This window comes from Strongylocentrotus purpuratus, unplaced genomic scaffold (genome assembly GCF_000002235.5).
Source record: "Strongylocentrotus purpuratus isolate Spur 01 unplaced genomic scaffold, Spur_5.0 spur5_scaffold_14, whole genome shotgun sequence".
Taxonomy (NCBI): domain Eukaryota; kingdom Metazoa; phylum Echinodermata; class Echinoidea; order Camarodonta; family Strongylocentrotidae; genus Strongylocentrotus; species Strongylocentrotus purpuratus.
The window spans coordinates 4,068,694-4,138,641 of NW_022145599.1; the positions used below are offsets into that span (position 1 = coordinate 4,068,694).

Sequence of the window (69,948 nt, forward strand, 5' to 3'; positions counted from 1 at the left end):
TGGTAGTTCAAGCAAACTGATTATCTTAATAGTTTGTTTCTTTTTGTATTTATTTGTTGCCTGTGTCCACTTGGCAAATACTTACATATTTAGACAAGAATTGCAAAATGATCTCCATTTTTTAAAATTATTTTTTAAAGGAAAGAAATCACCCCCTTTTTTAAAGAAGTAAGTCTGCAGTACCGGTAGTTCTCAAGGAAAATTAGTTGAAAGACATTACCATGGTCTTGAATGATTTGCATATACAACACATGTGGTTTGATTGATCTGTCATTTGTGTTTTGACAATAAAATATTACATGTATATGCATCAATTGAATTTACACACATACACAAAGTAATTTTCTGATCCTTTCTGATTGTTTCCTTCAATCTAGCATCTTACCCAAGAATCAACCCTCGGATAGAGATGGTCTCCCTGCCTGACACCATGTCACAGGACAACATCGCTGTCCTCCTTGTTTGTCTCTATCAGATAGCCAAGGAGAATGCTGGGACACCTCATCTATACTCAGTGGTAGAGGGCGCCAAACAGTGGATTAGGGATCACCTTGAAGGCTCTCACCGAGACGAGTCATCTTCAAGTAGTTCAGGTGAGGAAAATAGCTCTTATAAATGATTCGGTAAGATTGAAATTAATAGTATTTCAAAGTTTTACTATTCATGTTCTAGCAATTATTGCTCTGCATGAATTACCTGTGTACACTGACCAACCTCCTAATTTCAGGCCCAGAGCTAACACTTTATTTAATACTAATCCTATTTCCAACCCTAATCTCAACATATATCTTTGTTGAAATAGAGCCTAGCAAATGTTAGATCAGATCAAAAGAATTATAAAGATAACACCTTGTTGATCTCCTTTGGTTATCCTGTAACAGGAATGAACTTTTTGACTACGACTACGACTACTCCAACTTGGACAAGCCTATACAACCATTTGGTGAAAGACTATATTGTCGTCATTGTACAATAAAACCAAAAATTCCACATCAGCCAACAGTAATATATCAAATGGTTTAGTTGAAACTTTGTGAGAAGGAATGTATTTTATATCTATATAAGTAATTACTAAGAGAATTCAAGGCATAGAGATAGATATAAAATCTTGCAAATCTTTGAAGAAAGCATTATATGTTTGCTTGATTACAGAGAGTGATTGGTCCAGCATAGCAGGTACTGATGCTGAGAGTAAGAGGAAGAAGAAAGAATCAAAGAAGAACAAGGGTAAGAAACAGGACGAGACTCCTCAGTTTGGGCGAGACACCAAGAAACCTCCAATGAAAACCGCTACTGATGTCATCAAGCGAATCCAGTGGGACAAACAGCTCAACCCCGAGCACTTCATCGTCGGTTACTTGGATCGATTCATTGGGGTCGTGGAGCAACCGTTTCAGGCGTTCTATTGGGGAGACATTGCAGAGGTGGACCACCTAACCCTAGCTATCCCCAAGCATCGCATCCAGTACTTTAAGTACAAGGACGAGGTGGTATGGGATAAGAGGGTGAGACTGGACAATGTGTTTGGATCGTTAGGGAGTGGACTCACCGTGGTGGAGGTGGTGGAGAGGTATGCCAAGGAGAATGATACGGAGCAGAATGGTAGGAGCGAGAAGGAGGTGAACGAGATGGGGGGCGAGGGAATGGACGATGAGGGGGTTGGGATGGTGGTTGATGATGGGAAGGTAGTGAGAAGGAGAATAGACAGGTCACGGCCAAACTATTTCATCGGGATTCAGATTACCAGCGAGGATATCAAGACTCACGTCAAAGAGATCCAGAGTCACATGACCAATATAGATCCTCTGGCTTCAACGTATCTCACCTCTCTCTCCCATCTTCATGTTACTTTGTGTATGCTCCAACTCGCCACAAAGGCACAGATCAACACCGCCCTCTCTGTTCTGAAAACCATCCAACCTGAACTGGCATCGATGCTTCTCCCTGTCACTATGATGAGGTTCCATGGAGTCGACACGTTCCATGACCGGATCATTTACTCTCCGCCCGAGGCTGATCGCGCTCTTGAGAAAATGACACGTTTTTTGCGGACATCGCTTACCAAAGCTGGCATCAGCCTGACGGGGACTCGAGATGAGTTTGTTCCCCATCTCACTATCATGAAAATGCCCCGGGATGAAGCAAATGGACATCCCATTTTTACCTCGGACTTGAAATCTAAGTTTTCAGAGATGCATTTAGGAACTCAAGTTGTTGATGCTATCCATTTATGTTCCATTGAAGATAAACCAGCCCATGATGAATTTTACAATTCATTAGCTAGAGTTGATTTAAATGAATAGATGAATAAGGTTATAAAGTAATTTATGCAATACAACAAAGCAAACGTCATTTACAAAATCGATCTAAGACCAAATTCTATCCTTTTTTTTTAAATGAAGTATTCAGGCAAAGGGTATCTTGCACTGAAATACAATTATTAATCTCAATAGAGCATGCGTGTGTCTTTTATCTTAAATGTGAAATAGGTGATTTAAAACGAGAACTAGGTAACTAACCATTGCATAGAAATGATCCTTAATTTTTTTTTTTAACCTGTTGATTACTAAATCTGAAGTAACTCAGGATGAAGTCTATAGAATGTGAAATGAATTACTACAATCAAATTATATCTTATGAGTTGATTGTAATTTGTAAGAATATAATATTGAACCCCATCTTGTTCTTTATTTGTGGGATTATAAGAGATGGTGTATGTAGGGTGAGAAACCCTTTCAAAACATTTATTTAATTGTTGTTGTTAATACTCATTTTTAATTTTACCCTTCAGAAAATTTTAAGATATGAAGATTTCATTCCCTTGTCTTGCAAATTTAATTCCAAAGTGGGATGTTTTTATTTTTAAATAATTTTTAAACTTTCTTAAATCTGTAAGCCAATTTTTTGGGGGTCTGGCAAATTCCATGCTTATTTGTTAGCAAATTTTATTCCAACATCCTCCTCACTATTTGAATTGTCTTTAGATGTGTAGGCATATCACTTTCTCTATATTGTAGTTTAATAGGAGTTATGAAAATAGTGTTATTGTACATGTGGCAGTATTTAAACTACAGAAATGTATATGTGTATTTCATGAAATTCAATCTCCTCTTTATTTGGGAATGGAGTAGGACTAGGGGTATTACCTCCTTTCCCAAATGCTAGTACTTATCAGCAAATTTAGAGATCTCAGGACCTTGTCCATATTGCGCCCCTGATATTCACCTGAAATCATTACAAACTGATGCCAAGATATCTTGTTTACATTATGTCCATTGCTATACAGCTGTTTAGAGCGTGGTTAAGTATTTGATTCAACACTGTACATATTCTTTAATTTGAACTTGATCTGCAAGTAAATATATTTTTGTACACCAGAGGTGGTATGGGGCTAAAATTTAGCACAGGACGGTGCCCTACTGTTCCCACTTATCAAGTCTTTTAAAATGTTTATCGTTGTTTTAAGCAAGAATGCGAAGGATGTGCAATTCAATCAGTGTCGTTTTCCTGTTGCCAATTTAAAGCACCATATATTATGTGGGATGAAGTATGCATCGTGTAGTATAGTTCACAATTCTGATCATTGTGTCTTCTCCTTATTTCTCGAAGTGGATCAACAGTTCTTTTCTATTGAAATTTTAATGAGATTTTATACACATTGATCTTCGTATTCACAATTCAAATTTATTTGCAATGGTAATGGTTTGTATTTTCTATGTAAACAATATTTTGTCACCATACAAAGTCTTTCAATTTTATGAAGAATAAATAAATTATCAGCAACAACTTCAACTTCTTTGTGAAATACAGCTTTATTAAATAATGAAGTAGAGTCACAAGATTTTGAACATTCATAAAACTGTGTAACCATTAATAATAATATAATATACATTTAAAATGCAGTATTTGGTAAAGAAAATGGCAAATACAGTCAAGTTAATAATGAATTCATAGCACTGTAAAACTCAATTTGACATGGTTAATAACATTTAACAGTAGTCACATAATGCAGTAGTGATACATTTTAATTGAACTTGGTAAATATAAATTTGTCAGTATGACCAAAGTAAAGGTAAATTTACCAAAAAAGGATAAATTTAGCCCAAGATAAATTCCCGGTACGACAGGATCATAAATATCTTCACAACAACCTAATTTGAAATTTAAATTGCACCGTTATGATGATGATGACGATGATGATAAGTTAAGTGTAACTTAATCCGACAAAACACTAATTTAGGTGCCTCAACATAATATTTACTACACTGAAGTAAGCAATACAGCAATACGGCATTGTTCCATTAAAAGCTCTGTGTAAATGGCTTTAAAAAAACAGAACGGTACCGTACCTACGTTATTTCACAAAATCAATTCAGCCCAGCTACGGTATGATATGACCATACGCTATGAGATGAGTAATGGTGCAAAGCAAAGCTTCTCAAATTAAGAGTCATTGTCATAAAAGAGAGAGAAATCGTGAAATGGGGATAAGGAGAAAGAGAGAGAGAGAGAGAGAGAGAGAGAGAGAGAGGTGGGGTAAAGAGAGAAGATAAAGACAGACAGACATACAGAGGAATATTGAGGTCAATGAAGGTATGTTCTAACAATGCAGTTTTGTTAGGAGTGCTTGGTTTAAAACATTTCATTGAAAACTTCAGATACACATTTTTTCACGAAAAAAAAGATTAGTAATGTCTTTAATCTTAATCGATAATACATAGAAAAAAGCGAAATCCCTACTTCCTTTTTTGCTGCGTATATCGCTATACAAGAATAACAACGTTTTTTTTTTCTTCGTCAAAATACGTTATTTTGATTAAGTGCTGAAGAATCTCTCTGGTAAAATTAGCACCATTCGTCATGTGTTAAACATTGAAAATATCAAGGCATAGTCAGATTAGCGATTTCTTCTTTATAACTATCAAGGCATATCAATATACTCACTGAGTATATATTTGAGCAGGAATGAATCTGGTAGCATACATGGTTAAAAGTGAGCAAACGTACATTCCAGGTTTGTAAATAAATATTTTACATAAAATGTCAGTTCCATTAAAATGCAATGAATACATGATACATAAATATTAAGTAATCAAATCTATATCGCATAATGATGTGAGATGTATTTAAAGTGAAATATTCATTTCGAAGGTGAATTCCAATGTTCAAAACACATCATGATAACATTTAAGTAGCAAGACATAGTGTATATAATGATAAAGATCTGTTGAAATTGTACATGTTTTCTGAAATATTGCAATAATTCCGTCTAGATTCAGCCTTTGATATGACCAGACCACCGTGAGGGCTCATTTTTGCGGCCGGGAGGTCAGTATAAGTGGAGAGACAAAGTCAAATATCATGCTTAGTTTTTAATTGATTGCTACTGTCACACAAACTAAGCACACCTTGTTTTTTGAAAGATATTATCATAATACACAATATTTCAGAGGTGTTTTTATTTGTAGCGAACACCCCGAAATCTTAAGGGGCGTCCAAAAAAGCGGACCTTTTGACGAAAAATTGTATTTTGGCAATGATATTTCAAGGAAACCTTAGACTACGTTGAGTTTGGTGTCATGTGAAAGATAATTAAATTATCTATATTTTGATAGCAATTTCAGCAGAATTGGGATTGATTAACATCGCAATTTTTAATCAAAGTTAGAGTGGTGTCCTTTTTTGTAACTTACCAAGAATGGTCCTGTGTACCAATAAAATATTTTGTGCAAAAGAGAGGCCTTTATCTCCTTTCAGTGAGAAGTTATAGCGACCAAAAGTTATTTACTTGACTTCCACAATTCACAATTCATTATCTGTGATGTTTCATTTATTCCACACTTATCCCCAAAATACATGCATGTACTGCATTTATCCATCATTTTCTTCGCAATTACGAACTTCTTTGCATTATAATCACTTCTTTTTCTTTTGTTTAATCTTTTGTTTAAATCTCAAACTATTTATGATATGGGAAAGGACTTTTTCCCCAACCGAAATGTATTTGTGATATATCCAACATTTTTTTTAAGGGAAAATATTGTGCATCATAAATTATCTGGAGAAAAAGAATCCCCACGTCCGCTCCGTAATCATGATAGCCCTGTATACAGGGTTTCTGTCCATTTTCTTCACAATTTAATTCATGTCATTATCTGATGGTAAATGCGCATTTGGATTTTCGGAATAAAAAACAATCTTGTTCTCAGCATCCCATCAATTTCTCTTTTCTTGTCTCATTGTAAATGCGCATTTAGATTTTTCTGAATAAAAAACAATATCTTTCTCAGCATCCCATCATTTTCTGAGTGTCCTTCAATTTTCTCTTAAGGTTATAGCAAGTCATGGTGTGCAATCGTGCATCATATTAAGTCTAGATGAAGTAGATATACAGACTATATCCATGTATGTGCCTCGCCCCTTATTGATGGCGTTCTGGACAGCCAGGATAATGCCGCTATCTTGTCAGCAAACTATGTTCGCATCAGCCCCCATCCAAAATGTTATAGTGATGCTATAGAACGATCAAATCCATGAGGTTTTTTCACTTCTTCTTCAGGAGTGAGGAGGTGACACCAAGTGGTTCGCCGTTGGCCCTCCGCTTAGTACCAGGGCCCGGTTTCATAAAACTTGTTATCAATAACAAGTTACAAGCTACTGTTATAAGCTACTGAAATCATGGCATCTGATTGGCTGAAAGCAAATTCGTCATAGAAATTTAGCAGTAGTTATAGATGACAAGTTTAATGAAACAGGCCCCAGGTTCAAAACCAAGTCAATGGAGCATCACAAGTGATCTTGATAAAGGACTTTCGTTATTTACAAAGTCCTTCGGAGGTAGGGTAGAACTGTAAACTGTAAAACCATATAGACCAAGTAGGAGTGATAATAAAGAGAGAAGAGAGAAAGGGATAGAAAGAGAGAGAGAGGGAGAGAGAGAGAGAGAGAGAGAGAGGGGGAAAGCTGGAAAGGGGAAGACAGAGCGAGGATGTAAATGAAAATAAATGCTCTCCATGTGAGAAAGATAGAAAAAGACAGAGATAGTACATTTATTTTAAGTAGACGTTAAGTAGAAGTTAAGGGCTCATTCCAGGCACTCTGTGATTTAACAAAAACATTATTAGTACTGATTGGTGACGATGACGACAATATTGAGGCATCTGACGAAATGTGCACGGTCTAATTTTCCGACACAGGAAAGGCTATAGACCTATATATTCCGTATGGTATATGTATGATCATAGTTCGATATTAAGAGTTTCATTGTGAGTAATCAAAATAATTATGACAGAGAGAATAACAAATAAGAAACTTCCACAACTTAAACCAAGAGAATTTAGCGATTACTCATTGGATTCTCTCAAACTAGATGATATTGAATTCATAAATGATCCGGAAAACATTTAATGCTAGTACAACTTTTCCAATGCGAAAGTAATTTTACAAGCCAGGGAAAAGTAAATGAATTTGATGTAATACACTCTGGATGACAAGGAACCATGCGGTAAACATGCTATATAAATGATTTTTTTTTCCCCAAAAAAATTATTATCATCATGAATATTATTGTTAAGAGTAGGACCTGATCTTTAATTAACAGGTTACTAGTTTTAGCAGATTCAGGAACTGAACAAACCTCAAAGCCACAAATCGACTGTCCTTTAAAAGGAAAACTTTCAAGTCACCCATTTATACCATTCGAACTCTCATAATTCTGAATTATCAAGACTTTAAAGAGATGACATCAGGGGTAATTTCAGTGCCTTGAGCATGACTAGCTTTGCCATTGTGAAGCATGCACTAATATAGACTTAGGTTATTGATATTCTCCTGAGCTTGATTTCTTGAAAGTCTTTGAGATCGCGTTCTGTATGGGTCGGTCTTTTCAAGAACATAATAATACATATATAAAATATTCTATGTATAAATAGTACATAGATAATTCTCAAACTGATACAGTAGTTGTTAACGGCGATGCACCTTGGTAATTGGTATTCTTCTCCGAAACAGATGAGGATCTTTTCCACCAACATGGAGTCGTAAACGAGCCTTCTGACCGACTCTTACTTGGCACCTGCGACCCAGTGTAACCCTCGTCATCACTGGCTTGTGAACGTTCGCTTGCAACAAGAGGTGCATTCTTAATCATCATAGGACCATCCGACTCGACATCTCCATTCGCCATTTGGGATCTACTCCGGTGATCGTCTTCGGCATTGGCTTTGATCGCTTCCACCGCGTTATTCACGTTCACGTTTTCGTTCGACGCGTCGTAATCGCCTTCGTAATGGAGCGGATTTTCGATGAGCGCTGGCGATGATCGTTTTGATGGGCTAGGGTTGATAATATTGACGGCGACGTTGCTCCTGATGCGAGCTGTCAACCTCGGTGAGTTGCCGACGATTTGTGATCGGACAGTGTTGCCTTCGAGGTCCTTGTGGAATCGCTTACCAATGGCTCTAGGGAGAAGCTTGATGAAAGCAGTGCGGAAGTCTTCTCGGAGGATGGAGTAAATGATAGGGTTACAACACGGGTTGATGAAGCCGAACCAGGACGCGGCTGTGTTGATGTAAAATGGGACAGCTTCGTTGTTGATCTTAATAACTTTAATGAGTTTAGTGAGCGAAAACGGAGTGTTACAGAGGACGTAAGCTAAGACCATTACCAAGATAGACCTAATGGCTTTATTAGAATAGAATCCAGGACTTTTTGATTTTATCAACGCACTCTGTTTTAGGGTATTGGTCAACGTGGAACTTTGTCCATTGGCCGAGACCTCACGTTGTATGTAGTTGGATCCATTCAAGTTGCGGCAAACATGTTCAGGCGTTTGTTCTGTTGCATATTCTGGTGTCTGTACTGGGGGTTGTTCAATCTCACCGATACGTCCAACAATGTGTGGCGGTGCGATCCTCTTTGCATGTTCTTTAGCCACTCTGTAAATGCCGACGTAGCAGTAAAACATAACTAGAATCGGCGACATGAAGCACATTACAAAGGCCGAGACGGTGTACGCAAGGATCTTACTGTGGTCGCTCTCCCAGTCGACGGCGCAGATGATCTCGGCGTTATCGAAGATGACCCATCTCATGAGGGGTGGTGCCGCAGCGAAGATGAACCCTACTAACCATGTACACAGGACGAGCACGAAGGCACGACGATGCGTCACCATACCTTGGTATCTGAACGGGTGAACGACATAGATGTGGCGATCCACGCTGATGAGGGCGAGGCTCAGCATGGAGACGATGATGAAACAGTAGTTGAAGAAACATGCGACATCGCACATGAAGTTGCCGAAGATCCAGTGATCAAACCAGACAGACACCAATGAGAAAGGCATGACCAGACTAGCACACCCGAGATCAGTAATAGCCAGGTTTACGATGAATACATTTGCGACCTGTGAATGACATGAAAAGGGTTGATTTAATTCATATTATCATATCGTTAATAACAGTTGTGATACAAAGTTTGGAGAACAAAGTGTGCGACAATAATGCGATACAAGTCCTATGCTTACAATATCATCTACCGAGTGTCATAAATTACTCATTTTTTCTTCTATTTTAGGATAATTAAAGTTTTAATTCCTATAGTTGAAGCAAAGTGGCACATTATCCGTTTATTCTAGGTATCTAGCAAAAACATAGCATTGCTCTTAATTTAACAATAATACTTGATTCTTACGGACCATTTCATCAGAATAGTATGTGTCATCAATTATTTTCTAAATAATTTGTTGAGAGTAACATCTTATTTTCTTATGACAAAAGATACACTGAATTTGAAAAATGGAAATATAGTTTAAAAACAACCTTTGTTCTTTGAAAACCAGAAACATAATATAAAGGACTCTTACGCGTGTCAATGAGATACAATCATTAAGAGCTATATTTAAGCGTTCCTATATAGAGAGGAAGCAAAACTTGTTCATTAAAACGGTGCAGAGTATATTCACTTCTCATCGCAATCAAGCCGTCACCAGTGACCAGTAAGTGAATACCATTGCATAATCATGAAGGGGCATCCGCCTTCTCTTCGTCTCCATGAGGACAACCCAATGTCAGCTCCCTCATTAAAACTGCTCACCATCACCATCCGTTTATCTTATACAGTTATACGACACACCGTACGGTTGAGATGGTAATAAACCGATAATGATGAATGCTCAAGGCGATTCCTCGGGAAAATCTTCTGAGAACCCGTTTCAAAATTGTGATAATCTGTTCTAACTTAGAAGAGCTGACGCCTTTTTGGCTCTCAGCAGGCAAGTTAATGAGTCATTATGGCTACTAATCCTTCGAAATGTTGGGGCGTGATTGTTATTACCCATTTCTAAAGAAGATAAAAAGGAGGAAGGAAGAACTAGCTCAGAGTTAAAAGGGGGAAAACAATCCTTGTAGTTTTTAACCAAGGGTGTCAAACCATTAACAAAGCGCTTGGGGAGGTGAAAATTAAGAAGGAAAGAAAGAGAAACAAATTACGATATTGCTGCATTTATATTTCAATAGAAAGTAAATTAATAAGTGCATTGCCCTCATTTACCATGTATACTTTCCGTCAGTGTTCAACCCACACTTTCATGAGTAGTGATATGGAAATTATTATTGTCCATAATTCAGCACAAAGGCGGCCGGGCACGTTTTCATGTTTTTCGCAAAAGGACACTTTTTATATTTTGCTGCCTAAATATAATATTATGGCACCTCGTTTTCTAAATTGAGGTGCTGGTTTCCGGAACATCGGAATTCTAAAAAAATCTTTGGGGATTGCAGTCTGCATCTCCTATATAATTATGTAGCATGTGAAATTGTGTAAAGGCAGAAAATCAGAGAAGCATGTTGTTGCGAGCTTGATATATTTTGGACAGGTAATAACTCGTCACTGTTTTCACGAAGTGACGGTAGTGAGGAAAATCCGCACACAAAGTGAATGCGATTTTCATTCACTACCGTCACTTCGTGAAAATAGGGAGGAACTATTGTATGAATGTCTGAAAGATAAGATCTATAAATATATTTCTTTTATAGAGTAGTTTGTTACTAAGGTTGGATTTGTCTTTTATAGCCCGTCTGCACTAGTTTGACCAGGGGGATTAGACCTCCCTGCAAGGTCACTGACAGGTGGTTATTTCATCAAAACAGCTCTCAATTTACATAAGAAAAAGGGAATCATGGGGGACCAACAGGCACCGATAAGACATTGTTTGCTATTTAGAGGGCGCAAGTAGCTATAAGTTGTGCAGTGGGGTTGTAAACAAAAATGCTTACTCACCTGTGCTCGAAGTGTCCGAGACCTCGAGATGGCTAAACACACCATGGAGTTGCCGATAATGGCTACACAGATGATAATACATAGGACCCCAGTCAGAAGGATCTCAACCCCGAGAGGCAGGCTCATCTGGTTAAACGTAGGAGGAGTCTATACAGGATATAAAGAAGAGGGAAAAAAGAGAAGATGAAATCATCGTGGTATCTCACTTCTATTATAAAAACAACAATAATATAATATCAACAAATATCATAAGGATTTCGTAACAAATTGAAATAATTTTTGAAATTTGCAGGGTTCCTACTAACGATGTATCAACCCTGCAAATCTCAAATTCTGATTTTTGTTTTCTTCACTCTCTTTAAAAAAAAGGTGTTATAGTGATTTTAATGTGTATGATCTTAATTTAAATAGAGAGTTAAGAAGTTTACATAAATATTAAGCCGAATATCTGAATTTCACTTCTCTTTTTACAAAAGTCAAATATTAATGGAGATTAAATTGATGCTTTTTAATCGAGAATCGAGAAGCTAATAAGCAAAACCAGTAAATTCTTATCGCATGCCAATAACTGATTGGAAAGAGAACAACAGACATGGGAGGATAAAGGAAAACAAAATGAAAGATTATAAGAGAAATAAGGGGAAAAGGACAATTCAGCAAACATGATCTCTTTACTAGCTTTCAGTAGAAGCGAGTGGCGTATCCAACGCAGTCATGAAGCTGGCGACGACCCCCCCCCCCCTTCGAGGGCGGCCCACGTTACACTTCTTCCTTCCGGGATACATTACGTTTCTCCCTTGCTGAAGGGAGCGGTGGTAAACCCCTATTTATCAATTTCAGGATACGCCACTACATGCAACATCAGGTTTTATTATATCTTTTTTGTTATCAAGAGCATCGTCAAATTATAAAACCGTTGCCATTATGATATTATTAAGTCATTGCACATGTTAATTATTCTATAGAATGGGGTAATGAAAGCAGTGCTACTGAATAGTACTTCCTGCCACATGCGTAACAATAGAGCATAATTAAGCATAATCATCTTAATTTGATCATTTGTTCATGCATTATACAATATAATTATTTCCATCGCGGAGACTGATGAATCTTGCCGTTTGGGCTGTTCGGTTTCGACATTCGTCAATAGCCTATTTCTAAGAGTAAAAAAACTAACTGAAAAACTAATCAAATTGCAAATTACACGTGTACTGTATACCACACATGCCTATCGGCCCTGCTTATCATACACCTGTGGCAATATACTTGTGGAGTTTCAGCCTTCGGGAGTGTCGAAGTGCGACAGACATCCGCGCCATATATAAGAACCAACTATTATCATGATTATTATCATTATCATTACTTTATTTGATAAATACCAGAGAGAAATCGCACTGAATTTCACAGAAAAGAACATATCCCATTATTTTCTCTAACTCCGACTTCAGTTGTAGTTTTTTTGGAATGCTATTTTGTTTGGCTATTAAAGGTACTATGTCCCATTTGCAGGCCAAAAAAATGAAAAAGTTAAATTCCAACTGCATTTGAAAGATAATACTAATTTAGAACTTCCCTAAAAAAGGTGGGGCTTGAAAATGTCTTCAAGTGGGAAAATAATGACTATTAGTTGTCAAATCGACTTTAGGGCTATGGAGCCCAAAAGTAATAGTATTGATTTTCAGACAATTGTACCGAATGGTCATACGTTTTATGCTGCGCAAAGATTCAGTCAGTTTAATCTTGGCCATCACAAGAAGTGGGTTATTGATGTAGACAAATGCTCATGTACCCTTTACAACTCTTTTCATGTATGTTATTACCAAAGAAGAAAAAAAGCCAGCCAGTCACTCAATAGTGTCTGACAGTGAAGTCTAGCAAGTAAACGGGTTTCCTTGCATAATTTGAATATGAGGACACTGCTAACGTTTAAATTCCACAGATAGGACATACATGACATATTCATAATTCCTGCAAAGTTCTACAGCATTTGAGGTAAGCTGCAAAAGGTACATAGTACCTTTAAAAAATAAACATACGTGACATCAATATTGGGGACAAAAATATAATTTGAAAAAAATAGTATAATTCTCGGTGCTTGTAAGTAAACAACCAGGGGACCGATGGCGTTAAGTCCTCTCCGAAGGACTTGGTAATAAGGAGTATTGCCTTAACAAAGGGCATAAGCGCGTTTAATTGGTTTCGAACCCATATAGGGAGTAAGAAATCTAAAACAAAATTAGTCAAACAATAACTAAATATCATTTCACCTACATGTATACAGCACCTAGTAGAGAAAGATTTATCGAAGCATCCATATTGTTCCCAAAACACAACGTCAAGGTGTAAACGACCTTCGATTACTTGCCACGATTTATTTGGACAGTTTTGGTAATAACTATCCGGGAATTGCTAACACGAGTGAGTGATATTTGAAGGAAGTCGTATAAGAAGGAGGACACGAGTGTCATCGTCATATGAGGGTGCATCTTCCAAACCTCCCTCATCTTTCTCTTTCTTTCATTCTGTCTTTCTCTCTCCCCCCCCTCTCTCTCTCTCTCTCTCTCTCTCTCTCTTTCTTTCTCTTTCATTCTTTCTCTTTCTTTCATTCCTTCTTTCTCTCTCTCTCTCTGTATATGGAATGGGACAACAAAACCGCGCAATTCAGCATTATTTTCGTTATTGATATAATCATTTTCCCCATCATCATAAAAATTATAATCTTAATCTTAAACATCATCATCATCATCAATCACCACCATCACCACCACACCACCATGCCTACGAACGCTTACTTTTATTGAACAATTTCACAACGGATAAACCATTAAACATCTAACAGTAAAATACACAACTGTTTGCTAACAAGCTGACAAACTGATTGTTTAACAATAAGTGCTACTTTACCTGTGTTTTAAGTGTTTGAATACTATCACCTAAACATGTATGTGTTAGTAGTGCATGTGTGTGGATTTCGGGGACAAAAACATGTTAGTAAACAAACGCTAAAACCAGTTTGAAATTATAAAGTGTGAGTCACAATAAAGTGTTTTACAGACTTTCACAAAAAGATCGCGCCGAAAAAAATCAATTATTATTACAATTAATGTTTTCATTCATCAAGGGGGAAAAACACCTTCCGAGAAGGAAAAAAGGAAAAACAGAAAGAAATATTTCATCTTCATGTTCCAAGACATGAAAAAATGGATTTTCTCTTGCCGCGGCGAAACACCTTTTCTGTTCTGTATAACGTTTACATTTGATACTGGTAGCGATGAGTATTCCAGCTGCCAAAACGTCTTCATACATTCAGCTCTTTCAGCTAGTATATTCCTAACAAAAATAAGCAAAATTCTCCGCAAAGGGGCATCATAAATTTTTGAGCGTTAGTAACGATGGCGGCGGAGTGTTAGATTAAACGTATCGATCCTGTGTCGACAGTAAAATAGAAAATAGAAGAATTGAAATGTTGCCGATAAACCTATAAAATGAGAGATACAAAAATCAACACTTTATATCAATGAAGCACACACGAAATACCTCGTACTGACGCCCCTAATTCCAAGACTTATGTTTAATCCTTTGATGTCAAGATTACCCTTTGAGTGCATTTTGCTGACATCAAGATGTCTCTAATGGCTTTTTGCATGTTCACAAACATAAAGTTTCATCAGGTGGAATAATCAGCTTAAGATTCTTAAGTGAACACGTATATTAAAGTGTATGCCGGGGTGAGGATGTACTTGGTTGTTTGGTTGACAGCCCCCCCCCCCCCCCGCGCCTCTGCCCCGTCGATTTCTACAGTCACCTAGATGGTAAACATTTTTACAAATCTACTAACGTGCATTTTCATTGCAGAAATGAGGACAGACTTCCATTGTAAATCTAAGCTAATATTTACCATTTCATTTACGATTCCTGGGATAATTAAGCTTTACAAAGGAAATTAAAATGAGATGACTGACAAAGCATTCAGTGTATGGAGCGTGGGCACTTTAATACGTTTTCACCATTAATTTCCTGCTTTTGTTGGGAAAAAAATATTTATCTTTAGGTGCAGGATTACAGAAAACATGCCAAACGTTCATCATTATGTTCATTATGTTAAATATTTTCAGACGGTAGAAAGGTTAATTGCTGAAAGACGCAACAAACTAGATAGGCACAATGAAAAATGGCGCTTAATTTCCGGAATTGTAGAAAATAATCCTATTTAAGCAGTTTAGCGGATGATAGGCCGCTGACGGAGATCCTTTTTGCTCTATATAGGGAAGGAGAATTTGACGATCGCTGATGTTTTCTATTCTATATACTATAGATCCATTTGATTTCTTCTTAGATTTATTGTTGTTACATGGATATAAATGTCTGTATATTTGTTGTAAAAATATTATTGGATCAATAAAAACTTATCAAATATTAATAAGTTCGAGAAAGAGGAAAGACAAGTAGAGGTGAAAGTATAAAGACGTGTTCAGATTATCCGAGTCATTTTAATGTATTTTGTATTCATTACAATCAACAATTCAATCTGAACGGTTGAATTGTTGAACGGCAGACTTTCCTTAGTAACGAAAAAGGGATATCAAATGAAAGGGATAACAGAGGTTAAGATCATTTTTAAAAGAATCTTACAAATATAAAGATCTCTCTCTCTCTCTCTCTCTCTCTCTCTCTCTCTCTCTCTCTCTCTCTCTCTCTGAATGAATGAAACAGATCAAAATATGAATTCGGAACCATATCAATAATATTATTGCAGGTAGTAATTCTAGAAGTGATGCGGACATCAAGATAAGAATCGTAATAGCAATCAATACGTTCCTAGTTTTTGAAAGGCATATCAGCAAAGACTGTGAGAACTGATTATGAGAATGAGTTCAGAAATGATCAATATTTTGGTAAAAAGTTGGCAAAGACATGTAAATAATCAAATAATGAAAAGCGTTAAACACTCTTCATTGCGACACTTTAACACTAGAAATCCTGATGGGAATAGTCAAAGAAAAACAATGAATTGTTCCAATCAAGACATCGACGTCAAATAGACCAAGAGAAAAATCAAAGAACAATGTGATTGGCTTAATACACCATAGTTCACAATTATTGGAGGTGATGGCATGTGAAAATAAAAATAATCCACATGAACAATGTTCTGTTAAACAGTCGCAAGAAATCTGGCTTTGTTCATAAAAGAACGAGTTGGGTGACTAAAAATGTCAAATGTGAATTCTAAAGTGTAGAACGTAAACATCAGCAATATAAAATGAAAATCATTCAAATGATATAAATATTCACAAAATATCTTGTAAGATAAATGTATATTACCCGCCACATGATGAGATAGAGAAGACGGACACACAGTGAAAAGGATGAGCTCCTCAATATTATTATCCACGGATAATTTTGGTCTTACTCTCTCTCTTTCCTAAACCACAGAATATGTACTCGATTCGTTGATAAACAGCCTTCGTTCGTCAATTTAATATCCTTTATAATGAAGCTGCGTACGTCGAAGTGATAAATCACATAAAGGGAAGTGAGTGCGGCAAAATAATATTTAGATCAAATGAGAACTTCTATTGTCGAATAGTTGACGTTAACATGCCTCAGACTCCACGTCTCTGATAAAGTAGCAGAGATACAACCGAATTTATATCCAGCAATCGAAAAATGGAAACTTGGTCCTCCTTCCATAAAAAAGATGATATTGGTGACCGAAATATCATATTAAATTCGCCTCTTTAAAACACGCGTTTTAAATAGCCATAACGGCAAGAAGAAATGATCATTGGTTGAAGAGAGCTCGAAAAAGACAATTCATGCGTTGCCTAGACCAAAAACATGTACTTATATCGTTATGGAACCCGGAATATTCGGATGAAATATGACGTCATAGCTTTCTGTCACTATGGTTCGCCGGATTTAGAGAAGATGCATTGATTTTCACAGTAACGTACATGTATGGAACAAACACTTAATCGGAGAAGGATTGTGTTCCTCCAGTCATTCTTTCTCTCTCTCTCTCTCTCTCTCCCTCTCTCTCTCTCTCTCTCTCCTTCTCTGTCTCTGTCTCTCACTCTCTCTCTCTCTCTCTCTCTCTTTCTCTCTCTCCTTCTCTGTCTCTCTGTCTCTCTCTCTCTCTCTCTCTCTCTCTCTCTCCATTTATATTAGATACTGTGTATTTCATTTCCCCTTCTCATCTTACAGGCATACTAATAAGCTGGTTATTTCATTGGATACGTCTGTCATTTCTTCATAATTATCCTGAAAAGCCCGAACGATACGAAAAGGGGTAAATACCTTGTATTGACGAGAAGTGCTGGTACTCGATCTAATTGGATTTCGATACTTTACAGATCCATGCTTTTTTGCGCAATCACAATGTCGAATATTTGCATGCACGCGCTTATGTATTGCCATGTAGACTATGAACCTACAGTTCTTGTTAATAAATCACAGGGACGGATCAAAGGTGGGGGGGGGGGGCAAGTGGTCTCTCCCCCGGCCTAAAGTTAAACAAATAAAATGTACCACAACTTTTACTTCAGATCATTAAAACTACAGTATGTGTATCCAAAGTTAAAACGTGAGTAAGGGCGTCAATGTATTTTAAATATTTTTACCCTCCCCCTCCCCGTTGAAAATATGATAACCATATTGACTATATCCCCCTTTTCACTCGATTATTTGTAAGCATCTTTGTGGGAAATTCTACAATGGTGCATGGGGAATGGCAACGCAAGAAAAGTACAACTGGAAATGAAATCGGTTTTATATTTGAATTTAACTCAGCCACACTTCAGAATAGATGTCTGAAAAAGAAAAGGATATTAGCCTTGTATAGCTGTACATCAAAATGCATGCGGTACAAAAAGCTTCAACTTACTATAGAGGAAAGTTTCCAATTACTAATCCTTATAGGCTGACTATAGGATGGCTATGTTGAACATGTATCTTAATTGTAAATTTTATTCTCTGAATGAAAGAGGGCTTTAATAGACAAAGCGCCAAACGAGAGAGAATATACATGTATAGAGAGAAAGAAACCCATTGAAAAAAAAAACGATTCACTTTCACCAACAACGAAAAATCCATTTATGCAAAGTCGATTAGATCATTGGTTCATATCTGACGATCTTGAAGGGCTGGCTATTAGGTGCCATATAATATTTTTTTAGCCCCCGACCACTCAGCAATTTTATCTGTTTCTCCATGATTAAACAGAAAAGAACATAGAAAAGGAGAATAGATCTTATTGGTAATTTAACAATAGTCTTTGTGCAAACGTAGAATATGTTAAACAGATGAAAGAAGAAATAATCCGATTGCCGGAGGAACTGACGTTAGAAATTAAAGATAGGAGAGTTCTCTGGGACTATATGAAAATGAAAATATGGAGCTTTTCACAAGCCTTTTCAAAGAGATTAGCCATAGATCGAAGAGAGAAAAGAGAATTTCTTGAAAATAAAATCGACGAGTTAGAACAGAGTATTATTCAAGGAGAAACTGAAAAAAAGTTAAGGAATTACAAAATAAGAAAAAAGAATTTGGAGACAGTCATGAAATTGAAATTGTGAAATTGGTGAATCGGGTGGACTGCCACATTTCATAATCTTCCATACTACAACATGTTGTTCCTTTACAAGCAGGCGAATTAGATGAAATTATGCATCATCATTTCAAAACTTGTTCTAATGTCATATGAGTTTCACTGATCACGACACAATCCCGGCTCTTTATGTTTCTTACTTAAGATCCATTCGGTGAAATTAAGGTTGAATGAACAGGCATAAATCAATTCATACTTCTGAATGATTTCAACGAAGATGAAACACGCGACTGTAAATGTAATAATGCTTTATGACGTATTTCGAGTCAGTGTGTCCCTGAGACCTTTTCAAGTTTCATTTTCCAGTGATTAAAAGCGTAGCCTTTTCTTGTTCTCGAATCTGCAAACAATTAGGGACAATACAAATTATAAATGTAATCATTTGAATATGCAAGACAATATCAAATCTAACCGTGATCTATGCGGAGCAGATGTCGAATGTCTGCTACCATGCCAACCAATATCCTGCTAATAATATTGAATGATATATCCTGATATAATTGCAGAAGCTTATACAAACACATTAGCCACAAAAGGGCAAATATACAATCTCGGGTTAATGCTTATTCGTCAAACTAATACAAATTGGAATAGCTCGTACAATTGGAATCGATTGGAATGATGTCAAGCAAAACGTGGCTGTATTTATTTTTTACTGCTGCAATATGATCTCATAGAATATATAGAGAACCGAAGTCAACTTACCTATCTCTAACCAAAACATGTAATTTGATATTGATGGAGTAAAAAATGAAATTAATATTTGAGGTTCACGCTTTGGTCATGGATGTGTACACGCTATCAAGCCAGGGTCATGCTCAGCTTAGATTACAAACTCAATCTGAACGAAATGATGCACAACTATACTCTTGAATGCTTTATAGAATGATTAATGTTCCTAGGAAAGACGATACCCTTTCATATAATATACATCTGCAGATGTGTTTCCACAATGCTACGAGTAGACACATTTTGGGTAACAAAACGAGATCATAATAACAAATTTAATATTCGCATTATAGCATGAAGTTATAATTATGTATGCCTCCCTTGAATTTAAACATTATCCAACACTCTAACAATCTTTAAAAAGGACATATATCTAACTCTATCAAAATAATATGCCTTGAAAGAAGTATTATGCCCGTAAATATGACAGCTGAACAATAAGCGAAGACAGATCATGTTTATGCAATATCAATGTGTCGGAATCATTCAGAATACCAGTGTTATTATATTCGGTATCTGACTTGTTTATTTTAAAATATTGTCATAATTATTGTGCATTCTACTGGTTTAAACAACCATATAATAAAGTTAAACGGCCAGAGAAATTCTTTCCTCCATATAAATGTAAAGACTCAGAATTACTGTTGGGTAGCATTTATCAAACATAGTTCAATTGTTAGAAATCAGTTGTACTTTCAAAGCAGCTGCGATCACCAAGCGAAGTGGTTCATTTTGTTAAAGGGTGTTATACGTCATTGGGCGTAATCCCATTTGTGTGAATGTCAATACACGAAATGACACAAAATTATATAGTTTGGCAACATTACAAGTTCAAGAGCATTATTGATGTCAACATTTAACAAAACGTAACAGGAAATAGAACGTGTTACAAATTATGGCGACCTAATTCTGTTTAATAATTAAACAGGCAAGTTAAGCGGAACCCTTCGAAAATGTTGTGAATCTCATATAAAGTATCTATCACTAAGGAAAATAGGCTAAGCTATTTCATTTTCATTGTCATTGGGAAGAAATAAGTGGCTAAGTTCGGTGAATGAACTGACATGACTGACTGCAGATCTAGCAAGTATCATTAGGTATCGGAAGTAAATCGCCTGTCAGTTTCACTCAACTTTCATAATGCGTAAGGGCGGTTGATACTCACCTGATACAGTATAGGGAGATGTGCCGCTCTAACGGGTCGCATTAAAAAAAAAATCCCTAAAAATGGCGTGTTATATTGCAATAGAAATCCATAGAAACAGCACTAGATCTCGACCGTAATCATAAGTTAATATAGTTTATGAGAGTAACATCCATATTCTCGCTTAAAGTGCAAATTCCAAGATGCCAGGCAACAAAATAATTGAAATAATTTCGCTTTTTCATTACCCTTTTCTACAAAAAAAAAACCCTCATAAGAATGGGAATGAGTTTGGAGGCTTTAGTCGCACTACACCCCGTCTACATCAAATCTGAGTGAGTAATTACCCCCCCCCCCCCCCCCCCTCTCACCCCTTTCTCTTTCTCTCTCTCTCTCCCTCTCTCTCTCTCTCTCTCTCTCTCTCTCTCTCTCTCTCTCTGTCTGTCTCTGTCTTCATGAGCATAAGGCATGACCGTGGTCCTCCTACACGCCTGGGTGCTTCGGGCAGCAGCCAAATCTCCGCCAATCAATGTCTTCATCAATATTGCATAGCGCCCCCTTATCATAATCATAACTCGTGCTACGGGAGACATCAGTTAATTTCTTTCTCATATCACATCCCTTCATGGTGTGCAAGCATGAGTGGTTTGAAAGACTGTTGAATCTATCATAATACACCAAGCATGGCATGAAGAGAAGTAGGTGTCACTTATGATTTCAAATATTTTTCTCGACTTTTGATTTTTGTTTCCCGTCAAAAAAAACCACACAGATGGGCATATTTTAAGTCGCATGTGTCATATTCCTAATGAAAATTCATGTGACAATCTGATGAGGTGTTGCTCACACCCACAGTCCCTATACATTCATCACACGGTTGATGGAAAAAGACATGAAACGGGGATTACTTCCAAATGAGCAGGTGTGTCTCGTGCAAAACAATGACGTCACTAATCAGACACCTTCTTCGTTTCCTTAGTCATAATAAAGGCGGTTTAACGATTATAGTCTGACATGTTTTGTAATCGTATGCGTAACTATGAACAAAATGGTTGCCGTGACGCCAAAGGGAAACTTGCCAAACAATATGGTGTTAATTCCTATTAATTCGTGTGAACATATGTTATCGTTGGAACTTGAAATATGTAAGTTGAACAAACTAAATCACATAATGATGAAGTGACAAGCCGCAACAACTCCATGATATCAAATCTCGATAAATATTGATCTTTTTAAAGCCTCTCTAAAGTGTTGGGAGCCCCACAAATATTCACTTAAATATCATAATGTGAAAGAGGACGTCATTTAAGATACATTTCTGCAAGCGTTTTCAAAACAAATGTGTTTGAAGTCGAATATTGATGAAAAATATATACACAAAAATTAGGTTTTCTGGGTACGACAGAGAATCCAAATTATGTATTCTTTTATCAATATTTGTCTTCAAACACATTGTTTTAGGAGGGGGGAATCTTTGCAGAAACGAGCCTTATTAAAATAAAATCCTCTTTCAAATTATGATACAATTTATTAAAAGTGAAATTTTGCCATCAATTTTTGGATGCAACATCCATTCAGAAGTACTGGATGCTAGAAAGGAGACCCTTGAAGTAAAACAATCAGACCATGTTAATCGTGAGAATTTGTGACAATCACTACAAAAAATAACCGAACAAATTCTAACTGTGAACAGGAAAATATGTTAATGAAACGCATACAGGGTAACCGGAAGAGTATCGCAAACGAGTTTCGTTGTAGGCAAGATGGTTTCTCTTAGTCACGTTGATACAAAATCCCATTTACAGTGTTACCTGGCAACGCAGTTCCCATCCATGCACTTATTACATCATCATCATCTCGGTTTGCAAGTTGCTCATCAACTCTTCCGCTATATCAATTATACTCCAGTAAAGAACATGAATTAATTTTGACACTGTAATGGATTTTCACAATACATCACGGGCAACATAGCCTAAATAACGGTGATATAAACATTATCTTCGCGCCAATTTTTGTTGAAGAAAAAGTAGGGTTTTGGTAATGTGATTCCATCCTAAGTGAAACTGTCTGGAATCGATCGGAAAAGTTGATTATGTAGTGCATAAATATTTACGATATACTGTGCACTTTTGGAATCATCCAGATGATAAGAAATCGGCTCTTTCTTGCAGAAAGCAGAAAGTCGCATGCACTATACATAGAAATGTGTATACGGGACTACAAAAGCATACATTTGTCAAAGCTAGGTCTTAATACTTTAACTTTTTCTTGTCATATTTCGAATATGAGGGCATTTGAAGACCAAACCTTTACATTAATTGGACATTTCATATATGATATTGTACCTACCAGGCGCGTACGCAGGATTTTTTCAAGGGGGGGGTTTTAACATTTATAAATCGGTCCGAAAATTTCGCAACGACTCAGCCAGCCGCTGAATAAGCGGGGGGGGGGGGGGGGGGGTAAGAGGACACATTTTTTTTTTTTTTTGGTCCCCAAAAAATCGTTACGACTCAGCCGACCGCTGAATAAGCGGGGGGGGGGGGGGGGGGGGGGGGGGGGGGGGGGGGGGGGGGGGGGGGGGGGGGGGTTAAGAGGACACTTTTTTTTTTTTTTTTTGGTCTCGAATTTGGAAATTTGACATTTTGCTCCGTTGGGGGGGGTAAGGTCACCTTTTTAGGTCGGCCATGGGAATAATTTTTTTTTTTTTTTTTTTTTTTAATAATTAAAAAAAAAAAAAAAAAAAAAAAAAAAAAAAAAAAATCCAAAAGGGGGGGGTTTTAGGTTTTTAGGTTTTTTTTAGGGGGGTTTACACACAAAAAATTTCCAAAGGGGGGGGTTTAACCCCCCAAACCCCCCCCCCCCCCCTGCGTACGCGCCTGGTACCTACTAATATTTAATAGTAATTGCTGTTACCCAAGCTCACAATTTTCGCCACATTTCCAGGAAAATTAATCAACCTTCTCTTTAAGACGATTTATATTGGTGATATAAACATTATCCTCGGGCTAATCTTGCGTATGGAGCTTTATCGATGGATGCGGCTCGTTTCTCCCCGTATCATGATGCGGTGATAGATGAGCTAGCCAATATAAATATAACAGCGAATATTGTTATTCACCCATAGAGGTATTCCCAAATGAAATGAAACGATATCAGTTTATTAATCTCGATCAGTAATAAATCCAGGAAGCCTTATACTTGGTACTTGCATACTATACATTTGTGGGTAGAATGCCATCTTTTCTCCTTAATTCTGAAAAGACTTCTGACCCGCCTACACCATCACATTGTGTCGTCTGTTTGGTCAAATTCATATCAGAAAGAGTTACGGCATCTTTTCTAGCACGTTATCTAGTTTTTTTTAAGAAAGGAAAGGCAAGGGATCACGCTCCTCTGTATTTAATTATTAGCAAGGATATTATTTTTGTATCCAGTCCAATAGAATCGAATCCACATATTATTTCATACAGCATCTTTTCCCTACACTTACATGGTGATCGGCAAAATGATCCACATTATTTGAGAGCAAATTAATTTATGTCACTTCAAAATACCCGTTGAGCCAATCGGGTCTAAATTTTAACAATCCATTTTCATAGTCGATACACCATCGCCCCACAATGAAGATAGTGGAGAGTTAAAAACGATGGGTTTCGATTGTATACAAACAATAACCGTTGATTGATGATGTCATATCTATCTTTGATCGTCAACCTGGGGAAGGCGGGGCAGGAAGGGGCGTAGGACAGGAAGGGACTCGACCACGACACCATGTAGAGGTGTCGTGGTCGAGTGGATATGTCACAGGACCGTGGATCCCAAGGTCCGCGATTCAAGTCCCGCCGTGGTACTAATGTCCTTTGGTAAGACATTCATCTACATTTGCCGCACTCGACCCATGCAGGTGAGGTAAATGGCCATCTGGTAGGATTATTCCTTGAAATGCACTGTGCGCTGATAACGGTAGTATATTGAGATTTCCAAAGCTCTTTGGAGGCGCATAGGGACGTTATATAAGGATAGATATGCGCTATACAAGAACTGAATATTATTATTAACATAGGCACTATACGATAAATAAAAACTCTGACAGGATCATTTTCGACATCATTCTTATAATTTTGTTAACACAGTAATTTTTAAAAAAAGGGGGGGGTCACAAAAGACATGAGAACTTCTATCCGTCGCCACTCATGCGTATTGCCGGACAGTATTCATTAGATACATTTATTTTGATAGACATGATAGAAATACCTGGCGGAATAGGTGGCGACATTACATTGATGTATCCTCTACTATTTTTATTGCTGTACTCATTCCCGACATAATAAACGGGCTGTTGCCCAGCAGCTGTAAAAGCAACCCTGATAAAAGTCGTAGGTTTACTGTTGATGTTTAGATAATAGATATAGATATAATCATATTACATCAGGTAAGGATCTTCAACCATCCCTATAAGCTGAACGTCAGTGTCGTATCCATATACCTTCGCTTCAAGTTGGGGCAAACATCTCTTCCTACGGCGATTCATGGGGGATGCAGGGACCCTGATTTACCTACATGTGGATGGTGGAGGGGGTTCCGTCAAAAATGACTTACATGTATGTCGTGAATAAAAAAAAGTATTTTGAAAATATATGCGATTGTCTATCGTTTCCGTATTTAATCACACACTGTCTTATTGACTTATAAATACTATGTATAAAAAGAGGCTACTTTTTTTTCTTGATGAGAAAGCTGCCAGGAGGGGCAATGGGCCCCATTTACCCCGCCCACCCCCTCCAAATACGCCAGTGAACATGACATAAAGTGTCAGTATGATTATCTTTGTAAGAAATATCTATAAAAGAATTTATAAAGTCTATATACCAGTCTAACCAGTGTTTTTAAAAGAGAAAATGATTTAATTCTAAAGTTTTTTTGATGTTTTTGTTTTGTTTTTTGCCGGGGAGGGGGGAGGGGGTTCCTATTGACATAAATATTGCCGTATATGACGGGCTCCATATATTTATTTGTTCAATTCCAATGCATAGAAGGAATACACTTCCCATTCCATGTACACACATATACAAGAAAGAATATAGAACCTCAGTATTAAAATGATAGGTATGTATCTCCAGTAATAATCTAATGTATGGGCAGTAAGCTATTGTATGAAGCTAGATTTTTTCTATACAAAAATTGAATAACCCGAAAACATTATGCTTTATAAAAGACGGGTAACGTGCCTTCAATAATGACTTGATCAACCGTGAAAATATCACTGCATGGCATACACAATCGAAAATGATATGTGCTTCGATGGATAATTACATTACTGGATGCATATGCCTGACGAAATTCATGTCATGACATTTTTGACATGTAATATGACTGAAGTGTTCGCTCTCAAAAAGGTTAGTCAAATTTGTATAAAGACAATCGAAGCGAGAGAAATGTGAAAAAATCTGGAAACTGGTTGACATGTCAAGAAAAACAAACCCTTGACTATAATATAAGCAAAACAAGAAACAGCCCAATTGCCTATTGAACCTTGAATTATGATTTCGCACAAATTTGTCCAATACTGTCATCCGAACATATAAAATGCCACTTGCTAAGTCACAACAGCGCGAAATCAAATATTCTTTTTAAATGGTATACAGTTGTGTGTTTTTTTTGTCACTCTACAACGCAATTTCACAAGGTTAAGATATCAGATGAGTATCTTAAAATGACTTTTCTTCCGTCAAATAAAAAAAAAAATCCCTCCAAAGGTATCTTTCTTCCAGCTATACCACGGGAGTACTTGACTTACAAGGAGAGTGAAATTCAAATTTACAAGACCATATTTTAAAGGGGAGGCTTTGGAAGAGGGTCGTTTCCTTTCATACCATCCGCCTCTGTTTTATACAAATATTAACTGTTTGGGAGCGCGGTTAAAAAAAAATATATTGTCCAATTTGATCTCGAAACTGTAAAGTGGTCCGAAACAGAGTCGAGGGGCAAAGTGCCGTCTCAAGATCATCGAGGTGCTATAGTTTTAACAGAGATCCGAAGAAAAACCAGTCAATATTTTGTTTATTTATCGCATCCGCAGTGTCAATCCTTAAAAAAAAAAAAAATTAACAAATTATGCCTGATAGCGAAATTCCTGCCTGCAGGTTCGACCAATCAGAGGTCTAGAGTCTTTATATGCGATATATGAATATTTTAAATCATAAAAATTGATAATGAGCAATGATACAAAAGCGACATTACCAATCAGATACACATAATTATTCGATTTCGAAATCGTGTAATAAGAGATTGAGAAGTTGCAATATAACGAAGTCATCAAAGAAACTATGAACTCATGATGAGGGCTCAGAAATCAAACTTACATCGACGATGAGTGTAAAGAAAAGAAAGTACTGTCATCTTGAATCGAAAGTAAAAGAAAATTGAAGGTCAGCTATCTTTCATATAGTGATTGAGGGGTGATCTACAATATTTAATAACCACTATCATAAATATTGTTTGCCACATCTTTATCACTTTCCATTATAACCACGGTAATATAGCGTAAATTAAATCAAGAATGAATCCAACTGAATAAACCCTGATCTACTGGCTTCTTTCGTATATTGGTTGCTGCCAACTCGCTGAGAGCAGAGCTACGATTCATATTTGACTTTTAAGAAGAAAAAGTATTCGTATTGCATTTTCAATTCATTCTGTTTTATCTTCAGGCAACCTGCCTTTAACAAAAATTGTATTACAATTAAATGCAAATAATTATTACGTGATGCACTATTGAAGTGCATTCAGATTAATAATGGGTATTTTTTTTATGCAATTAGCGCTCATAATTCTAAACCCAGAGTGATCAAGGGCCTCAGTGTTACACATGGTTTTCTAGATACGGATGCTTATATCATTCAAGGTATTCCTTCATACTCTACTGCAGTGTATCCAGATACACCTGGGTGGAGAGTGGCAAATGTAAAAGATATTTTGTCCAAGGGCATCGGCGCTGCATAGAGGAATAAATGAAAGACCTTCGCGTTTCCAATCGAAGATGTGTTTACACCACTCGACTTCGACCATTCGACATGTCCAATTGTATTTTAAGTTAACATCCTATTAATCAACCGAAGTAATAACTGACAAACATCTTATTACATGTAAATGTGAACAAGGCTCCTAAATTGATAAATTCATGAACTAGTTCGGTGAAAACGAAAAAGAATCCTAAGCCTATAGGCATGTTTTGTTGTATTTTTTATGAGGAGGGGGCGGGTGTTATTGGTAAGGAGGCGGTAACAAAAAAAACTAAACATGATGTTTATGGTGAACAAAGCACGTAATTCTTCTGAAATAAAGATTTCTCCATTAAAAAAAATATCTAGGAAATGTATTTTTGTTGAAATGCCATAATCACTGATGGTGGTAACAGAAGATATCCAACTGAGCACTGATGAATTAAGTCGACCCTGTATGCGTCTTTAAAGAAATACCCATAATTCCTTCGTGATCAATCGCATTTTGGTGTCGTCGAGCCTCCAAAAAATGATTGATAAGTTTACAGAAATAAAGTAGATTTATCTTCTTTACTTTATTTCGGCATGTTCGGAATGACTCTAATTCCGTCACATTCAATGCATGGACTTTGGCATTATGTGGACAGGAACATAACACCCTGAAAATGAAATACATCTTAAAGGTAAAAGACCAGTTCTGGTCATGCGATCGCATGAAAGAAACGTTGTGGAATCGATCAGAAAAGGTTGATCATCTAGCATATAAGTATTGGTGTGTACTGCAAGGTTCTGGAATCATAATTTGGCCCAGTCTTGGTAAAGTTACAAGCACTGTACATAGAAAGATGTATATGGGACTACGCGACACTTGCGCGATATCTATCCGGTCCAGATAGATATAATAATTGACCATATATATCAATCAGTAGGCGGTTTCCCGGCGACATTTGTATCATCACGTATTAGTCAACATATTCTTTCACATGATTGGTAATAAGAGCTTCCATTTCATTTTTTGAGAGGGGGGCGTTTCCAAAACTGGTCTTTACCTTTAACAGAACCACCAATCACTTCAAACAACATTAATGTCAGTGTTCTTAAGAAAAATATCCTCCACGAAGAAAGCGATATGAAATGCTAATAAACTTGAAACTTCTATTAATTCCTTGTTTATACGTCAGTCAAGTACCTCTCATATTTCCTAGCATACTTATATGTGAAAATATTAAAACAATTGAGATGAAAATCCTTTAAATTTCACTTTTTCACTATGACCGGTTTCAATTTGATTTCTTCAGATACATGTATAATCATGAAAGTTATTATTCTATTGTTCCTGAAACCGACCGATCTTCCAAGTGTTCCGGATGAATATCTTAAAGATCCAAAAGTATCCTGTTTAATGACTTGTAATCAAGGACTTCATGCTTATTAACAGGACCTTGCGAATACCAGTAACATCAACAATGTACCAAACAAGTTGTTTTTAATGACAGTTTTCTCACGCAATGCCCATGACCATGATATACGTTCGTCCGTCACGGGTTGTCAATATTATCACTTCCTTTGGAGGAAATGAAATTCAAGACGAACGTGACATCTTTATGTGTAAACACCCAAGCCTATTCCAATATAAACAGCGTCTTATTCCCCTTTCATATGGCATTATCTTCATCATTACTCTAGTTTCCAATCATTGTTAATTTAACCCTTGAATTTCAAGAGCCCTTTTTAACTCCAGTATAATTGTTGTTTGTACTTCTTTCAACGTTTTCATCACCAAAAAATATATCACGAAGTATAAAATTAATACGCGTGTTATAGCGAGTCCAGCGAGCCCAATATCATTAATATTCGTTCTCGCTATAATGTGTCACGTTTTTGGTTAAAGGTAAAGACCAGTATTGGAAACGCCCCAATTTCAAAAAATGAAATGGACGCTCTCATTACCAATCATGTGAAAGAATATGTTTTGACTAATACATGATGATAAAAAATTTGCCTGGAAACCGCCTACTAATTCATATATTTGGTAAATTTGTTTCTCTCATGGTCTGTGAGAGATATAGGGTAGTCCCATATACATCTTTCTGTGTATAGTGCTTGTAACTTTACAAAGAATGGGCCAAATTTCTTATCATTTTGATGATTCCAGAACCTTGCAGATGCTAAATACTAGATGATCAACCTTTTCTGATCGATTCCACAACGTTTCTTTCACAATGCAATCGCATGACCATAACTGGTCTTTACCTTTAATATGGGTTAAATGACTGAAGCGGTGGTGGATAATTATGAATATCAATACAAGCACTTTCATTTAATGATCTATACGTTGATTCATCAAGCTAAAGATGAATAATAAGTGAATAGGATATTTCTTTAGGCATGTTGTGTATAGGATGTTGATTGTAGGATAGTGGGTACAAATTATCTTTATCTGATCAAAAGCTCAATAACAAGAACATTTCCACAAAGAAACTGGTAAAATCGGAATGCAAAATGGATTTGAAATATAATAAACTCAAATATGCAAAATATAGATTTTGTATATTTCTTGGATGTTTAAAACGTTTCCGTAACTTTAAGTAGGCCTATGTTTGCAAATGTGTCGTGGGTTTCGTGCACTATGAATTATGACTAATTAGTTGCGACATACTGCAGTCTACACAGCAACACGCACGATATTAGGCCTACGCTAGCATAGGAATTAATCATTGTTAACTGAGAGGATGATACAAATTATAAAAACCAGCGGCGTAATGAGCAAAACAAAAATTGGGGGGAGGGAACAAAATCCACATCACCACCAGGTGGCATAATGGGCAATTTGTTTTTATAAGGGAGGGGGAACGCATAATTTACACAAAAAAAGTGAGAACACCCCCCCCCCCCCCGAAAATCATTTCATTTCAGCAGCATTTGTAAATCACTGATATCGAATTAGAAATAAACCATTATTTGGAGGGGCAACTGCTTCCACCCCACCCCCTCCCCATCAGTACGCCAGTGATAAAAACCACAATTGTGTACGTACGTTCAATTTGAAAGACGTTGAAGTTTGTCATTGATGCATGTGTTCTTTCTATATGTAATTATTCAAAAGATGAATATCTTTGAACCCTGTTCTCACTGCCTTCAAAAGTAGACTATGGGCCACACATCTTGGCGTATCTGTTAAAGACCGTCAATACTACTGGGCCAGAAGGGATTAGACCACCCAGCCAGGTCACTGACAGGTGGCTATCTCTTTATAAACTCAGCTGTCAACTAACATAAGAAAAAGAGGATCACGGGGGACCAACAGGCACCGATTGGGGAAGTTTTCTATATAGAGGGAGCAAGTAGCTACAAGTAGTACAGTGGGGCTTTAAATCAAAGCGCTATATTACAGTATATCATTACTATGATTATAGGCGAGCGGGCCAATTATTATGTATCCCTCAAGCTTAATCATAACATATCCATTTACACCTGGATGGGGTGGCAGACGTAAATAAATGTCTTGCGTAGGTTTATGAAATATGAATCACTTGTTTTGATTTCAGCTAATGAATGGAAATCGGGCCTTGCGTGGTGCTTTAATACTTCTTGGCATGTAGAGCCGAGCACAGGTGTGATTCACTGACCGAGTTCTTATTATAGCACTCCAGGTTTCATTAGCACTATAAAACTCAGTTTACTAAACACAACGTCAGTGATGGTTGCTCGTAAACTAGACACAGTGCAGATGCATTGACGCTCATACTGATGAATGTAAACATTTATTAGAATACCATGCAAAGAAGAATACGAAAGTGTATAGAAACACAGTTTTTCGAAGTAGATTCAGAAATGGCGACGTCGTTCGAAATCCCGTTAAACTTTGTTTAAAAAATTCATATTGCGTGAATTCATTTCGGATTTGGGGCATTTTAGTTGGATAGTCCATACATACAAACATAATCGTATGTGTATTGCATCCTGATTCAACAGATTTTGGAAACTCAACCATCACAATGTAACCAGTACCTTTAACTGACTGAGTAATACTCCAGGTATCATTTGAACCAATTACATACTTAGAGCAAGGGCAGTGGGATTGCTCGTGATTATGAATATAGTCGCAGTGTTGAAAGCATTCTTGCTCATAGTTACTGATGAATGCAAACAATTTTATGGAAATATCATGCGGAATTAATATTTTTCATTAAGTCGTATCACCAGTTTTGCATCGTAGTAGGCCTACCTACTTATCACGGACGGCTTTAACACCACAAGCTGAAAAGTACTGGGTATAAATAATAAATACCAACTTGAGAAATGCTTCGTGTTTTGCCCAACATGCAAGACACAGTTTTTGCTTCTACATAAGAAAATAGTTTGGCATACATTAATCCGCTCTGTCGATCGACAACCCTCTTGTTTGCTAATATTTGCCCATCATTTGTATAGTACATAAATCGATGTAATCCTATAAAAAAAATTGTTATTTATCTAGTAGAGACGAAAGATATACCGTTTTGACGTAGAACAGTCACATTTATACCCATGAATCGAGAATGGTAAAGGTATGCAAAACAAGTTTAGGACTGTGTCCTGTTAATTCACCACCAGCAAAAAAACGAGTGACACTGAATACATAATCATAAGCGTGATTGTTTTCATGTAAGAATGGCTAACAAACTGGCAATAAAGTCAAGACCGTTTTCTTCTAGTTATTTTAAAAATCAGTCATTGTGTGTTTCACATCTCAAATAGTTGTCTCGAGATCGTGCGCAAACCTTGTTGGAGTTGACAAACTATGCTTCCCATTCCATTTCAATCTATACCTTCTTCGTTAATTCCTTCCGAATGCAATAATAATACATCCACGTGTAAGATTATGTTTATTGTAAGAATGTGCGTAAATAGCCTACTTCATGAAAATGTTCATGAATGAATGAACCATGTGCCAAAGGCAATGTATGATAACCATCAATGCACTAATGACGTTAACGACTGACAGGGAATTTTAAAAAGCCTATTCTAAAATAAACAAAAAGGTAAGGGGAAGTCTACACCATAATATGAATAAATCAAAACATTAGATTATCAACCCTCCACTAGCTATCAGAGTTCGTCCCCAAATGATGATTAAAAGCCATTGAAAATAAAACAACAAACTTGACAAAGAGCGATAGCTGCATTCTTACATCATGTCTTTGCTGATCTTAAAAGCGAATCGGAAACATTACCATGATAACATTAAACGTCTGTTGAATGTAATGATTTAGATACAAATATGATAACGAACTTACCTGATTGAAACGCATGTCTGCTGTTAGATTTATCACTACACCTAAGCCATCCGAAGAACTGATAGATTGCAATCCGTATAACATTTTTATAACAATTCTAAAGTAGAAGCGCAGTTCAAAATATGTTGTATCATGCCTCTGGCTTTAATGAAGAAAGCATCGTAAATACATGCACGAGGCAGGAGGGAACTCGATTCTCTCTGACGGTATTTTGTCCCAAGAGTTTAATTTCCAGTTATAATTTCTCAAAACAAACAAATTATCGAAGCTGGATTCGCGATCAGAATGCTTTGTCTCCTGATGATAATTGGATCATCACGATACTAATGGTCGACGTCAACTCATCCAGAGTATACAACGGTCGTTTCCTTACACAGCAACAGAATAGATTTATAATGAAAACGGTAAGTCGTGGATAAATCAGCCAGACAATCATCCCATCATGCACATGGTAATCGGATAAGATATCATCGCGGTATCGGCGATCAAATTACTGTCGTCTGCAGAAGAAACTCGCGTATTGTTTTGTACGACACGACTACTACAGGTATAGGCCCTACATGTAATATTGAGCACGAGTTTATATCACTTGCAAGCATAGAGATAGATTCTCTAGTATTACTAATCGGTACGCCCTCTCTTCTTCTCTTTCTTGCGATAATGACAAATTGAGCTATAAGGTCGTCAGTAACGACAGCGTGATGTTCTGCCCGAACCCTCGAAGTCATTTGGTCTAGAAGTGAAATACGGCAAGGTTAAAAAGAAAATATTAGTAGAGCAGACGCCGCATTATAAAGTTGAAAAAAGATGAAGATCATGAACTAAAAAGTCCTCGAGTATATTTTCACTTAATATTGCATATACTTCTTTGATTACAAAATGGGAGAGGATTACAATGAACAATTACAAGAAACGGATGAAAAAGAGTTACAAGAAACAGATGCAGAAGCTGAACTTTGGAACAAACTACCGTTATACATGTCAAAAACTGTCAGACTGTCAACCAATTAAAAACTTGTGTTAAAACACATTTATTCAAATTGCTTTTGACGATTAACTTACTCTGTTCACATTGATGTATATTTCATATGATTGTATTGTAATTTGCAGGTTTATTTGTAATTTTGGTTTTGTTTAACTTGTGTAAAAACCATATGTAAAACCCATTTTAAGTTATTCAACCTACTTTTCCTGGGATTTTAAATGAAATGGCGTCCGTCGGCTTCTATCATAGCCTGGATACGCCAGTGGAAGGGACAATAAAAGCTTCTAATACAAATATTCTCGATGATCAATAGGTCCGTATTACTTCCACGGCCTTTATTAGGAAGGATCAAGTAGCATCATTAATCTGACATCAGATATATGTAAAGAGCTCTTGCATCTGTTTCAAGGTAATTTTCAAGAGATATCAATACCAAAATTATATTACAGCCGCACGCGTGAATTATTATTTGTAACAGATAATAATAGTGCATGCATGCGCTACTGTGTTACGTAGTGGTGTCATATTTAATGGCATGGTGTGTATTAGATCTAAACCATTTTTTTTATTGCCTTTGAAGTGAAATGCGTGCAGCGAAGATAATACTACAAAAAAGAGAATGAGTTGTGAAGAGTAGTGTATGGCGTTCCTAACCCAAGGAAATTTGCCTTCTAGTGTGTTGATTTATAAACATTGACTTATGCATTTGAATCATGAGAAGGAAATAGAATTTTCTAAAATCTGAAAAGAATGGATGAGCACCGACCTTGCCCTAGGTGTTACAAAGGAACGCCGATCCTTTGATATTACCCCCAATGAACGTCACCTCATACGTCAATGGAATAAAGGCTTTTAAATACACGCCCCACCTCTTATAAAGTATCATTTTGAACTTTGTTAAAAAGAGACAGAAATTCCGCCTAAACATCTACCTTGAAAATGTGAACATAATACGCAGATATAAATTATAAACACAGGCAGTAATAGGTTTTCTGATGGGTTCCCTTGGCTCTATAATCCTCTTTTCGCTCTAACTTCTCATTTCGTTTTGTTTTGTTTTGTTTTGTTTGTTTTGGTTTGACTAATTACCTTGGCGGTGTAATGAGTTTCTTGCGGGTGAACATTCACGTGACACAGTATGAAAGACCTCCTACGGTCAATGCCCTTGGTATAAGTATGATAAGTTTTTGTAACTGATTTCTTACGATTGAAAGTGTGCGTGCGTGTGTGTGCGTGCGTGACAGAGAGGGAGAGAGAGACATAAAGAGACAGAGTGAGCTAGAACTCTAGTGGGGGGGGGGGCATGTTCATGTAATAAAAAAACATCTAATGGCCCATCGAAGATTTTGGAATAGAGTGGGGATAGCCGGGATGCGCATATTTTTTTTTACACAACTGTTTAGCCACTTCAGTTAAATATACTGTACAAACGACTAAAGACAGAGTCTAGCATTACCCTTAGCAGTTTTGTTGGATTGCTGGAGCTGTACATCACATACTCGTTATTTGTTTCGGGTTATATCTATCCTCTCTTCTCTTTCATTATGTATTGTTGTGTTCTCCTTCAATCTATCCTCTTCTCTTTTTTTCATGTATTTCTTTTTTAATATTCAATCTATCCTTTTTCTCCTTCGTTAATTTTCTTTGTTTTTCCTTCAAATCTATCCCCCAGTTCTCATTCGTTATGTATTTCTTTTGTTCTCTTTTATTCTAACCTCTTCTCTTTTGTTTTATGTATTTCTTTGTTTCTCCTTCAATCTATCCTTTTCTCCTTCGTCATGCATCTATTTCTTTGTTTTAATATGATAGATTCCCTTTCTCCTTCTTTATGTATTTCCCTGTTTTTCCTTAGTCTAGATCTATGATCCTCTTAGCTCTTCAATTATGTATTTCTATGTTCTTCCTGTGACTTATCCTCTTCTCTTTCCTTATGTATTTCCTTGTTTTTCCTTCTCCATAATCCTCTCCACTATTCTTGTTTTCCCCTTTTTATCATCTTCCCTTCCCTGGGTGTACGTGCTGGCACACAGTGCGCTGACGACCTAGACTCTTTCACCAGAGCACTTCTTGGAATTTTTCCGCGAAAATGGCTAAACAGTTGTGTAAAAAAAAATATGCGCAGCCGGGATATTAAGATGCTCCTCAAGAGAGAAAGTTAACGACAGCCTGGCGAATAGCAATCTGCGAATAGCAATCTGCGAATAGCAATCGCATGCTCTCGATCAATCGCACAATCTGATCCGTTACCCAAAACTAAAATGATGACAGTGAGAGGGGTGCCGCTCTAACCGTGATCAGTTTTTATCTGTTTAAACATCAATCTTACACGGTCTCTTACATGCTGTATTCAACATCAACACAACAGTCGATCACACATCCACTTTTAATATACAGTTTTGTAGTCGTATTCTTACTTCTTTCTTCTTCTCCGTCTTGTAATAGCTTTTTATCCGGACCCCATAGAAGAACAGGCGTATTTTGTAAATACACCTGAAATGGGATATCCGCCGATATGGTATGTATGTTGTGATGATTTTGTACGGAAAGAAAAACAAACAAACTTCCTAATTTTCATCATAAACATTAAATGAACTATTATGACAATTTTCACATTTCGAATTTTTCATAAGAAAAACAGTGGCTGCTTTGGCTGATGATGGTACACAGTAGGCCTATAATATGACTGAAAATTGTTGGTCTATTATAACATATATCTCAATCTTTCAGATCTTCGGAGGCAGGAATATTCTTTGTCATTATTATAATCTTCTTCAATAAGAAATTAATCTAAACCGATTATAAACCTGGAGCTCGAGCTTATCACGGTTCATTACCCTGATAAAGATGATTAATTGAGGTCATTCTCAATATAGATTATTAACAAAAAAAAGTTAGGGCATTTTTTTAGAGTCTTTGAGTAAGAAGACAGAATTATACATGTAGAAAGATACCGTTATAGTGGCAGTCTGTTAGTACTTCAGCTGGTTAATTAATTTCTGTTTTGTTGGAGTGTATAATGAAATCCCCAGATTGATAGAACAGCGATACTAGCCATATGGGGCGCGTACAAGCTCAATTCTGAGAAATATCACCCAACACAGGATTTCATTACATAGATTTAACGATAATCGCCGTGGTAACATTATCATATACCATAAAAATTAGATCACATCGGCGATACATTAATTTGCGTCGCCCATTGCTTGAAGTCACTCAAAGTTGTTGGAGTATACAGTGTGAGTCAAAAAAGTTTGTTTCTGCAAAAAGCAAATGCAATGCATCTCATTTGATACATTCAATTCATTCTCTCACTTTGACACTTTTTGCACTTTCACACGGTAGTGGTTCATTCATTTGACTCTCAATCCAAGATTTTGAGGTTCGAATCACAGCCCGGCCCTAACTTAATTCCTCTGGCAAGAAATTATTTGCCACTCTCCACCTAGTTGTGACATTGGTACCAATGTCACACCTATGTGGAGAGTGGCATACAGATTGCTAATCTCATGTTGAATGCACTATATAGTATATCTTCAGTTCCCCTAAATGTCAAGATTCTTCATACATTACGCAATCACGAATCAATAAGACTCAAGTCCAGTTTGACCTTTAAACATCATAATAAAAGATTTTCTCAAGCTATATCTTCAGATATGCTTTTCAATTTTCACCCTGTCGTGTAATCGCCATGCTTGAAGGTATCATCATCTGCCCGCCTACCCAATTAACTCCTAGGATGCTACTAATGTATTACGTAACATCATACTCAACGGAACACTACAGCCTTAAAGGTATTGGAAGTAAATGTGCTCGAAGACTTTTTGTTTAAATACAAAAGCCAATAGAGAGTTACTAAAGTTAATGGCTACATCCATACCATATTTAATCATACTGTGACAGTATGGATACAACAGTTATATCCATCATTCTCGAGGTTATTAGCATACGTTGATAATCTATAAATGCATTTATTTTATGGTTGCATTTCCTGCATTTGAATAGAGAATAATGGAAAAATCGTACCTTGTTATAATCTACATATTAATGAGTTATGCGACACTTTTATTGAATATTATTATATGCACACCAGAAAACAGATTTATTAAACGAAAAAACGATTTTAATAGGCATATCTTTCAGTTCAGTTCAGTTTGGTTTGATTTATTTTCATATATCTTTTTTATGGGGTTATTGGTTAGTTGGTTGATTAAGTGGTTGGTTGGTTCTACTTCCCAAACGAAAGTTATGAGCATTAAAAAAGAAAAATTAAAGTATCTAAAATACAGGTGCATTTCTTTATTCTTTCCCAAGTTCAAGAAGATTTTTGTTTAAATGAATATAACACAATTACTCTACTGTTATGAATGATTCGTTTTGTAGATTAAAAGATGGGTTTCGGAAAACCTTATTATTCAATCATAACAGCGGATATTATTGCACCAGGCTGGGCAACACATCACCTGTCAAAGGCTGTCATGTGTCATTCTCGATGTCAAAACACAGGGAAATTAGATTCAGTCATGGACCTACTACGAAGAGAGGGTAGAAATGGGTGATCGAATTGGATAGAAAAAAACCGGTGACCTGTTAACTTCTGAAGTAATTTACGTATATAATATTAATCATCTAAAAATATAGTTCTTTAACCAATGCTGGTTTTATGGTATATAGGTATGTTTATTAAAATATCTGACCTGTTCTGTTTGTCGACTGTGGGTAACTTTTCGACGTGTTTTCAGGTTTGAGTCGTCATATATTTGTCAATTATTTCAAACATGTCAAATTGTAATCCATCAAATCAAGCATTGCCAATTTGCCATGATTCTTATTGCATGGTTACCATATTATGACACAAATTATAAATTCTTCAGTACCTTGGTTTATTGTTAACCTTCCAAGGTAGATTCCCTTGCCCATAACTTTCATTAATGAGTTTGTGATATCGGCACTTAGTCTATAATATGTCACTCTAAACAAAGGCATTAAAGAGTTTATGACATCAGCACTATAATGTATCACTCCAAAACAAAGGTATCGCAAATTACAGTTTCGCATTCAGGGTTTCGATAGTTCGTGACGTCAGAGAGTTGGCAATGAATACAAACACAGGAAATACATTGTAAAATGCGCGTATTTAATTTAATTATTGAAACAGATACGAATAAAAAACGCATATGAAATTAAATACCGACCCCCCCCCCCCCCCCCCCCCCCCCATAAGCATATTAGAATACGGCTGTGTCCTTGCATACTATATTGTCTAGGGTATCGTATCGGCTTGTGTATAAGTTCACGAGGTAAACCAAAGCAATAATGACACACGGCGTGTCATCCGTCGGTCTGAAGAAAGACACAACTAATTAACTGATGACGTCAGAGACTCTTTTAAAGAGCCGTCGATTAACAAACCCTTTCCTCTCTACTTGGAATGATGTCTTGAAAAAATACACTTACAATAAGGAAGAAGGATTACGAGTTGGAATTATTCGGCGTGTTCTTTGACAACAACTCGTATGTATAACACAGCTGTGATACGATGAGAGAGACAGTATGGACCTCCTTCTATTCTTCTTCTTCTTCTTCTTCTTCTTCTTCTTCTTCTTCTTCTTCTTCTTCTTCTTCTTCTTCGTCTTCTTCTTCTTCTATTCTTCTTCTTGTTCGTCTTCTTCTTCTTCTTCGTCGTCGTCTTCTTCTTCTACATTTCTTCTTCTTCGTCTTCTTCTTCTTCTTCTTTTTTTCTTCTTCTTCTTCTTCTTCTTCTTCTTCTTCTTCTTCTTCTTCTTCTTCTTCTTCGTCTTCTTCTTCTTCTACATTTCTTCTTCTTCTTCTTCTTCGTCTTCTTCTTCTTCTACATTTCTTCTTCTTCGTCTTCTTCTTCTTCTTCTTTTTATTCTTCTTCTTCTTCTTCTTCTTCTTCTTCTTCTTCGTCTTCTTCTTCTTCTTCTTCTTCTTCTTCTTCTCGTCTTCTTCTTCTTCTTCTTCTTCTTCTTCTTTCTTCTTCTTCTTCTTCTTCTTCTTCTTCTCTTCTTCTTCTTCTTCTTCTTCTTCTTCTTCTTCTTCTTCTTCTTCTCCTTCTCCTGCTCCCTTTTCATCTGCTTCTTCTTCTTCCACTAGGATGTAACATTCGGTACTTGGCCGGTCTTTTCTTAATCATCTTCTCCAAAGGTTAAGGGGATACCTGTTTACTACATTTCGACTTTATTAGGACAATATGTACATTTCGAATTCGATCGATTGTTTTCTTCTTCCAAATAATAGAGAACTCCTCCCCACCCCTCCCTCCCTCCCCGATTCCCGCCCATAAAAGAGTACATGTTACAAATCATAATATTGTAAATATTGTTACTCGTTGCTCGGCAACCTGAGGACCCGGCTTGAGTCCGACTTGACTCAACTAGGAGGCTGTTCACACCGGCAGAGATAGCGCGCGCTAGACCGCGCTATCTCTGCAGTTTGGAAGGTACAACGTCGTTTCGGTCCGCCCAACAGCAAGCCACGGCGAGCCAAAACGGCGTGCCACTGGAGCACCTCTTGGGGGTGGTCCACGAGAGATAGCGCGGTCTAGAGCGCGCTAGAAAAAAGGGGGTGCTACGATAGACCGCGCTATCTCATTGCGGTGTGAACAGCCTCAGAGATATGCATGCCCATTCCTTTGTTGCTTTGTATAACTTGTTCAAACTTGAAACTTGACGGTTTCATCGACCAATTATAGTCCACATCGTCACCGACCATGTAAAAATACGTACCATAATCATTGGCGAGATGGAATAGATTTATTACGATTTTATCTTTAATTAATTATAATGCTGCCGTTGTCGCCTTGGTTAAATGTGCAAAATTCCAATGCCGCGTAGCACTCCAATTTTTTATGATTTCGTTTTAAAGATAAAAGGTCTTCGAAATGTTAATCGCCTTTATCAGAAATTGTTATTCTCAGTAACATTACAGATAGAATAGACATGTCGTTCAAAAGTTGCATGCACGTACTGTACGACCAGTTTCTTTAACCCATTGCCCCTGAGACCTGGTGGCCCCTGTATTAAGCATATGGCAATCAATAAATTCAGTAGTTAACGGGTTAATGATTTGCAAAGCAGGTATTCGATGCATTACAGTACAGTGACCCTAGGTAATTATTATCTTCTCCTTTTTTCACAACAAACCGTTATATTTATCCCTCCTTAGTGAGACACATGACATGCGTTTCTCTCCTAAATTTACATACTTCTGAATGACCTGAAACAAAGCAAAGGGCATTGCCGATTAGAATTCTGTGATGTGGAATAGTCCTACCCCCCCCCCTCCCCCAATCAAAGAAACTGGGGTGGGGACTTGCGCCTCCTACATCCATTTCCTGATCCGTTCCGTTACTCGTTACCCCTTCTACTCCCCTCCCCTCCCCCTCTCTCTCTCTCTCTCTCTCTCTCTCTCTCTTATCCTCTTCTTTAAACCTTTTCTTTCTCCTCATTTGTTTTCCCTGGTCGATATATGAAAAAACTCATCCTGCAATTAAGTAGGCGGCCTAGCTGGTCGCCTTGAATATCTCATTTAGCATGTTTATCCATGCATGCATGCATTGGTCCATGGCCAAGTTTCTTCTTAGTGGATGACAGTATCATTTACATTAAGCTGCATATCAAATCTACTCCGAGCACCCAGACAGATTTAATTTCTAAGAAAGTCTGATATCATCCACGAAACATAGCGCAGCAGTAATGAATATTTCCTCTCAAATTGGTATTTTGATCAGTTAGATGCAGGTCACCCTCTGACAAGACGGCAATTAGAGCTGCTTGCGTGTGTCATAGTTTGTTCAAAGAACAAAAAATGAGTTTATATTTTGGGAAAAAAACGCGAATGAGAAGAAAAGCTACAGATTTTATTTAGGCTATGTTTTTAGCGAATTTACTGAAGCCAACATCATTATGCTCCAGAGCAAATATTTTGATACGCAGGTGTAATGCTCCAGATCAAATTCACTAATGGCATACAAGCAAATACAGTTGACATAAACTATCGTACTATCAAGTATTATATAAAGAAGTGTCATTTAAGGGAACATCCACGGCTCCTTTGTACCTTTCGGCACCTTGACAAGGCCGAAGGATCCCCCCTCAACAACAACAACAACAAATAAATACACACACGCGCACACGCAAAACACACACACGCACATACACACACGCACACTCCCACACGCACTCGCCTACCCTTATGGAACAATCACAGCGTTACCACATAGTGAACCACACTGTGTACCACATAGGGGTACACAGCGTGCTACCACATGTGGGCCACATATGTGGTGTCAACTACATAGTCTACTACACTGTGGTACCACACTGTGGTACGCATCACATAGTACACCACATCGTTACCACATGTCCCAAAATCACATGTGGCCCACACTGTGGTATGAAACACATATTTAACCACAGTGTGGTATACCACAGCATTACCAACACTATGGTACGCACCACAAAGTACACCACAGCGTTACCACACGTCCCAAAATCACATGTTGCCCATATGTGGTAGCAACTACAGGCTATGTGGAGATTACTTTGTGGTAAACCACATGATCTAAAAATCTCACACTGACAATATACCGGGAACACAGAGTTTACACATAGTTCAGTACACACCACACTGTGGTAAATATGTGTCACTCGGTGTTAAATATGTACGACTATATTTGGTAAACCACTTGATTTGAACCCCATACTGTGACAATACTGTGAACAAAGAGTTAACACATAGTTCAATACATACCACTGTGGCAAATATGTGGTACTCTGTGTTTAGTATGTCAGTTTATGTGGATATTATGTGGTAAACCACATGGTCTGAAACTCCACACTGTGACAACAATGTGAATACATAATCTCCACACAGTTTACACATAGTTGACTATGTGAACATAGTGTGGCAACACTGTGATTGTTCCATAAGGGATATACACACACTGAATTAACCAATCATTGAAACAGGGAACCAATTCCATCCTCTCTCGACATATTGAAACAATCATGAATGCTGCTCCAGAGCAAATTTACAAAATCCTAGGTTCTAATTTCCCTCTATGTATTATATTGTCTAGTCTCTCGCACATCTTAATACATTGTGCAAACTACTTAACAACTTCAATGAAAAGGTCTTATTTTTATAGGGTCAATAATAATTGTAATGAAAAATCGTGAAGACTCTCATCACACAAGGATCTAATATGATACATTACATAATGTTATAATGAGCATTTCATCTCCACCATGGTTAAGTGGCCACTTGACGGTAAAGGCAAAGCTTTTCATCTTTTGAGGACTCTTGTTGGTAAAAGCGGTAAGTATTGGGGATTTTCCCCCTTCATTTTGGATTTTTTTTTTTTTAATCAGATGATCTGAGTGGTTCGGGAGTAATTATTGGTTAAATGTAAAGGTTCACATCCCCTAAGAAATGTATTTGGGTCTTTGGTTTAGGGTTACGTGTAGTTTTTAGTTCAGAGTTAAATTGAAGGATTCGATGTGTGTAGGAAACTGAACGGAGCCTTGTTTCTCAAGTACATGCGAAGAGAATATGGGAGGAGGGTCGAGGTGGAGGGGAGAGGGAGGGGGAGACAGAGGGGGAGATTGGGAGGGAAGAGAGCGGGGGAGAGTGGGAGGGAAGAGAGCGGGGGAGAGTGGGAGGGAAGATAGTGAGGGAGAGTGGGAGGGAAGAGAGCGGGGGAGAGTGGGAGGGGAGAGAGCGGGGGAGAGGGGAGGGGAGAGAGCGGGGAGAGTGGGAGGGGAGAGAGCGGGGAGAGTGGGAGGGGAGAGAAAACACTGGGTCAAATGCAAATACAGTGTACATACATGCAGGAGTACGAATTATTTAGATTTTTTTTTTTTGACTGCTTGAGGCTCAGGGGCGCACAGGGACAATCACACTGCACGATGGTCGTATGCATTCGGGCAAGATGACGGATATTCTCATTATGTCTGATTATCATTCATGTAAAAACATTGTGCATTTATTCTTTTGGGATTTGTTCTTATGATGTTCTTGAGGCCTTCAAATGTTGGGTCATCTTCCATTTCATTGCCCCAGGCGCGGATCCAGGATTTCTTAGGGGGGGGGCCCAAATTTGAAAATATGCGAGCCATATAATGGTACGTAATGGTGACCAACAGTGACGTAATGCGGGGGGGGGGGTCAGTGCAGGGGGGGGGGGGCGAGTTCCCCCTCCCAAGCTTTGACGTTTCATTATATTATTAGAGAAAGAAGACGGTTCGTTTTACCGTTCTCGAAAATAATTCTCGTCTGAATTCAGTTTTTTCCCTCCCGCGCGAAGCGCGGAAAATTTTACGATTCGTTAAATTATTAGAGAAAGAAGACGATTCGTTGTAGAGTTCTCGACTCTTAATCCTCTTTTGAATTCAGGTTTCCCCCCCTCCCGCGCGAAGCGCGGAAGGTTTACGTTTCATTAAATCATTAGAGGAAAAAAACGATTCGTTGTACAGTTCTCGACTCTTAATCCTTGTCTAAATTCAGTCCTCCCTTCCCCCTCCTGCGCGAAGCGTGGAAGCTTTGACGTTTTATTATTACGATTCGTTAAATTATTAGAGAAAGAAGACGATTCGTTGTAGAGTTCTCGACTCTTAATCCTCTTTTGAATTCAAGTTTCCCCCCCCTCCCGCGCGAAGCGCAGAAGCTTTGACGTTTTATTAAACTATTAAAGAAAGAAGACGATTCGTTGTACCGTTCTCGACTCTTAATCCTCGTCTGAATTTAGTTTCCCCCCCCCCCCTCCCGCGCGAAGCGCGGAAGCTTTTACGTTTCATTAAATCATTAGAGGAAAAAAACGATTCGTTGTACTGTTCTCGAATCTTAATCCGTGTCTAAATTCAGTTCCTCCCCCTCCCCCTCCTGCGCGAAGTGCGGAAGCTTTGACGTTTTATTAAACTATTAAAGAAAGAAGACGATTCGTTGTACCGTTCTCGACCCTTTATCCCCGTCTGATTTCAGTTCCCCCCCCCCCCTCCCGCGGGAAGCGCGGAGGGCTTTTACGTACCATTAAATCAGTAGAGGAAGAAAACGATTCGTTGTACAGTTCTCGACTCTTAATCCTTGTCTAAATTCAGTCCTCCCCTCCCCCTCCTGCGCGAAGCGTGGAAGCTTTGACGTTTTATTATTACGATTCGTTAAATTATTAGAGAAAGAAGACGATTCGTTGTAGAGTTCTCGACTCTTAATCCTCTTTTGAATTCAAGTTCCCCCCCCCCCCCCTCCCGCGCGAAGCGCGGAAGCTTTGACGTTTTATTAAACTATTAAAGAAAGAAGACGATTCGTTGTACCGTTCTCGACTCTTAATCCTCGTCTGAATTTAGTTTCCCCCCCCCCCTCCCGCGCGAAGCGCGGAAGCTTTTACGTTTCATTAAATCATTAGAGGAAAAAAACGATTCGTTGTACTGTTCTCGAATCTTAATCCGTGTCTAAATTCAGTTCCTCCCCCTCCCCCTCCTGCGCGAAGCGCGGAAGCTTTGACGTTTTATTAAACTATTAAAGAAAGAAGACGATTCGTTGTACCGTTCTCGACCCTTTATCCCCGTCTGATTTCAGTTCCCCCCCCCCCCTCCCGCGGGAAGCGCGGAGGGCTTTTACGTACCATTAAATCATTAGAGGAAGAAAACGATTCGTTGTACAGTTCTCGACTCTTAATCCTTGACTAAAATCAGCCCCCCCTCCCCCTCCTGCGCGAAGCGTGGAAGCTTCTACGTTTCATTAAATTATTAGAGAAAGAAGACGATTCGTTGTACAGTTCTCGAAAATAATCCTCATCGGAATTTAGTTCCCCCTCCATCCTGCGCGAAGCGTAGAAACTTTTACGTTTCATTAAATCATTAAAGATTCGTATTACCGTTCTCGCCTCTGAATCCTCGTCTGAATTCAGTCTCCCCCCCCCCCCCTACCCTCCTGCGCGAGGCTTTGACGTTTTATTATTAGAGAAAGAAAACGATGCGTTGTACCGTTCTCTATACTCTTAATCCTTGTCTGAATTTCAAAGATGTTCTTTGTCTGCTCCTTTTTCTTCCTACGTCCTCTTCCGATTGGGGGGGGGGGGACCGCCCCCCCCCCTCCCCTGGCTACGCGCCTGCGGTCAGATAAACACATCTTGATACCGTGTCCGGCCCCGCAAGCTCAGGGGTTGAAGGCAATAAATGACGGTCAGATAAGCATTCAGGGGCCCGCCTTAGGGCCCCTGGTGGTGTCGAGGCGGCGGAGCCGGCCCCTGAAGCTCAGGGGTTTTAGGCGTTTAATTATAGGGTCGGATGAGCATATTTTTGTGTATACCTTAATATTTTGTGACACTGGCAGGTCACTATTTGGCGTGGGGTCCAGGAGGCGGAGCCCCCAAAAATCAGGGGTTTTAGGCATTAATTTACTGTCAGATGATCATCTAAGGGCCCGCCGTAGGGCCCTAAATAAAATCCAGGGGGCAAAGCCCTCGGAACTTTAGGGGTTTTAGGCATTTAATCTCGGTCAGATGAGCATATTTTGATGCCTCATTATTTTGTTAACGCTGGCAGTTAACTATTCTTACTTTCTTGCTCTCATTCTATTTTATTTCTCTTTTAATATACTTTTTCAAGAAAAGTGGGGGGGGGGGAGCTCGAGGCTCTCGATCCCCGTCATTTCAGCATTATTTGTAATCCACCGTTGTGGAATTAGAAATAAACCACGTTTTAATTTGATTTCCCCCAAGCCCCCCCCCCTCTATCAGTACGCCAGTAGGGGGGGGGGGGTTAACAGCCTGGGAGGCAAGGCCCTTTCGGCCCCCGATCTCCTTCTTCCCCCTTTTCTTTTCTTCTTCCTCTTCTTTCTTTCTCTTTTTCTCCTTTTTCCCTTTCCCTTCTTTTCCTTTCTTCTCTTTTTTTTTTTTTTTTTTTTTTTGCGGGGGGGGGGGCCAAGGCCCGCTCGGCCCCCCCTGGATCCGCGCCTGCATTGCCCGCACGCTACCTTTACGTCTCTTATGTATTGCTCATTCTATGACACATGCTCCATGTTCAAATATTCTACAATCACCGATTTCGTACCTTCAGCCCCGGAACAACCAATATACCTCACTCTAACCAGGGATATGTGAGTTTAACTCACATATCCCTGCTCTAACCCTAATCCTAACCTTATTGCTATAACCCTAACAACTATTAAAATCATTTATTATCCTTATCCTTATCCTAATCTTTCTTGAAACTTTTTTGTCTTCATGTAACTGAGATGTAACTATCAAAGCGTCCTTTAGCATGTTTTTTTAAAGTATGTTTTGCGGTCGACACTCAGCCAGATGGTGCGTTTGTGCATGCATGTGTGTGCACATGGGGGTGGGATGAGTAATATATACACTCTGTTAGTTTCTCTGTGGAGGGAGATTAATCACTAGTCAGGCCGAATATGTTGTTTTTGTTTCCTAGTCTTTTTTTCTTATATTAGTCATATTTCCCTTTCCTTGTTCTTCTATTTTTATTCTTCTTCTTCTTCATCTTTTCCTTCCTTCACTTTTTTCTTTTCTTTCTTTACCAACATTTAAAATTTAAACTTTAAACTCATATACTACTACTCTAAAGAATTATCATAATAACAAAAATATTAATTTTTGATGCATTTTGCATTTGTGATATATTATGTTTGTGAATGTATATATCCCAGTGTATTTTAGATGTTTGTACAAACGTATTTATGTCATTTTAAAAGAAGCATTCGTAAACTAATCGCAATTCGGCTATGCCGCAATGATATGTTTCATTAATAACCCAGTTATCTATCTATCTATCTATCCAATCTTATGTATTTGAAGAAATTGGGAGCACTTACTGCCAGAGCAATAATTGTCGGGTCACTAACCTTATACTACATAGCTGATAATAGTATTCCTGCAGTTTGGGTTGAGTTAAATGGTCATAATTAATTGTATGAGTCTAACCAATACTGGGCTAACTAACGTAAAACATTTTACCATGATTGAGAAGGAAAAAAACTATAACAACGATATCAACATAAAAAACAACAGAAACGTTCCCCAGTATAAGGTGTACATTCCACATAGACCTACGTATAGCTTCAATGTGATGATTTTTTTTTGTTGTTCGAATGTGATGATATCCAGCCTTAAAGCAATTAGAATGACTGTTCTATATGCCCATCTATAAATTACACGATCGCCAAGCGTGCAATGAGTAATCTGCCAATCATAAACAGACCCTATATATAGTTACGAGCACGCTTAATTGAAAATGGCATAATGTTCATGTGATGAATGGCGTGGTCCCCCGACCATACAGGCGTGAATCAGACCAAGAGAAAGGAGAATTTGAATGTGATTTTTTATACACAACTAGCAAATTCACGATGAGCATACGAACACCGTCGCCGTCTCTTGGTTATTTAGATCACCGTTTTTTTTTCTTTCTTTCCTTCTTGTTCTTCTTCTTGGTATTTACCATCTTATTCTTTATTCTTTTTCTCCTCCTTCCTTTTCTTCTCTTTCTTCTTCATCTTATTTTTTTCCTTCTTCTTCGTCATCTTCTTCTTATTCCGTCCTCATTCTCCTCCTTCCTTTTCTTTATCATCTTCTTCTTCTTCGTCATCTCTTTTTCTTTTACTTCTTCTTCTTCCCATCTTCTTTTTTTATAATTAACCTTCTTCATCATTTCCTCCGTTGCCTTTAGTCTGCTAAATGTATAATGAAATCTATTTTCTTTCATCGCACGAATCAATATGTGATAATGGATGTGTGAAGCTAGCCCAGAACATAATAAGTGTTGCCTCCATAATAAATGTCCGTTTAACAAGGTAAGTGATTTATAATTGACTATGGTATTGATTACCATATAAATGGTTGTCATAGTTGAAAATAATAACGAGGCGTCTGGGGATGTAATGGGTTGTAATATAATTCATAATTACATCTAAATATACACTTAGTACTTACAGTTGTGACTACAATTTTGAAATAAATTCATGAGGGTCCATTTAGAAAGGAGAGACGCCATTGAACATAATGTGGAATACGAGAACCCTACATTTCTCGTCAAAACCATGTTATTCTTGTCAGCAAAATATTTATGGTGCTTTAAAAAAAAAATTATCCTTGTTGGGAAAATATTGTACTAAATATAGCGCAGTATGTTACGTAAATATTTTTTTTTCTAGGGAGGTCTGTCATAATTAATTATGTTATATTTTTCAGTCCAGATTTTTTTATAGAAAACTTTCTATAGGCGATAGAGAGTATTATAGAGGATTCCCGAATTTGTACTTCCGGTTTTCGTTCTTCTGCGATTGTATTAATAAAAAGTAATCCGTGAATAACGCCATCTTCGGCTTGCAGCAGGTAGTGGGGATATCGCGAAATAAAATGAACCGCCCAAATTCTGCGATGTGAAATAATATAACTCATCACCCAGGGCCCTGGGAACGATTTTGTCACCGGGGGGGGGGGGGGGGGGGGGGTAAGAGGACATATATATTTTTTTTTTGGTCCCAAAAATTTCTCAACGACTCATATAGTGATATACATTAAATATATCATACCAGATTTTTTTGCAGGGGGTGCTGCAGCACCCCCAGCACCCCCGCTTCCCAGGGCCATGTCATCACCGGATATGGTTTATATACCAACAACTACAAAGCTTGATAATTTTTCCTCTGATAACATGGTGTTTGTATGGCACCCCAACTCCTTTCATGTGGCCATCCAGTTTCCTGTCAATTGACCTCACATTTACCATCGTATAGCTACCGGGAGCAGGTGTGGAAAGGGGGGTGAGAACAAGTGAAAGAGATTAAGGACATCTAGAGACAGACAAAAGGAATTAGAGAGAGAGAGAGAAAGAGAGAGAGAGAGAGAGGGGAGAGAGAGAAATAGAGAGAGAGAGAGAGAGAGGGAGAGAGATAGGGAGAGAGGGAGAGGAGGGGGGGTGTAAGGACCGTGACAGTGAAAAGTTAACAAGACTCCCTCACATACCTGCTGGTTTAGTTAAAGATAAAGGTGAGTTCTGGTATTACCCGATTGCATTGTGAAAGAAAAGGTGTGGAATGGATCAGAAAAAAGTTGATCATGTAGCATGTAAGTAATGGTGTCGGGGATAGTACTTAATAATGTTCTTATGCATTACTCAGTCATTGTACAATTTTTCTTCCAAAAAAATTTGGCACATGATATTTATTTGTAATCTTGAACATTCAGTGTAAGTTTCGTTTGATTCTGTGAGAATTCATTTTATTTTGTTTTAACCAGAACTCAAGTTTATCTTTAATACTCATTTCTTCAACCTGTAAGACACATGCCTCCTTAATGACGCCACTGCCCTTTGGGTGATTGGACCCGTTTTATTGGCCCTAGCTCAACCCCCGTTAACCTCAAATGACTTTCTGGGCATTAGCTCCAACTTTATCAATCTCTCTCTCCCTTAATTCGCCATTTTCTTCTGACTCATTGCGATATAGTCAGAAGAATCACTGTAATTTGGTGGAAAAAATTGTCCTAATGCAGTTTTTGGTAATTTCAGATTTGAGATTGAGATACAGTGTATGCATTAATGCGAGTGTTCTAAAGGTCAATAAAATATAGGCCCATTTGCGTGAATACGACCGTATGTCCCATTTAAACCATCGTCAATGACTATCTTTGGAAAATCTTTAATAAAGTGGGTAGTAAATTGAAGCGAATGCAAATACCTTTTATTTTAGTAATTCAATTTCGTTTCATTTTATTTCCAGGAAGACAAAGGAGTGTGACAAGAACACAGAGTATGAGAAAACGACGTACAATGGCAAATGGAATAACACAAGCAAATAAACGATTGTCTGCTTTATCTGCATGGTTACAGAAGAACCAGTAGCAGTACTTGTAAAGGTACTACATTCTAATGGCACTTGAAAGATAATACTTATTTAGAACTTTCCTCAAAACGAAAGGGCTTGAAAACGTGACATATTCATTATTCCTGCAAAGTTCTACAGAATTTGATGTTGGCTGCAAATGGGACATAGAATCTTTAACGCAGGAAAAAAAACGCATGCGGTATTTGGAGCTGATTGACCTCGTCTGTCTCACGCACAGTCTCTTTTATTAATTTACCTTTCTTCTTCTTCTTCTTCTTCTTCTTCTTCTTCTCCTCCTTCTTCTTCTCCTTCTTCTGCTTCTTCTTCTTCTTCTTCTTCTTCTTCTTCTTCTCCTCCTTCTTCTCCTTCTTCTGCTTCTTCTTCTTCTTCTTCTTCTTCTTCTCCTCCTTCTTCTTCTCCTTCTTCTGCTTCTTCTTCTTCTTCTTCTTCTTCTTCTTCTTCTCCTCCTTCTTCTCCTTCTTCTTCTTCTTCTTCTTCTTCTTCTTCTTCTTCTTCTTCTTCTTCTTCTTCTCTTCTTCTTCTTCTTCTTCTTCTTCTTCTTCTTCTTCTTCTCCTTCTTCTTCTTCTTCTTCTCCTCCTTCTTCTTCTTCTTCTTCTTCTTCTTCTTCTTCTTCTTCTTCTTCTTCTTCTTCTTCTTCTTCTTCTTCTTCTTTCTTCTTCTTCTCCTTAAGTACAGACCGCTGTCAGCGTATTATCGTTCGTGTGCTTGTTAAGCGAACAGCATGATCGCCAAAGTCAAACGATATGGCACTTAGAGAGAGAGAGAGAGAGCTTGTTAAGTACCCAGATGAATAGTGCAAGTAAAAATCTCTCTATGGCTAAAAAACAGAAGAGGCTTAACGAAGCCTCATTTGTTACATGAAAATAAAATGACTGAATAATGTATATGAAATTGGACATGTCTGAATAAGATGAAAGCATCTGTCGACGACATGCAGAATATAATAATAATAATAATAATAATAATACTCAGTTCTTTTATAGCGCATAACACATTACAGGATAGCTAGATTAAAAATTGAGTTTGACGCCGGTAGTTTCATTTCGTAATAGTCACGATGGTTTTCATGGTTTTTTCTTCTACATCATGCTTCAAACATTTGAAATAGCTGTGATGAATAGAGCACATTTCGATTGTTATATCCATCGACATGTCTGCTCTTTCGCTTCCTTTGTGTCAAGATGTCAGATAAAAATGGAAATGTTGCAAATCTAATCATCACCACACACTAACGGAAATAGTGTACTCCATGTCCGCCCGTTGCGCATGAGGGGTCGTTTTGGTGACGTAAGCTTGCGTCGGTCACTGGCGCGACCTGTGACGCGTCATGTAGTGAACAGCGCATGCGCCGCATTGAATTATTGGCGCATGCACGTGTTGCCTTCACGTGATTAATTAGCTCAGGCAACAACGCAATCGCAATGACCCATAGCGTGCAACGGGCATTATCATGAACGTTTTAATGATCACTAATGCAATCACGAGTTAGATACTTCCAAGTTATTTTTTTTTCTGATCTTGGTTCACTTAAACGGTTTATAAGAACTCACAAATAATCATGATTTATTCTACAGGCCTAATAAGCTGGGATTATCCATCCGGTCGGTGAGACCTTTGTCCTTTTATAAGTTCCTTTCCTTCCATTGTTTTTGTTATTATTTGATTTTATTGATTTGAAGGGAACCACTATAATAATGTAAAGACTGCGTACTTGAACCATTCAATCTGTGAGAGATTCACAACTTTGAAATCATTAAAGGAAACCTCAACTCACGAAATATACAATGAGAGATTCATTATATTCATGCCCATTAATCGACAAGATTACCCACCAAAGTGTATGAGAGAGAGGCATAAAGCAAGAATAATGTACAGTTTCTCAGCACGACATTGGCTTCACCATTTTCTTGATAACGTGACGTACTATGTGAAGTCGTTTATCAAGTAAATGATTCAAATTTATGGATGCTTCTTACCAGGTTTGTGTGGTGATGAAGCATTATATTCACCTGCTACATGTATTATCCTTTGTACTACAATTGCCAGAACACTAATTTCATAAACAAGTTGGTGCTCTTCATGGGGTGAAGGTTTCTCATACATATAATATATTTGTCAACTGCTATATCTTAGTATTTTTAAATGAATTAGTTACAATTGTTCCCCTGTTATATATTCACCAAATATAATTTCTATCTTCTCAGCTATGATTTTTCCTCATTAAAAAGTAAAGGCTTTGTTATCGATTTTAAAAGTCTTTCCAATTAAGCTTGGTGAATGATTTTTGTACAACTTCAACTGGTACGTCACATTTTCAGGAAAAATTGCTGCGCCCATGTCATGCTAAACGACATCACATCATGCCAAGAATACTTTAATTTATAGGTCTCTCGTATTGTATCGTCTTGTATTCCACCCATATTCATGTCATTTGAGTTTCAACGATCAGAAAATTGAGGTAATTCTTATTTCTGCTCGTTCGACTTTTACAAAATAATTGAATTTTGAATGACTGAGAAAATATTTAAAGAGAATTCAAATAGTCATTAATAAAAAATGTGTAATTCAGCGATAATGCTAACAGAATTATGCTCCCTCGGCTATTGCGAATTGTGGAGTACTACCTATTAGCATTTGCAAGACATCACAAATTCCTTGATGAATTGCTAAAGATTAGAATCTAGATTCCTATTGATCTCGTAATCCAGGCGACTTCACTCAGCATTCAAGTGAATTCACAATCATGGAAATGTCAGAAAAATGATTCTCAGCGAACAACAAGCAGAAGAAGGATTTTTTTTTTTAATCAGGCTCGGGCAATAATAATAAGATATTGCATAATATCAGGCTAGGGCAATAATAATAAGATATTGCATAATATATACAGTGCCTGCATACCCCCAACCAGGCCGAGTATACGACATCTGCAAGAATCTTCAGTATGGAAGGAGGAAGATTATCTTAAAGAAGAAGAAGATATAAAGCGCATATACAAGAAATATACAAATAGAGAGAACTTTATCATACGAAGCTTACATTTATTTACAAACAGAGAGGAATATTACAAAAAATTAGAAAAGATGTAATTCCAGACACCTCTTGAAAGCTGTGAGAGTGTGGCGATTCTTAAGCACAATGGGTAAGGAGTTCCAGGTTTTTGCGGGCAGTAACAGAAAAAGCCCTATCATTATGTTTACTGGTTCGAGGGACGGTAGGTGTTTTACTACTGGCTGATCGTATATTATAAATGGATATATATATATATATATATATATATATATATATATATATATATATATATATATATATATATATATATATATATATATATATAATATGTGCGAACGGAGTTATGTAGATCACCTAGGTCTGCTGGAATGCATGAATAGGGACTTTTAGATTTGCGTGGACTGATACGTGTGACGTCCATTCAAGGCAGTGCATTAAAAGGACGTCGATCGTAGCAATCCACGTTGTCGTTATGCAAATCTAAAAGTCCCTATTATTGAGACACTTGAACATCTTACGTATGAAACGATTATTAACGCGACTATAGAAGCCAGTAAAGATCAATGATGAGAGGCGAGACATAGATAGAATACCTCTTAACTGAAACAAGGTAACCTCTTTTATATTCATGAATTTTAAAGACGAGCTATATCAAACATAAAAACATGAATTCCTAACTTAAGCTTAAATAATAAACTGTACAGAGAACCGAAGGTAAGCTATGTAACATTATGCTATAATAATAATAATAATAATAGCCTAATAGTCCACACCAAATTTTATTAAACCGAAACGGAAATTCTTTTTGCCCAATTCATCGTGAGCCCGGCAGCCACTGAGCAGCGCCAGATCGACGTTGCTCTATCCCTTATTGTTGAACGCCAAACAAGGTAGCAACAACTCCCATCTTTTAACGTCTTTTGGTATGACGCGGCCGGGGTTTCGAACCCACGACCTCCGGTTGTGAGGCGGACGCTCTATGACTTAGCCAACACTCCGGTATTAAGTGCAATACTATATCAAAACTGATAGATAAAATTTAATCAACAAGGGCCCATGTAAAAAAAAAAATATATTGTTACGAGATAGTCCATGCAGATAATGGTTTCACGAATAGCGGCCAATATTTTCAGGTATCAATTTCACGAGAAAATATCAGTATAAGTGAGCAGAAAGACGCTGAAATCAAAGCCACTTCGTGAAATTAAGTATAGATATTTGTTATGCAAGTAGGCCTATGTCTGTAATGTTGTCCTTATAACTCCATCTGATCTTTGATTCGATCACAATCATGTAGGTATAAAAAAAAAGCCTCCAGGCTTCTTCGTCAATATTAACATGATGATTAAGATAATAGGCCTAAGTATATTTTGTGAGAACAATTATGTAGGCTGTTATGTCTGTGCACATTTCGCTTTCAAAAATTAATGTTGACAACAGTTTATCTAAGGTGTTTTATTTAGCTCTCAGGCAGACTCTTACCAGTCAAAAGTGATGTACTTTGACCTTTTGGCACGATAACCCCCCCCCCCCCCCCCAATCCCCTCTCGACACGAATTAAAAGGTGAATTCTTTCAAAAGTCGAGACATGATCTGTCAAGGGTGATTATCCTTGACATTGACAATCAGACTAATCAAACACATTCAAAGAGACAAAGAAGGGGTCAGTATTAATCCATAGGGGTACCACTCTACAAATCAATAAGGATGAATGGATGTACCACGATCACGGATCTTTATTATGATTACATGCACCACGGATCAGAGTCAGTACAGGCAACACGTAGGGGTCTGCACGCTATTCATAAAAGACCGCTATTCATTTTAGTCCCGCGTTATGGATAGCAGTCCTTATGAATAGTGGTCCTTGTGAATAGCGGTCCTTATGGATAGCGAGCTTAACCCGAATGTAGTACGCCTGTTCCGCTTTAGGTAACCCGTCTGTAGACCTAATGGTGGAAATGTAGCTCCATAAACATTCATCACCCTGAAAACGATGAAAATGAATTGCGAATTCTTTTAATTTGTTTGCAGTTTAGCGAGCCCTGATTCTCTGATCATTATCCGTTTGGATATAGACAATAAATTGTTTAATGGCATAAAGTGTTCCGTATGCGGTCGCCTTTGATAAGTGCCGCTAATTAGAAATAATCCATTCACCTATTACGAATAATTGCATTTCAATTGTTAATTGTTATTTTAATCATTATTAGTATGAATAGTATATGGTAGATGTAGTAGTAGCAGTAGTTATATTGTAATTATTATTATTAGTATTAATATTAGTATTATTATGATTATTATTATTATTGTTATTATTATTATTAATATTATCTTTGATATTATCCTTATGGTAATTGTTATTATAATTGTAATTGTTATTATTATTATTATTATTATTATTATTATTACTTTCATTATCATTATTATTATTACAGTCTCCATCATGCTCGTGGATACGCTCCAAAATAATCATTACCAAACTATACAGTAATGATAAAAACGTTCTAAACATTAGCCAAGTGCTTGCCAGAGTTTTAACATTAACGTATTCATATTTTGGTAAATCTACCAAAAAGCGATCTTTATGACGTCCATGAATCATCGTAATTCAAAATGAATTAAAATGGTGGGATCTCCATCTTGGTAAAAAGAAATGCACTCATACAAATATTCTCTTCTTATGGAAAACTACTTTACAATGAATGCAATTGATCTTAAAATAGCTATTAACAAAATGGTAGTGAAACGTGAAGAAAAAAATCATGTATACTGTATAGGTATTTTCTTTTCAACAAAGTAATTCCAAACTTAAACTAATCGTTTGACCAAAGTACTTACCTCTGATTATGCAGAAATTAACAGACATCCAAATTCCGCTCCTAAACTTCGGTTGGACCACAGATCGAGGCGGGAAAAGAACATCAATCCAAGCTGATTCCAGACGACGGCTGAATATAAACTTGCCCCTGTTATAATATTATTGTCTGGTTCACACCAAGTTAATATCCATAAAATGCAAACGTATTTTCCGATCAAAAGCAAGGTAAAAATCTGTAACACTCTGAAAGAAACAGGCATAAAAGAAATGTTATTGCCAATCTTCTCGATCTTTTCAACAGTGTTTTCTTCCTATAAGCGATTTGTACCTTGGAAGAGTCTCGACATCGATTGCCAGAGAGAGAAAGACACTCACGGAAATGGTGTGGGGTCATAGTTTCTCACTCTCGTGTCAATTGCTTGCGTCAGTATTATCCATCGATGTTGAATCCTTGAGTTGAGTTTGTTTCCAATCTCCGAGTCAAGTTGTGTCAATATGAAAACGCCTGACTTGAGCTGCAGACCGATATTATCAACCATCTACAGAGTAGTGGGACATTATGCCCGAGCACGAGTAGGGTATTGTTTGATCGGGCTATTGATAGAACCTGTATCAATCTTGGAGTGAGGGGCGCGAGGGAGGGGGGGGGGGGGGGGGGTTACAGAGAGGTGATCACGAAAGCAATCGTCTGCATTTATCATCACGAACAATAGTCTGGTATGATGTATTGGATACTGCAGTCAGCGTTGACAATAATTTGGAAGGTGGATATAACAAAGCATCATACATCTATCGGAGTGTAATCGTACATGCCATCTAATTCGATTATCCAGAATCGAATAAAATATTTGATAATCTTTTAATTTCTATTAATTCAAGAATAAATCAATATTACGACATGAACGTACGTGACTGCTTCTTCAATATATCTCTGCTTAAATTAAGTTAATTCATAATTACTGTTTTCCAGAAATATTTGTCATTGGTCTATTTAGAGTCTTTGCAATACGTAAGAAATCAATATGTAGATAGAAAAGTCATACTACAATCCAACTATAATCATATATATATGTGTGTGTGTGTGTGTGTATAATTATTTATTTAAAGAGAGAGGGGTAAGGAGGGAGTGTGTGAGAGAGAGAGAGAGAGAGAGAGAGAGAGAGAGAGAGAGAGAGAGAGAGAGAGAGAGAGAGAGAGAGAGAGAGAGAGAGAGAGAGAGAGAGAGAGAGAGAGAGAGAGAGAGAGAGAGAGAGAGAGAGAGAGAGAGAGAGAGAGAGAGAGAGAGAGAGAGAGAGAGAGAGAGAGAGAGAGAGAGAGAGAGAGAGAGTGAGAGAGAGAGAGAGAGAGAGAGAGAGAGAGAGAGAGAGAGAGAGAGAGAGAGAGAGAGAGAGAGAGAGAGAGTAAGATAGTAGGATGAATCCGGAAAGTTGGATCGGATTGACAAAAGAATAATCTCTCTCACTCACTCTCTCTCTCTCCCTCTCTCTATCTCTCTTTCTCTCTCTCTCTCTCTCTCTCTCCCTCCCTCTCTCTCCTCTCTCTCTCTCTCTCCCCCCTCTCTCTCTCTCTCTCTCTCTCTCTCTCTCTTTCTTTCTCTCTGTGTCTCTCATCCCACCTCTCTCTATTCCTTCTCTTTATAATGACATAAAACTTGTTAAGAAATATTTTATTTATGTATTTTCGACGTGATTATGATTGAGTATGGATCCTCGCACGACCAGCTCTCATAATTGTCAAAATCAAAAGTCATGATCATCCATTCTCCAAATATAATCCTCCTCACGAACTATAGTCTGATGTATTACTATGTTATAAATGCTTCGATTGCTCAAGCATTTTGTTCATTAGACGCCAGAAATCACCGTTTCTCAAATATGTGCAGGCAATCTTGGGATAGTGACATCTCTTGAGGGCAAGAAGAGCGTTAATTAAAATTATTGAACTATAGGATTCAAGCCATTCTAGCTCTTCATTTTTTGAGAAAAAAAAATTGTAAATATTATTTCCAAATATCACAAAAACAATATAACATGGTGACACCTGCAGGGCAATGTTTATGATCACAACAATGAGTAAATTTACAACATGACTTGGATCATAAAGAACTAACAATTACGTTTTTTTCCCTCCGAAATGTACAAGAATTGTTTTCCATTTTACCAAAACAAGACAAAAAAATGCAGAAAATGCAGAGGATGACCTGGAAGCCAAAGGCTTGTAAATTGAAGGCCCCAGGGCAAAAGAACGTATTCTCAAACGAATCTTTCGCATACTAAGACGAAAAAGGACGATTTTTAATAGGGCCTTCGAATCTTGGACTGAACACAAATATGCGGGCTAACCATGGCATGTACATGGTGTAAGCATGGACCTACTACTTTAAGCAAGTTGTCGCGAAATACCGAGAGTTTTTTTTTTGTCCCGAAACGAGTTGATGCAGAAAAAAAGAGCTATAGTGAATGATTGTTCATACTGTCAAAAGAAATGATCTTATTTTTACTTCGGACTATTATGCTATTCTCCGAACGGTCTGTTTGACGTTAACTCCCTGCTGACGTGTCCAGTAACACAGGCGCTATCAAATTGCTACTTGTATTATCATCGTTAATGATCTTTCCTCGACGCCAATGGATTTTATTCAGTTGCATTAATCCCTTTTTGTAAGAAGTCGTTTGATGACTTTAGAAGGGTCCAATTTGAGATGGATGGCTTTATCCCCATAGCAAACAATGATCATTCGAGTCCGTTCGTTCATTTATTTTAGGCCATTTCGTGAGTCCATTATTAAATCATCAAGACCTCGGGGTTAAGGAAATCAGCCTACTTCACCGGTTTGCACAGTTAGAAGGAGATTATCTATTCGGTCTGATGTAAATCAAGTCCATTTTGATAAGACTAAACATTAAAATGTACCTGATATTTAACAGTAGGATAAAAAGAAAGAAAAATACAATTTAAAAAGGATCCAATTGTTAATACCCCTCCTCCTCATGTTACACATTTGTTTCTTTAAGATTTTCCAAATGGCCGTCAAATATATAATAATAGTTATTATGATAATGATTTTAATAATAATAATAATAATGATAATGATAATAATAATTATACATATTTATATTTCTGATGCACCTAATGCTATTTTTCTATAAAAGTAGCCATGTATTGTGTTTTTGTCCTTGCAGCTATTCGGCAAACCAAAGTGCTGTCTTATACCAGGGAGATGACGTAACAGAGAGCGAGGGCAACAGCATCAAAATTACAATGTTACATAAAATGTGATACATATCAAATAATAAATCACCCTATTAAGACTATCAAAGACTATCAAAGACTATCATAGACAATCAGTTTTGCTAGAAGCCAGTGGCGTATATACCAGAAGGGCAAGGGGGCATATGCCCCTGGCTGCATATTTTTTAAATTTTATCCTCCCAATACTCAGGGTAAATTAAGTTAATATTTGGTTTAGAGGGCGCTACACAAAATAATTTTTTTTTTTTTGGGGGGGGGGGGGGATAATGAAAAACTGAGTGTCAAATTTGAAAGAGCATACAATGTAAAGACAAAATCGTCTTTGTTTGATTAACATTGATTCAGAGACGGCTGAAATATCCATAAAATATAACCATTTCTATAATTTTTAACCAGCCGTTGAAGAAAAAAAATAGCGCCTTATACTTTTTATTCCAGCCAATGCCGATGTTTGCTTTTTGCTGACTTTTTATAATAATAATAATAATAATAATAATAACGTTTTATTTACCCAGGGTGGCCACTTCAGATTTAAAACTGCTCTTCCAGCGGGCCCTGCATAACATGTTACTATTACCCCGGCTATTACCGTTCTCTAATCTAATATGCTGAGCGCCTAGCTAGAAGGCAGAAGGTCCCATTGTTATAAGTCTTTGGTATGACTCAGACGGAGATCGAACCCACGACCTCCCGTTCATGAGGCGGGCGCTCTAAGCCACCATGCCCGTCACTGTTGGTTATAATACTCACAACCAGTCGGTCCGAGTATCATAATTATTATCATTTTTTTTAATTAACGGTCACCATATTTCTTTTTAAAGTGGAGCTGTATTGGTATGATCGGATTTGATCTCAATTTCACACATTTTGGGGTCTAAAATTACCTTCATAGCAGTTTTAGTTTTAGGTCCTAAAAAGGCACTAGAAATGTCATAAATAAGAATAAGAGCAATAACCATGCACTTTGAAGGCATTTAGGTTTTAAACGAGAACTCAACTGTCCCTTCATAATATGTTAGTAAAATTCAATTAATAAAATTCACTGTATTTTGATGAAGACAAAACTTCCTCTCTCTTCCTTCTCTCTCCCTCACTTCCCCTCCGTATCTCCCCTCCCCTCTCTTTCCCTCTCCCCTCTCTTTCTCTCTTTCTACTCTCCCCTTTCCTGTCCCTCTCTTTCTTCTTCTCTCTCTCCCTCTCTCTTTCGTCATTTCTCTTCTTTTTGATTTCCTCGTCATATCTCGCCTTGGCCTAGCTACATCTAGCCAGCCGTTGTATATTGTATTGTAACCATATTTTCATGTGTGGGAAACAATATGTTTTTCTTAAGTGTATAATTTTTGGTTCAATTTTGTTTACACTATTCAATTTCATGTAAATCAACCATTATGAGTTCCTGAACTTTACGTGTTGATGTTATTAAATCGAATAAATAAAAAAAAATAATAATTACAGGTGCTGTTGTAAATTTGTATGGGAGTTAGAGACGATTATGCATATTTTTTTTCTAGAGTTGTCACCTCTTGTCTGAATATAAACTGCATGTTCATTCTAAATTTTGCGATAAACAGGGGAGAAGAAAGACAGAAAGACATAGGAAGACACAGAGAGACAGAGGCAGATAGAGGGAGGGAGAGAAAGAGAGAGAAGGGGAAGACGCTGGAGCGGGATGGAGGTAATATTGTAAATGTGATAACAAAAATAACAAAAATAAGAGGGATAATACTTTCAGACGTAATAGAAAAAAAAAGATGGATTGCAGAAAAGGAAAAGGTAGACCGAACCCAGATGCTTTCTAAGCTGAAAGATGACGAAGCAGGCTGAGGAAGGAGAGGGATTGAGAAAAGGCTGGTTTTCTGGCCCTTTCTCTCTCTCTCTCTCTCTCTCTCCCCCCCCCCCCCCCCCCCCCCCCCATCCCCTCTCGATCTCTCTCTCTCCCCCTCTCTCGATCTCTCTCGATCTCTCCAATATCATTTTTTGAAATTGGGGCGTTTCCAATACCGGTCTTTACCTTTAAGCAGTTGATCTAATAATCACACTGAAACTGTAAGTTCATTTTGCAACACATGCCTTTCATTTATGATGAATTTAAAAAGAAGTATGCTTTACCACCGGTAGCTGTTCGATAAAACGAAATCTAGGGGAAACTGTAACATAGAGTCAATGGAAATGCCCTACATTTATGATAAATGAATTGAAAGTCTTCCTATTGGCCATGTATACAATGTAATAACATGAAATGTATACTTCATGTACGTGCCAAAACACGACCTTTACCTTTCAAAATCAAATACCCATTACCACATCTCTAGGGGTTACTCGAAAGTCATCACCATCCAACACTCTATCCCTCCCTCCCCCGCGTCCAACCTCGCCTCATCACATGGAGGTCGTACAAAACATATTCTTATAATAATATGCAACTCGGTGATCTCATTTCAAAATCTCATTTGGATAGAGGTCAGCGGCGCCTTTCCTCCTGAAATATTTTATACAGTATTGTCTGGAGAGCATGCGACTGAGAATCGGATTGGAGAAGGCGGCACCAGGTGGCACTCCGTGTGAGAAGCAAGGTGGATGTTGATTGGTCGGTATGGATCCTATGAAAGTAAAATTCTTGTGGAGTTATATAACGTATTGATATATTTTCCCCTTGAACTTTTATTTTCACGAGAGCATTATCGTGTTCTAAGTCATTTGTAAGAATGAGGGGGTGGGTAAGATAGCAATCCTTTGGAGATTCAAGACGATTCGTCTGTATATGGATTTTTATGAAAGTAGCATTCCTATATATGGAGTAACAAAACTCAATAGCCTTCCATCTGAAGTGTTTCATAAATCACTAGGAATTAATTCCATGGCGTGTATCTCCGATCAGATCCCTTTGGGATATGTTTACATCTAATTTGGAATCAATTATTCCCCCTAGAATATCATATACCGGTAAACGTTATTGTTAAGAGATAAGACTTCCTGTAAGGAAAGTTATGTGTATGCAGAATTGCAAAGGAAGAAAATCCACAGTCCGTGAGAGAAGAATTATTGAATAGGATTGATGTCCTATAGATCTTCTTATAGAAGGATTACCCATGCACAAACACACATTATAGTGTGTAATTCAATGTCAGAAGAATATTCATTCTCCCTGTATAAATATCATTTATAAATCGAAAGGGCAGCGCAAAATCTGTGAGAGAACTGAAGACGTGACACTATAAGGACATGGTTTGCACGCTGTTGTGTCGCTCTGGGGAGGTGGCACACGCAGGCAGGCGCGTACTCAGGATTTTTTTCAAGGGGGGGGGGGGGGGTTTAACATTTTTAAATCGGGCCGAAAATTTCGCAACGACTCAGCCAGCCGCTGAATAAGCGGGGGGGGGGGGGGGGGGGGGGTAAGAGGACACTTTTTTTTCTTTTTGGTCCCAAAAAAAAATCGTAACGACTCAGCCAGCCGCTGAATAAGCGGGGGGGGGGGGGGGGGGGGGGTAAGAGGACACTTTTTTCTCTCTTTTTTGGTCTCGAAATTTGACATTTTGCTCCGTTGGGGGGGGGGGGTAAGGTCAACTTTTTTAGATCAGCCATTGGTATAATTTTTTGTTATTATTACAAAAAATTAAAAAATTAAAAAAAATACCAAGGGGGGGGGGTCCTCCTAAATACACACATAACAAATACCAAAGGGGGGGTTCAACCCCCCCCCCCTCCCTGCGTACGCGCCTGCACGCAGGAACACGTGCCCATATCGAATCCGGTGAAGAATGGGAGAAATTAAGAGATTGAAAGAAATGGAGAGGGAGAAGGCAATATGAAAATAAGAAGATTAAATACCCTCCGCCCCCTATACCTCACCGTCGATCTATGGCCTTGTTTATTCGTATTTCATGTACTAGTTCATGAGACCGACGCCCCCATTATAAAATCGCCCCCCCCCCCCCTCCGGGCAAGACGCACGCTACCCCACTATATCATTCTGTGGAATATCTCCAAAGAATAGGAGATTGGACGACAGGACCGTGGACATGGACATGGTAGATAATCAGGCGATGAATGCAAGAGCACGGGGTCATGATCGAAAATTTATGATCGATTTTTGAAGGTAAGGATGTTGATGGATATGGTCCACAGAGTGTACGCATGCGTGCATATAGCAGTTAGCACGTCTTGGCAGAAGGAGAAGGAATAACCAGAAAAGTGTTTGGATTGATTAGTATTTGTTGTTGCCTTACACTACCTGCATGTTGACCTGCATGTTGACCTACAGGCACCCCTTCCCTCCCTGAAGAGTGGAATGGATAGTGAAAGAGAGAGAAAAAGAGAGAGAGAGAGAGAGAGAGAGAGAGAGAGAGAGAGAGAGACAAAGGGAGAGGGGTTGGAAAGAGAGTCCAGATTCTGTTCGTTTTTATATTTTTCAAATATTTTTCAATAATAAATTGTTTGTTTTATAGCGCTATATCCAATTTACAACGCGCTTCACAAAACAATACATCAATGAATTAAAACTCAACAAAAATATGATAGAAAATGTAATGCAGTTAATTACAATGTAAATAGGTGTGTTTTGAGATGTTTCTTAAATAATTCAATTGACATACTACAGCGTAATTCACAAGGTTACCTATTCCATGTAACCGGCCCACCGTAGTGAAAACTTCGCTCACCTATCTTCGATTTTATTTTAGGCACATGGAGAGCCGTTGTGTCTGTAGTTGAGCGAAGATTATATTGTGGAGTGACGAGAAGATTGTAACAAGGAAGACAAATATTCAGGTGCAACATTATGTATTTGTAAACAAACAGCGCGGTTTTGTATTTTATTCTTTTTTCGACCGGTAGCCAATGAAGTTGTCTAAGTAGATGCATGATCCTGTCTCCTAGTTCGAAGAACAACACGAGCAGCACGGTTTTGAATACGCTGAAGTCTTTGAACTTCAGTAATGGCCCGGTCCCACTGGCCGATGGACATTAAACGTATGCATAACGGACACAGTGGACGAGCAAAATTTCGCGTGTGGCTCCATCCGTTTTCATCCGCTCCAGAAATGGACAAAATTTGCGAAAATTTGCGAAAACAGAATGGAAAAATAACGGACGTGGGTAGTATGTAGCGGGTATGTTAAACGGATGTTCATCGGAAGCCTAGCGGATGAAAGCGGATGGAAGTGGATGACAGCTTTGAATACTTTATATACGAGATGCATACGCTTACATCCTTTCTATTTCCGTGCTTCTAACGATGTATAGACGTTCCATGTACCTTATCTTTCCTCTCTCTTTCCGTTTTCAGCTGCAGCGGATGTAAGTTGCGAGGATGCCCAGAGGATGCAGAGAGGACACAGCGGACGTTTAACGGATGATAACGGACATAGAACGTTTGTTGCTCGTATTTGTCACGGATTTACATCGTACACGGCGGAAGTTCATCCGTTCTAAAAGTTTTGTGCAGCTCAAAACTTTTTGCGCGGATGAAATCACAGTGGACAGATGCTCGATGGATAGAGCGTATGAGACATTTATGCAATGAGTACACAACGGATGCATAGCGTTTTCGAACGGATGGCAAGATTTTTTTTACGTTTTACATCCTCTTTGCATCCGTAAGTGCAGTGGGACTGGGCCTTTACTTCAGTTCAATCTCTAATTACTCAGCTGATTGGGCATGCGACGCGGAAACAGTTCAGGCAGAGAGGCAAAGAAAGAGGAGGCGAGGTAGAAATATGGGAGGAGCGAGGCTGGGGAGAAAGGGGAAGGGAGGGGAGGAGAGATGGGGTGGGGGAGAAAAGACAAGGGGAGTGCAGGCCTGCAGGGAGAGAGAAATACAGAGAGAATGAGAGAGGACAAGTGTGGGGAAAGGGGAGGGCGGAGGGAGCTGAGCTAGAGAGAGAGAGAGAGAGCGAGCTATAGATAGAGAATAAGGCTGCTGTTTCAAGGATTTACGACACAAGATGGCGCTCTACCCAAAACAATTGGGAGTACAATTATGTTCCTCTTTATCATTTTGTATAATTATGAAAATCTGAGTAAAGGCAAAAAAGCTTCACAAAAAAACAATCTCCATCCCGTCTTTCATCATCACCTTGAAATTCACTATAGTCTTCATCACAATTACCATCATCCAAAACACTGCCCTATAATAAATCTTTATCATCATCTGCATCGCCTCCAGTCATCACTGTTATCACTGCAACAATCTCCATTGCTATGTTTATTGTCCTCATCAATACAACCACCATCATTATCACCATCGTCACTATTGCGACATCATGATCACATCCAACACCATAACATGAAACATCACTTTCATACACCTCTTAAAAATTGTCTCCACACTCACAGCAATCATTACAAATTTAATCAGTTCCAATACAACCACAGCCACCATTACATCAACTGTAAATCCACCATCTTCACATACCACCATCACTATCGTAACCTCAACCATACCAAATGTCATCACTACTTTCAAAAATTTTCTAATCATCTTCTCATTTATCACTTGGTCATTTTCTAAAGAGACAAACATTTTAACACAAATGTGTAGGGCCTCTGAATGGGGCTTTCCTATTTTTTCTGAAAGACTCTACAGGTCATGTACTTGCCCTCATGTGATGATGAATTTGGTTGAGTTGATCAGGAATTTTTTGTTTTCGTATCTCACAGGATACATAAAATTATCACAATTCAAAGGACATAGCAATAATTACTTTCAAAATTTGTTTAAGATTAATATCAAATCCAAGTTTGTTCTTTTCTAGTTTTTCTGAATAATCTTGCTGTTGATTTTGGGATGTAATGTTTGGTTGTACAACACATGCTACAGCGACAATTGCTCCTCAGTAATTTCCTATACAACTGAACTAACCAAACTCCTAACTTTAACCCTGGACCCAATTCAAATACCCAACCCTAACCTTTTAATTTTAACATAATAAAGCCTGGAGCAACTGTCGCAGAAGCAAATGTTGAATCTCCAATGTTTTAATAGTCCTTTCAATAATTGATGTCTCTAAACAAAGCAGATGTTATACTCCAAATAGACGAATATCTGGAAGTAAAGAGAATGAACAGATTGCTATGAACTAAACATGTAATCATTTTGAAGTATTCTACAGAACAAAATAAGCACAGCACCATCAAACGTTCTGCAATTCCAAACCAAACTACTCTTGAAATAAAGAAACCATTGAGACCTCTTGAGTATTACCTATGCCATACAATTTATTTTACAGAAATCATCCTCATTTGCAGTCTACTTGATCTCCTTCACTTGAAGACCTGCAAGAGAAAAGAAAAAGAAACAAAGGAAGAAAAAAATGGTTTAATGAACAAAACAAAAAATATGGGTGTGTTTTTTTACAGTTGAACAAAGTGTTAATCTACCAAAATCAGTGTTACTTCTCCATTTACGTATATACACAAAATTTTCTTTCCTTTTTCAAACCCCCATGAAGAGCACCATTTTATTTTTATTTGTTGTATCATGACTTGTACAATAAATAGCCATTCCTCTTAGTGTTTACTGCATTTAAATTTATTAGGCCATTATTATTTAAGAGTAGGACACAGGCCAAGAGCATGGCAATTAATGGACAAGACAAACATACACAGATATTGATAGGGTTCACCAAACAGTACACCAAACAGACCAGAAGTCGTGAGGAGATGCATTTATTTAGAGTTAACTTTTATGCTCCAAAAATGAACTCGACAACAGATGTCTGAACAAGATATAAGGTTACGAGCTATATAACCAGATCTACCGACTACTGGCTATGACAATAATCATTTGGTCATACATGTATGTGTCCGAGATGGCCACATTAGCATTAACACTTCTCTCCCTGCAGACCCTTAAAATCATTAGTATACCCCAGCTGCCCAGCATTGCCATTGCCAGGTACTTATTCAATACACCTTGGTCAAAAGGGGCGAATGTGGGCAAAACAACTTGTCAAAAGGATACAAGCACTACACACGACTGAACCAGGGACCTCTTGTATGAGAGTCACAGGCCTTCATGTATATCCTACAGGGTTCTAGGACACCTCCTGGACAACCACCCCTCGGATAACCACTGTCTATGACAACTACCCCCCGAACAACTACCCCTAGGACTACCATTCTCTAGGACAACTTCTCCCCGGACAACTATCCTAGGGGGTAGTCATCCTAGAGGGTGGTTTCCCTAGGGGGGTAGTTGTCCCAGAGGGTGGTTATCTGGGGGAGGGGAGGGTGGTTGTCCAGGGGGTAGGTGTCCAAAAAAGATCCTACATTGTTCAAAAGATTCAAGCATCGACTCACCTGGAGGGAGAGATTGCTTGAGCTTCTCAGCCTTCTCTGAGTCCTTCTTGATGACCAGGGTGTAGAGATAGCGACTGCATCGGACCTTGAACTTGGTGTTGTCACGGTTCTTCTTGATCTTCACAGCTGTGGTACATAAAAATAATGGCACAAACATTAATGAATGCAACATTTGTAACTTGTCAAAAACTCAAACTAGTTGAATGTGATTGCATCAAATTTTGTACTTGGTGTTGTCACATATCTTCTTGAACTTCACAGCTATGTGAATCAGAAATCATTTCACAAACATTAACATTGTGACAATGTTAGCTCACTGATGAATAACATAACACTTTATAAGGCCTTTTTTTCACAGATGGCCATAAAAGCAGCCAGGATTAGACATGAGATTTAATTAACCAGACTACCCTTTGCTTATTGTACTTAGTGAATTTCCATTGGACAAAGTTTGTTATTTTCATTTTTTTAATGAATTTTTATCTCAAATGGGAGATCTGTACAATGTTTTCAGCAAATTGGCCCAATAATGTGCAAGCCTGCTGAAAAAAAAGGCCATTAAAAAATAGCAGCAAGAAAGAAGGAGAGAGTGAGTAACTTGTACAAGAGCAGGGGGGGGGGGGAAGGGAAAGAAAAAGTAAAGCAAGTACACATAAGATCAACCATGGCTGTACATGAGCATTTCCTCAAGGTCCAAGGACAATCATATTGAACTGAGGAAAACTACAATAAATCACAGTAAAATACTTTCTAGTACTAGCATGTTTGAGAAAGTGATCATGCTTAAAGGGAGTCACGCGTCGGTTTCCATGTGCAGAAGGCCATAATTCGCTGACACCAGACTTGGTGGGAAAACCATTAACAGGAGTACAAATCTGCACACACAAACCCGCTGGCCAGTCAAGAATTACCCCCTTATCTCTCGGAGAGTCTAGCTTCAGATCGCGCTTCGGATCGGGTGAGGGAAAAGCAAAGCATTACATAAGGTTGACTGGTCATAAAACTCAAGGCTAACCCTGTTGATTGACAACACCTGTTATTGGGTAAATACCCGAACGGTGTTGAATTCCCCATGAGAGCTAACTACCGAGTGTCTTTAAATGAAATAGAAAAGGAAAGATGCGCTGAATTTGACGGTCTAACGTAATTAATTGGTGTACTACAAGAGAGAATAAATGTGGAAAAGCAAATCAAGATGCACTAATACTGACAATATTGTATACCCTTTAACTTCAAGCAACCCAAAAGTTAGAGTAACCAAATATGTCAGCTAGTTTTGAGCCCCCTGGACAAGGAATAGAGAGAGAGAGAGGGGGGGGGGGGAGGGAGAAGGGGATGGAAGGGGGACAGCGGATGGGGGCGGGGAAGCTGGTCGAAATGTGAAAGAACATGAGACACAAGAAGAAAATAAGAATAGCAGAGATAGTTGCTTACACTTAGCATCCTTCCTGCGTGCTGTCAGGAGAAAGTCCTTGATTTCCATAATTTCCTTGGGCTGTCAAAGGAGAAGTACAGAAATATCAATAACTATCATCTATATAAGGCTTCTAAGTGGTACAATAAATCAGTGTATTCAATATCTTTAGCACATTACCCGGATGACTGACCAATATTGTTTTTGTATTGCTCAGTCTTCCGGGAACTTCAACTATTGATATGATC

General features: G+C 37.9%; 2 protein-coding genes across 2 annotated transcripts in view; one reads left to right on the top strand and one right to left on the bottom strand.

The window, feature by feature from the left end:
• Positions 1-2,977, top strand: part of LOC577333 — a 5,586-nt gene extending 2,609 nt beyond the window's left edge. Inside the window, exons 3-4 of the mRNA XM_003728146.3 lie at positions 378-593; positions 1,153-2,977. Coding sequence (XP_003728194.1) covers positions 378-593; positions 1,153-2,303 — 1,367 coding nt within the window. The 3' untranslated portion in view covers positions 2,304-2,977. The remainder of the gene's footprint in view (positions 1-377; positions 594-1,152) is intronic.
• Positions 2,978-7,560: 4,583 nt separating this feature from the next.
• Positions 7,561-34,068, bottom strand: LOC100887891 (D(1) dopamine receptor). Its single transcript, XM_011684802.2, has 3 exons — positions 33,040-34,068; positions 11,278-11,424; positions 7,561-9,403 (listed from the first exon to the last, which is right to left on the bottom strand). The coding sequence occupies exons 1-3, from the start codon at positions 33,121-33,123 to the stop codon at positions 7,946-7,948; spliced, it is 1,689 nt and encodes a 562-aa protein (XP_011683104.1). The 5' UTR covers positions 33,124-34,068; the 3' UTR covers positions 7,561-7,945.
• Between the last annotated feature and the right edge of the window lie 35,880 nt (positions 34,069-69,948).

Excerpts from the sequence above, each read along its gene's own strand:
- LOC100887891 (XM_011684802.2), bottom strand. The coding sequence starts at position 33,123 with ATGTTATACGGATTGCAATCTATCAGTTCTTCGGATGGCTTAGGTGTA. Across the intron at positions 11,425-33,039 it reads CAGACATGCGTTTCAATCAG|ACTCCTCCTACGTTTAACCA; the intron begins GTAAGTTCGTTA and ends TATCCTGTATAG. Across the intron at positions 9,404-11,277 it reads CTCGGACACTTCGAGCACAG|GTCGCAAATGTATTCATCGT; the intron begins GTGAGTAAGCAT and ends TGTCATTCACAG.